The 72,089-nt window shown below is 44.4% G+C and overlaps 1 protein-coding gene across 1 annotated transcript; it reads left to right on the top strand.

Annotated features, from left to right (window-relative positions):
• Positions 1 to 34,028: 34,028 nt before the first annotated feature.
• Positions 34,029 to 64,710, top strand: ZBTB20 (zinc finger and BTB domain containing 20). The gene is made up of 3 exons (XM_075334895.1): positions 34,029 to 34,227; positions 44,482 to 46,080; positions 48,306 to 64,710. Exons 2-3 carry the CDS (start codon positions 44,502 to 44,504, stop codon positions 48,974 to 48,976), a joined length of 2,250 nt encoding a protein of 749 aa, XP_075191010.1. The 5' UTR covers positions 34,029 to 34,227; positions 44,482 to 44,501; the 3' UTR covers positions 48,977 to 64,710.
• The last annotated feature ends 7,379 nt before the right edge of the window (positions 64,711 to 72,089 follow it).

Raw genomic sequence — 72,089 nt, 5'->3', positions numbered from 1 at the left:
CGCAATTACCCACTTTGGCCCCTCCAGAGATAATAATACATTGGGATCACGTGATCTAATCTCTCTTTTTATACACCCTAAAATCTTGTTTGCTTTTGCAGCTGCTGCCTGACATTGAGGGCTGCTGCTCAGCTTACTGGTACCCAGAATCCCCCGATCTGTAATCCCAAGGTTACTTCCATTTAATGTATATGCAGATATAGGATTACTCCGTCCTTGGTGCATTACTCCACATTTATCAACATTAAATCTGACATCTTACCCAGATCGTTTTTTAATATTGTACTATGAAGGTCATTTTTTTTAATATCCTACATAGTTTGGTGTTTTGTAATATTGTACTATCAAGGTCATTTTTTTTTTAATATCCTACATAGTTTGGTGTCGTCAGCAAAGACGGACACTTTACTATCAATCCTGTCCACAAGGTCATTAATAAAGAGATTAAAAAGAATTGATCCCAGGACATATCCTTGCGGTCCCCACTGCTCCCAGTACAGATCCCTGTGGTCCCCACTGCTCCCAGTACAGATCCCTGCTGTCCCCACTGCTCCCAGTACAGATCCCTGCTGTCCCCACTGCTCCCAGTACAGATCCCTGCGATCCCCACTGCTCCCAGTACAGATCCCTGTGGTCCCCACTGCTCCTAGTACAGATCCCTGTGGTCCCCACTGCTCCTAGTACAGATCCCTGTGGTCCCCACTGCTCCCAGTACAGATCCCTGCGGTCCCCACTGCTCCCAGTACAGATCCCTGCGATCCCCACTGCTCCCAGTACAGATCCCTGTGGTCCCCACTGCTCCTAGTACAGATCCCTGTGGTCCCCACTGCTCCTAGTACAGATCCCTGTGGTCCCCACTGCTCCTAGTACAGATCCCTGTGGTCCCCACTGCTCCCAGTACAGATCCCTGCGGTCCCCACTGCTCCCAGTACAGATCCCTGCGATCCCCACTGCTCCCAGTACAGATCCCTGTGGTCCCCACTGCTCCTAGTACAGATCCCTGTGGTCCCCACTGCTCCTAGTACAGATCCCTGTGGTCCCCACTGCTCCTAGTACAGATCCTGTGGTCCCCACTGCTCCTAGTACAGATCCCTGTGGTCCCCACTGCCCCCAGCACAGATCCCTGCGGCCTCCACTGCTGACTATAGCCCAATTAGAGAACATACCATTTATGACTACTCTTTGCTACATATATTTTAGCCAATTCCTTACCCAGTTACAGTTTTCCCTGGTCGCGGCTTCTGGATCTTCAGTGTAAAGGGCCCGTTACACGTAACGATATATCTAACGATATGTCGTCGGGGTGACGTCGTTAGTGACGCACATCCGGCATAGTTTGACATATCGTAGCGTGTTACAGCTACGAGCGACTGTGATCGAGCAAAAATACTCACCTTATCGTTGCTCGTTGACACGTCGTTCATTTTCAAAATATTGATCAATTTCCTGGATGCAGGTTGTTCGTCGCTCCCGTGGCAGCACACATCACTCGGTGTGACACCCCGGGAAGGAGGAACACAGCTTACCTGCGTCCTGCCGGTAATGCGGAAGGAAGGAGGTGGGCGGGATGTTACGTCCCGCTCATCTCCGCCCCTCCGCTTCTATTGGCCGGCCGCTGTGTAACGTCGCTGTGACGCCTAACGTCCCTCCTCCTTCAGGAAGTGGATGTTCGTCGCCCACAGCGAGGTCATTCGAGAGGTAAGTACGTGTGACGGGGGTTATCGACTTTGTGCGACACGGGCAACAAATTGCCCGTGCCGCACATACGATCGCACGAGAAATCAACGCTTGTAACGCGGCCTTAAGACTGTTATGTGGTTCACTATCAAATGCCTTTACAATAAATCTAAACATCTGCATCACCAATATTCAGATTTGCACTTGCCTCCTCATAGAACCCAAATATGTTGGTTAGACACGGCTCATCTTTCATGAATCCATGCTGTCTGTCAATTATTATATTATTTTATGCAATATATTTCTACAGGTTGTCTCTTTTAATGCACTCACTCAAAAGCTTTGCATACTACTGATGTCAGGCTTACTGGACAGTAATTGCCTGGATCCACCCTCTTACTTTTCTTAAATATCGGTACCACATCAGCAATCCTCCAATCCTGAGGCACCAACTTTGTTACAAGAGAGTCTAAAAAGATGAGATAGAGCGGTCTGTCAATTACTGAGCTCAATTCCCTTAATATTTGTGGATGAATGCCATCTGGACCTGGGAATTTGTCAATGTTTAATTTACTCAGACGCAGGTGTACTAGTTCTGTTAAATTAGTTATATCAGGTGATAAACTTTGATTTATTTCTTGTTGAATGATCCCTGGAACAGTCAGTTCCTTAGTTAACACAGATGAAAAGTTCCTGTTTAATATCTCAGTCTTTTGTGTGTCCTCTATAATTACTTATTATCTTTTAAGTGGCCAATACAATCCTTTTTTTTCTATTTGGCATTGATGTATGAGGATTTATTTTAATGTCCTTGGTGATTTTTGTTTCAGTAGCTAATTTTGTAGCTTGATTTCTTTTTTACATTTTCTATTGAGATCTTCATACTCCTGAAATGCTATTTCTGTATTCTCAGCCTTCAAGATCTTGAACGGCCTTTTCTTTTGTTTTATTATATTCTGTACTGTCTTATTTATCCATAGTGGTTTCTTTTTATTCCTGGACATTTTATTACCAGAGGGTATACATTTTTTACAGGACTCTAGTAGTATATGCTTAAACTTGCCCCATTTATGTTCGGTATCCCCAGTTACCCAATCTGCACAATTAAGCTCTTCCCTTAATTTGTTGAAATCAGCTTTCCTAAAATTCCAAGTTTTAGCACTTCCCTTGTGATATGTTCTATTGAATATTACATTGAAACTTCCCATGTTATGGTCACTGTTGCCCAAGTGCTCCCAGACCTGTCAAGTGCTCCCAGACCTGTCAAGTGCTCCCAGACCTGTCAAGTGCTCCTGTAGATCTGAGATTGTATCTGAAATTGTATCCTGCAGATTATCTCCCCTCGTCGGTTCATCTACCACCTGAGAGAGGAAATTGTCTTGAATTGTAGATAAGAACTTACAGTTTTTAGCAAAACCAGAAGATTCTGAATGTCTTGATATTTGAAATTCCCCATAATAAGAACCCGATTATTATTAGCTGCCTTTTCCATTTGTTCCAGCATTTCTCCCTCTACCGGTGCAGCTGTTGGAGGCTTATAGCAAACTCCAATTAGCATTTTTTCATTATTCCCCTCCCCATGTACATTTACCCATATTGACTCTACATTGTACAGCGCCCCCCAATGTCATAATTGAGTACAGGTCTTAAGTTAGATTTGAAAAATATACACACCCCTCCACCTTTTTGTCTTTCCTGTCCTTTCTGAATGTAGTATAACCCTCTACATTTGTCACCCAGTCATGGCTCTCATCCAGCCAGGTTTCTGTAATGCCACCACTTAGTAATCCATGGCTGACATAAGAGGCTCCATTTCCTTCATTTTGTTTGCAAGACTTGCATGCATTTCCCTTCTTTCCATGTCCCAGCCCCGCCTAAACCTACCTTGACCACTACTTTCTCACTCTCTATGTCTACTCTATCCATTCCCTTTTTTTTTTTTGCTCCAGTACCCTCCCTCCCCCCAAATCCCAGGATAAAAGCTTCTCCATCCTTCTGACCATTTTCTCCCCAGCACAGCTGCACCCTCCCCATTGAGGTGCAGCCCGTCCCTACCGTAGAGCCTGTAGTGACGGAGAAGTTGGCGCAGTTCTCCATGAACCCGAACCCTTCCTTCCTGCACCAATTTCTAAGCCACGTATTTATCTCTCTAAGCTCCCGCTGTCTTTCTAGTGACGCTCGTGACACCGGCAGTATTTCTCCACCTTGGAGGTCCTGGACTTCAACTTCTCTCCTAGTTCCTTGTAATCATTTTTAAGGACCTTCCACCTCCCTCTAACTTTGTCATTAGTACCAGTGTGCACCAGGACCGCTGGGTTTTCCCCAGCCCCACCCAGCAATCTTTCTATCCGATCCGCAATATGCCGAACCCGAGCACCCGGCAGACAACACACTGTTCGGCATTCACGGTCTCGGCGACAGGTGACCCTGTCTGTCCACTTAATTATAGAGTCCCCTACCACCACCATCTGTCTGGCCTCTAATAATAGAGCCTGACCATCACCATTTGTTCGGCCTTTGCTGCTCTCCTATCTTCCTCCTTTCTGCAGCAGTCATTTTCCTGGTTGCTAGGAGCAACGTCCTGCTATAGTGATCATCAGCCTAGGCCTTACCACGGATCATCATGTACTGTTTGGTTACCATGGATAAATATGTACTTTTCTGCAGTTGCTATGGATAAGAATGTACTTCTGGTTGGTTACCATGAATAAATATGTACTATTTTGTGGTTGCTATGGATAAATACATTGTTCTCTGCTGTTGCTATGGATGGATATGTACTTTTTTGTGTTGGCTATTGATAAATTTGAAGGTTTCAGCTGTTGCTATATGGATAAATACATGCTTTTTTTTGCTGTTGGAATGCATTAATATGTTTTTCTGCAGTTGCTATGGATACATATGTACTTTTCTGCCATTGCTATGGATACATATGTACTTTTCTGCTATTTCTATGGATACATATGTACTTTTCTGCCATTTCTATGGCTACATATGTACTTTTCTGCTATTTCTATGGATACATATGTACTTTTCTGCCATTTCTATGGCTACATATGTACTTTTCTGCTATTTCTATGGATACATATGTACTTTTCTGCCATTTCTATGGCTACATATGTACTTTTCTGCTATTTCTATGGATACATATGTACTTTTCTGCCATTTCTATGGCTACATATGTACTTTTCTGCTATTTCTATGGATACATATGTACTTTTCTGCCATTTCTATGGATACATATGTACTTTTCTGCCATTTCTATGGATACATATGTACTTTTCTACGGTTGCTATGCATAAATATGTACATTTCTGCAGTTGCTATAGGAAATTATGTACGTCTGACTAGTTGCTATGGATAAATATGGATAACATGCATGGTTGCCATAGGTGATGATGTTTCTCTAGCGTTGCTATGGCTACAACACACGTGTCTGATCAGTAGCACCGGCCTTCTTGTGGCCTGCAGCCTGGTCTCCGGCGTGGACGACACGTGGACTGTGCACGTTGTTTCTTTCCCGGACGATCGCCTTCTGGAATTTTCCTTTATTTGTTGATTAAACAGTTTCTTCTTATAAAAGTGGAAAAAAAGAGTAAAAATATAAAGTAATGAAAACATTTCACGGTCAGAATGGCGTCCCTGCCCGGCGACCACGTCACATGGCTGCCGCCTCCGGAGCTGTGATTCTGCTTTATAACCTGCTCCCCTGACTGTGATAGCACTACAGGTCTCAGCATGCCCGAATGGGCCCTGGAGCCGCAGGTCCTCAGAGGCGGCACCAGCATGTGACAGCGACTGACAGCCGACAGGCAAATAGAGGAGCGCTGCGGCCTGATGTGACCCGACGGCTAGGTGGAGTAGTGCTGGACCCCTGCCCTGATGTGAGACGGCTGACAACAGAGAGCAGCAGCTCTTCATTGTAATGTCTCTGGTATTCTCTAGTCTTATTACGTAAAATTTAAAGGGATTTTCCACTTTTCTACTTTGGATTATCTGGGGGGGCGGGAGACTTTTATCATTGCCTTTACACCTTTTTTTCTTGTCTAGTTTTGTGTATTTTGCACCTTTTTTTTGCATCCATTTTATTATTTGTAGGTAAAAGAAAAAGGATGGAAAAAAGTTTGAGACGGATGAGTTTATACAGAGTTGTCATTAGTCATTATAAGTGTCTGTATGCGTGCGGTACGTAATAAACATGCATATATGTATAAGCGCCTGTATGTGTGTGGTACGTAATAAACACGCATACATGTATAAGCGCCTGTATGTGTGCGGTATGTAATAAACACGCATACATGTATAAGCGCCTGTATGTGTGCGGTACGTAATAAACACGCATACATGTATAAGCGCCTGTATGTGTGCGGTATGTAATAAACACGCATACATGTATAAGCGCCTGTATGTGTGCGGTACGTAATAAACATGCATATATGTATAAGCGCCTGTATGTGTGTGGTACGTAATAAACACGCATACATGTATAAGCGCCTGTATGTGTGTGGTACGTAATAAACACGCATACATGTATAAGCGCCTGTATGCGTGCGGTACGTAATAAACATGCATATATGTATAAGCGCCTGTATGTGTGCGGTACGTAATAAACATGCATACATGTATAAGCACCTGTATGTGTGCGGTACGTAATAAACACGCATACATGTATAAGCGCCTGTATGTGTGCGGTATGTAATAAACACGCATACATGTATAAGCGCCTGTATGTGTGCGGTATGTAATAAACATGCATACATGTATAAGCGCCTGTATGTGTGCGGTATGTAATAAACACGCATACATGTATAAGCGCCTGTATGTGTGCGGTATGTAATAAACACGCATACATGTATAAGCGCCTGTATGTGTGCGGTACGTAATAAACATGCATACATGTATAAGCGCCTGTATGTCTGCGGTACGTAATAAACACGCATACATGTATAAGCACCTGTATGTGTGCGGTATGTAATAAACACGCATACATGTATAAGCGCCTGTATGTGTGCGGTATGTAATAAACACGCATACATGTATAAGCGCCTGTATGTGTGCGGTACGTAATAAACACGCATACATGTATAAGCGCCTGTATGTGTGCGGTATGTAATAAACACGCATACATGTATAAGCGTCTGTATGTGTGCAGTACGTAATAAACACGCATACATGTATAAGCGCCTGTATGCGTGCGGTACGTAATAAACATGCATATATGTATAAGCGTCTGTATATGTGCGGTATGTAATAAACACGCATACATGTATAAGCGTCTGTATGTGTGCGGTACGTAATAAACATGCATATATGTATAAGCGCCTGTATGTGTGCGGTACGTAATAAACATGCATATATGTATAAGCGCCTGTATGTGTGCGGTATGTAATAAACATGCATACATGTATAAGCGCCTGTATGTGTGCGGTACGTAATAAACACGCATATATGTATAAGCGCCTGTATGCATGCGGTACGTAATAAACATGCATATATGTATAAGCGCCTGTATGTGTGCGGTATGTAATAAACATGCATACATGTATAAGCGCCTGTATGTGTGCGGTACGTAATTAACACGCATACATGTATAAGCGCCTGTATGTGTGCGGTATGTAATAAACACGCATACATGTATAAGCACCTGTATGTGTGCGGTACGTAATAAACACGCATACATGTATAAGCGCCTGTATGTGTGCGGTATGTAATAAACACGCATACATGTATAAGCGCCTGTATGTGTGCGGTACGTAACAAACATGCATACATGTATAAGCGCCTGTATGTGTGCGGTATGTAATAAACACGCATACATGTATAAGCGCCTGTATGTGTGCGGTACGTAATAAACACGCATACATGTATAAGCGCCTGTATGTGTGCGGTATGTAATAAACACGCATACATGTATAAGCGCCTGTATGTGTGCGGTATGTAATAAACACGCATACATGTATAAGCGCCTGTATGTGTGCGGTACGTAATAAACACGCATACATGTATAAGCGTCTGTATGTGTGCGGTACGTAATAAACACGCATACATGTATAAGCGCCTGTATGTGTGCGGTATGTAATAAACACGCATACATGTATAAGCGCCTGTATGTGTGCGGTACGTAATAAACACGCATACATGTATAAGCGTCTGTATGTGTGCGGTATGTAATAAACACGCATACATGTATAAGCGCCTGTATGTGTGCGGTATGTAATAAACATGCATACATGTATAAGCGCCTGTATGTGTGCGGTACGTAATAAACACACATACATGCATAAGCGCCTGTATGTGTGCGGTACGTAATAAACACGCATACATGTATAAGCGCCTGTAAGTGTGCGGTACGTAATAAACACGCATACATGTATAAGCGCCTGTATGTGTGCGGTACGTAATAAACACGCATACATGTATAAGCGCCTGTATGTGTGCGGTATGTAATAAACACGCATACATGTATAAGCGTCTGTATGTGTGCGGTATGTAATAAACATGCATACATGTATAAGCGCCTGTATGTGTGCGGTATGTAATAAACACGCATACATGTATAAGCGCCTGTATGTGTGCGGTACGTAATAAACACACATACATGTATAAGCGCCTGTATGTGTGCGGTACGTAATAAACACGCATACATGTATAAGCGCCTGTATGTGTGCGGTACGTAATAAACACGCATACATGTATAAGCGCCTGTATGTGTGCGGTACGTAATAAACACGCATACATGTATAAGCGCCTGTATGTGTGCGGTATGTAATAAACACGCATACATGTATAAGCGCCTGTATGTGTGCGGTATGTAATAAACATGCATACATGTATAAGCGCCTGTATGTGTGCGGTATGTAATAAACATGCATACATGTATAAGCGCCTGTTTGTGTGCGGTACGTAATAAACACGCATACATGTATAAGCGCCTGTATGTGTGCGGTATGTAATAAACACGCATACATGTATAAGCGCCTGTATGTGTGCGGTACGTAATAAACACGCATACATGTGTAAGCGTCTGTATGTGTGCGGTATGTAATAAACACGCATACATGTATAAGCGCCTGTATGTGTGCGGTATGTAATAAACATGCATACATGTATAAGCGCCTGTATGTGTGCGGTATGTAATAAACACGCATACATGTATAAGCGCCTGAATGTGTGCGGTATGTAATAAACACGCATACATGTATAAGCGCCTGTATGTCTGCAGTATGTAATAAACACGCATACATGTATAAGCGCCTGTATGTGTGCGGTACGTAATAAACACGCATACATGTATAAGCGCCTGTATGTGTGCGGTACGTAATAAACATGCATACATGTATAAGCGCCTGTATGTGTGCGGTACGTAATAAACACGCATACATGTATAAGCGCCTACAATTGTATGGACACGAGACTGAAAGTGTATGAATATGTGATGTATGAGCACAACTGTGCGTATAAAGACATAGAACACTGACACATATAGGTATGAATAACTATGTACCTATAGGTATAAAATAACGTATGAGCGCTTACATATGATCGTATATTGTACACATGGGCAAACATGAACATTTGAAAATATACAGAGCCTTGTGAAAGTATTCATCCCCTTGAATTTTTCTACCTTTTCCCACATTTCAGGCTTCAAACATAAAGATAAAATGTGAATGTTCTGGTGAAGAATCAACAACAAGTGACACAATTGTGAAGAGGAAGGAAATTTATTGCTTATTTTAAACCTTTTTTAAAAATTAATAACTGAAATTTGGGGCGTGCAATATTATTCATCCCCTGTAAGTGAATCCTTTGTAGCGCCCCCTTTTGCTGTGATTACAGCTGCAGTCTCTTGGGGTATGTGTCTATCGGTTTTGCACATGGAGAGGTGAAATTCTCGCCCATTCTTCCTTTGTAAACAGCTGGAGCTGAGTGAGGTTGGATGGAGGCGTTTGTGAGCAGCAGTTTTCAGCTCTTTCCACAGATTCTCGATTGGGTTCAGGTCTGGGCTGTGACTTGGCCATTCTAACACCTGGATACGGTTATTTGTGAACCATTCCATTGTAGATTTTGCTTTAGGTTTGGGATCATTATCTTGTTGGAAGACAAATCTCCGTCCCAGTCTCAGGTCTTTTGCAGACTCCAACAGGTTTTCTTCAAGAATGGTCCTGTATTTGAGCATGGTATTGCCCACTCAACCCAAGCATGGTAGTGCCCGCTCATCACTAGTTACAAGTACTGAGCACCTGAGCATGGTAGTGCTCATTCATCACTAGTTACCAGTACTGAACACCCGAGCATGGTAGTGCCCGCTCATCACTTGTTACCAGTACTGAACACCCGAGCATGGTAGTGCCCGCTCATCACTAGTTACGAGTACTGAGCACCTGAGCATGGTAGTGCCCGCTCATCACTAGTTACCAGTACTGAGCACCCGAGCATGGTAGTGCCCGCTCATCACTAGTTACGAGTACTGAGCACCCGAGCATGGTAGTGCCCGCTCATCACTAGTTACGAGTACTGAGCACCCGAGCATGGTAGTGCTCACTCATCACTAGTTACCAGTACTGAGCACCCGAGCATGGTAGTGCCCGCTCATCACTAGTTACCAGTACTGAGCACCTGAGCATGGTAGTGCCCGCTCATCACTAGTTACCAGTACTGAGCACCTGAGCATGGTAGTGCCCGCTCATCACTAGTTACGAGTACTGAGCACCCGAGCATGGTAGTGCCCGCTCATCACTAGTTACCAGTACTGAGCACCTGAGCATGGTAGTGCCCACTCATCACTAGTTACCAGTACTGAGCACCTGAGCATGGTAGTGCCCGCTCATCACTAGTTACGAGTACTGAGCACCCGAGCATGGTAGTGCCCGCTCATCACTAGTTACGAGTACTGAGCACCCGAGCATGGTAGTGCTCACTCATCACTAGTTACCAGTACTGAGCACCCGAGCATGGTAGTGCCCGCTCATCACTAGTTACGAGTACTGAGCACCCGAGCATGGTAGTGCCCGCTCATCACTAGTTACCAGTACTGAGCACCTGAGCATGGTAGTGCCCGCTCATCACTAGTTACCAGTACTGAGCACCCGAGCATGGTAGTGCCCGCTCATCACTAGTTACCAGTACTGAGCACCTGAGCATGGTAGTGCCCGCTCATCACTAGTTACCAGTACTGAGTACCTGAGCATGGTAGTGCCCGCTCATCACTAGTTACCAGTACTGAGCACCTGAGCATGGTAGTGCCCGCTCATCACTAGTTACCAGTACTGAGCACCCGAGCATGGTAGTGCCCGCTCATCACTAGTTACCAGTACTGAGCACCCGAGCATGGTAGTGCCCGCTCATCACTAGTTACCAGTACTGAGCACCCGAGCATGGTAGTGCCCGCTCATCACTAGTTACCAGTACTGAGCACCTGAGCATGGTAGTGCCCGCTCATCACTAGTTACCAGTACTGAGCACCTGAGCATGGTAGTGCCCGCTCATCACTAGTGTTGATATTTTAATGTCGATGATGGTATGGCCACACGGGGTATGATTGCGTATAAATGTATAAAAAAACCTATAAATAGATGAATAATAAAACATTCTTGTAGCATGCAATTTTCACTTGTTTTTCTCATCTGTGTTAGTTTATCGCTTTTATACAGCCCGAGGAGTCTGTAGGTTCTCCTTGTGTTTCCGCCCACACTTGAGAGACTGATATGGATCTTAGATTGTGAGCCCCGATGGGGACAGTGATGATCAGTGATGATAGCGCTATATAGATGAGTAAAATAATAATTACTGATCCCAGTATAGTGATTGCACCCGGGCACACACCCGACCCCCGGGAGACGGTCACATCCCGACAGCAGCGAATACGTTAATCCTGATGTGTCATTTTGTAAAATCCCTGAAAAATTTTCGCCAAAATGCTGTATTGATTTGCTTGGTGCTTGGTGCGGACAATGAGCGCCGCTCAGTAATGCAATATTAGGATGGGGGCCGCTCGCTCATTGCCGGCCCTAATCTGCCAGCAGCATTTGCCATTATGTGCAAGCATGTCGTAAATCTGCTCCTGCCCGGCCTTGATAACACAAAAAGACATCGTGCCACAAAATAGCTCCCGTGTCCTTCTGCGGTGACTCACTCCCCACTAATATTTACCCGTCATCCCCCATTGTGAAGCCCTAGATAATAAGATACTGGACCAAGATTGAATCGGCGGCCACCTGCAAGACGCCTTCTCCGGAAAAATGCAATAAATGGCGATTATCACTTCCGAACATGGTCACCACGTCTGTGGGATCCCACTGAGGAAAGTAGGAAGGCGGGATGTCTCCATCGTCAAATCGCTTGTGACTATTCCAGTTATGGAGGGTCATTGTGCTCATATGGGGGAGCGGAGACACTACTCCAAAATGATTTCTCTGACATTTCAGATACATCGGCCCTGGCCGCTCAATGCCAGGCGGCTGCCAACAAGCCCTGTTTATATGGTATTTACAAGGCTTTTTCCCAAATGAAGAGTCGTTTAGTGACTGCACTGCCCACATATGTCAAGATAGAAAATGCCCCTATAGGTCACTAATGTCCCTTACTCTCAAGCATCATAGTGTCCCGTGTTGTTTTATTCAACAAATAAACCCCTATTCTTCTACATTCAAAAATAACCCCCTTTCTTCATCATCTTACATCAAAACTATCCCCCCATTTATCAACACCAAAAGTAACATCCCCTGTCCTACACCAATAATGCCCCCTCTTTTGTGCCAAAAATGCACTAATTCTTCTATAGCAGAAATGCCCCCATTTGCCTACGCTAAAGTCTTCACCAAAATGTTCCCCACTTTCTACACCAAAATGTTCCCCATTCTGCTCGCTGAAAATGTCCCTCATTCTTCTGTACTAAAATTACCCCCATTCTTTCACACCAAAAATGGTCTCCAACTTTCTACACCAAAAATGCCCCCATTCGCCTACACCAAATTGTCCTGCATTGTTCTATACCAAAAAAATTCCCAATTTTTCTGCACCAAAATATCCTCCTACGCCTAAATTGCCTCTGTCCTACAACAAAAATGTCTCCCATTTTTCTTCACCAAAATGTCCTCTTGTATTCTACAAAAATAGTCTTTTCCTTTACAACAAAATATCTCCAGTTCTTCTACACCAAAACATTTTTCATTCTTCTACTCCAAAAAAAGCCCCCCATTCTTCTAAAAAAAAAGTCTCCTCTTCTTTTATACCCAAAATGTCCCCATTCTTCTATTTCAAAAATATCCCCATTTTCCAAGATTTCTTACACCCTCTCTTATGTTTTACAATAAATATCCTCATGACCTATCCATGCCCCCCAGGCTTTTTGATTTTGTCCTGTTGGCCTCATTCATGGCAGATCCCCTTTTTTCCCCATTCTGGACATGTAAGAACTATCTCCCAACTGTCATGCAGCCACTACTTACAGGGAGAATGGGCGGAAGAGTAGTCAGGAAAGCCGAGGTGTGTTTACAGGAGGACACGTACAGTATAAGCACAAGGAGTAAATGGAGATGTAGTCAGGTCAATATCTGAGGCTCAGAAATCCAGAAGAGCACATAATAAGTTCAGGGACAAAACAGAGAGGTGGTCAGGGAATGGTCCGAGGTCAAAAGAGCAGGAGGTCACGACAGGAACAGTTAGCAGGCAAGGAGGAGTCAAACAGCAGTCCGAGGTCAGAGCACAAAGATCAGAACACTATCAGAGACACAAGCCAACAGCACAACTGCAGAACCAGAGAATACAACTGGCGAGGTTCTGGGCGAGCATGCTCAGTAAAGAAGCCTGAGCAATTATCCAGGAGGTGGAACACCTGAGTAATCAGCACCAACATGGAATCCAGTGCTGTCAATCAAACTGACAGCTACGTGACTAAGAAAACCACAGCAGAGCATCTCTAAAGGCAAGATGCTCTACACAGAGGAATGATCGTAACACCAACTCTACAGAATTCATCTTGAACTCAAATGTGCCATCAGAGATCCTGGAGCAGCTGATCTTAGGCACTTCATACATTGGATTTTTTAGGCTATTCCTACCCGTGCTCCGTGTCTGCCTCCATTGCTCCGTGTCTGCCTCCGTTGCTCTCGGTCTGCCTCCGTTGCTCTCGGTCTGCCTCCGTTGCTCTCGGTCTGCCTCCATTGCTCCCTGTCTGCCTCCGTTGCTCCCTGTCTGCCTCCGTTGCTCCCTGTCTGCCTCCGTTGCTCCCTGTCTGCCTCCATTGCTCCCTGTCCGCCTCCATTGCTCCCGGTCTGCCTCTATTGCTCCCAGTCTGCCTCTTTTGCTCCCAGTCTGCCTCTATTGTTCCTGGTCTGCCTCCATTACTCCCGGTCTGCCTCCATGGCTCTTGGCCTGCCTCCATTGCTTCCGGCCTGCCTTCAATGCTCCCGGTCTGCCTCCATTGCTCCTGGTCTGCTTCCGTTGCTCCCGGTCTGCCTCCGTTGCTCCTAGTCTGCCTCCATTGCTCCCGGTCTGTCTCCTTTGCTCTCAGCCTGCCTCCATTGCTCCCAGTTTTCTTCCATTGCTCCCGGTCTGCCTCCATTGCTTCCCTTCTGCTTTCATTGCTCCCAGTCTGCCTCCTTTGCTCCCGGTCTGCCTCCGTTGCTCCCGGTCTGCCTCGATTGCTCCCGGTCTGCCTCCATTGCTCCTTGTCTGCCTCCATTGCTCCTTGTATGCCTCCATTGCTCCTTGTATGCCTCCATTGCTCCTTGTCTGCCTCAATTGTGCCTTACCTGCCTCCATTGCTCCCGTTCTGCCTCCATTGCTCTTGGTTTACCTCTGTTGCTCCCGGCCTGTCTCCATTCCTCCCGGCGTGCTTCCTTTGCTCCCGGCCTGCCTCCATTACTGCCGGTATGCCTCCATTACTGCTGGTCTGCCTCCATTACTGCCGGTATGCCTCCATTACTGCTGGTCTGCCTCCATTACTGCCGGTCTGCCTCCATTACTGCCGGTCTGCCTCCATTACTGCCGGTATGCCTCCATTGCTGCTGGTCTGCCTCCATTGCTCCTAGTTGCACACTGAGACTGGTTTTTGTTCTTTCTTGGTTTGAGTCAGTGGTGGAGGAAAAAAACAACTGTAAAATGACATTTTTTTCACAATTTCAGAAGAGCAGAGTGACCGGAAGCGTTGGATGTCTGTGAATGGCGCCTGATGACATCGGGTCACACAGCACGGCTCCGGCCGTCACAGAGCAGATCACGATTGTGGCAGCTGTGAACATCTTTACCTCTGCGAATGGTTAAAGTTGCATCTTTTTTTGCGCCAAACCCATTAATACGTCTGATCATAGTAAAAACAACAAACGGGAGGCTGATAAATACGGCGATCAAACAGCCTCTCCTCAATTACAAGCCTCTCAATTAGGTGTGCGCTGCAGAGAGCTGCAATATGCGGACCTTTTAATTGTACTGAAAGGTACAAGCTATCATCAAAAGCTCATATTAAAAGGAGGAATCATTAGAGCCGCTGTCTCTCTTACACACGACGAGAAGAAAACGGCGAGGCAGACTCGGTCTATAGCATCGATCGGCAACCAACAAAGGATTCATCTGCTGATGAGACACTAATCGATGGGAGCAGTCTGCGAGAATGCACGCCGAGATGTCAGCAGAGGAATCAATCGTGGAGCAGTCACTTGGGGGAAACATGGTCTGTCTGGACGGCCAAACCACTCAAAGGTCAACGACTGAGAACGGGCTCCGTGCCGACCCGGCGTGCCCGGCCGCAGCCTTCATAGAGCAACATTGTGGCCTCGTCTGTTGTGAACACACAAAGTCCCACAAACCTCGGTCTTATAGGATTCCTCGTATCTGGACGCAGGAAAGCCAATATTCAGGATTTGATAGAGGACATGACGGCTTCTGATGTGTCCTCCCAAAAATAACAGAAACATAAAATCCGGGGACTTCCGAAAACCTTAATTTGCAAAGTAGAGAATGAAGATACGAGGTCACCCATCGATTATTCCACTTCTTGACGCCTGAGTTCCCAATTAGAAAAATTTAGAGACCCTATAAAGTGCACATCTACCCACAAAAAAGTCCCACTGCCTCTCCAACATTAAGGCCCCGTGCCCACGATCGGGAATAGCTGAGTTTTGGACACAGCCTGCTTTCCCTGCTTCCGAAACGTTGCGTTGTGCAGTACATTCACGGTGGATGGATTTACACAAGTCTCCTGTCAACTACGCTTCTTGTTTCCGCGTCATCAATCCCCAGCAATCTATAAGATGTTCTGGATGTTCAGCCCCATCCTGAAAACTGTTGTCCATGCTGCTTTTTGTCTTTTCGGAAAGGGCAGAAAATGGCAACTGGTAAATCCAGCGTCAGATCCTAAATACTTCCCACCGCCACCTCTAGTCTCTCACACTGCTCTGGGGGGATTTTGGTCCACTCTTCTTCCAGTCTCTTCCACAGGACATCACTAGTCCCTCACACTGCTCTGGGGGGATTTTGGTCCACTCTTCTTCCAGCCTCTTCCACAGGACATCACTGGTCTCTCACACTGCTCTGGGGGGATTTTGGTCCACTCTTCTTCCAGTCTCTTCCACAGGACATCACTAGTCTCTCACACTGCTCTGGGGGGATTTTGGTCCACTCTTCTGCCAGTCTCTCCACAGGACATCACTAGTCTCTCACACTGCTCTGGGGGGATTTTGGCCCACTCTTCTTCCAGTCTCTTCCACAGGACATCACTAGTCTCTCACACTGCTCTGGGGGGATTTTGGTCCACTCTTCTGCCAGTCTCTCCACAGGACATCACTAGTCTCTCACACTGCTCTGGGGGGATTTTGGCCCACTCTTTTTCCAGTCTCTTCCACAGGACATCACTAGTCTCTCACACTGCTCTGGGGGGATTTTGGCACACTCTTTTTCCAGTCTCTTCCACAGGACATCACTAGTCTCTCACACTGCTCTGGGGAGATTTTGGCCCACTCTTCTTCCAGTCTCTTCCACAGGACATCACTAGTCTCTCACACTGCTCTGGGGGGATTTTAGCCCACTCTTCTTCCAGTCTCATCCACAGGACATCACTAGTCTCTCACACTGCTCTGGGGAGATTTTGGTCCACTCTTCTTCCAGTCTCTTCCACAGGACATCACTAGTCTCTCACACTGCTCTGGGGGGATTTTGGCCCACTCTTCTTCCAGTCTCATCCACAGGACATCACTAGTCTCTCACACTGCTCTGGGGGGATTTTGGCCCACTCTTCTTCCAGTCTCTTCCACAGGACATCACTAGTCCCTCACACTGCTCTGGGGAGATTTTGGCCCACTCTTCTTCCAGTCTCATCCACAGGACATCACTAGTCTCTCACACTGCTCTGGGGGGATTTTGGCCCACTCTTCTTCCAGTCTCATCCACAGGACATCACTAGTCTCTCACACTGCTCTGGGGAGATTTTGGCCCACTCTTCTTCCAGTCTCATCCACAGGACATCACTAGCCTCTCACACTGCTCTGGGGGGATTTTGGCCCACTCTTCTTCCAGTCTCATCCACAGGACATCACTAGTCTCTCACACTGCTCTGGGGAGATTTTGGCCCACTCTTCTTCCAGTCTCATCCACAGGACATCACTAGTCTCTCACACTGCTCTGGGGGGATTTTGGCCCACTCTTCTTCCAGTCTCTTCCACAGGACAGCACTAGTCTCTCACACTGCTCTGGGGGGATTTTGGCCCACTCTTCTTCCAGTCTCATCCACAGGACATCACTAGTCTCTCACACTGATCTGGGGGGATTTTGGTCCACTCTTCTTCCAGTCTCTTCCACAGGACAGCACTAGTCTCTCACACTGCTCTGGGGGGATTTTGGCCCACTCTTCTTCCAGTCTCATCCACAGGACATCACTAGTCTCTCACACTGATCTGGGGGGATTTTGGTCCACTCTTCTTCCAGTCTCTTCCACAGGACATCACTAGCCTCTCTCTCTGCTCTGGGGGGATTTTGGTACACTCTTCTTCCAGTCTCTTCCACAGGACATCACTAGTCTCTCACACTGCTCTGGGGGGATTTTGGTCCACTCTTCTTCCAGTCTCTTCCACAGGACATCACTAGTCTCTCACACTGCTCTGGGGAGATTTTGGCCCACTCTTCTTCCAGTCTCATCCACAGGACATCACTAGTCTCTCACACTGCTCTGGGGGGATTTTGGCCCACTCTTTTTCCAGTCTCTTCCACAGGACATCACTAGTCTCTCACACTGCTCTGAGGGGATTTTGGCCCACTCTTCTTCCAGTCTCATCCACAGGACATCACTAGTCTCTCACACTGCTCTGGGGGGATTTTGGCCCACTCTTCTTCCAGTCTCATCCACAGGACATCACTAGTCTCTCACAATGCTCTGGGGGGATTTTGGCCCACTCTTCTTCCAGTCTCTTCCACAGGACATCACTAGTCTCTCGCAGTGCTCTGGGGGGATTTTGGCCCACTCTTCTTCCAGTCTCTTCCACAGGACATCACTAGTCTCTCACACTGCTCTGGGAGGATTTTGAGCCACTCTTCTTCCAGTCTCATCCACAGGACATCACTAGTCTCTCACACTGCTCTGGGGGGATTTTGGCCCACTCTTCTTCCAGTCTCTTCCACAGTTTTTTGACTGTTGGGGATTTCTGCGCCATAACTTTGTCACCAAGGATTTTCCAGAGGTTTTCTATTGGGTTTAAATCAGGACCCTGGGCTGTGGCCATTTTGAGCTGCTTTCCCCATTTTTCTGTGTGACAAAACGCTGGCTGATTGAGTGATGAACACCAGTAAGGAACCACGTGTTGTGGAGAAGGTTCTGATCCACACTTGTATCACTCTGCCATGTAGCTGTATGAGAGGTCCAACTCCTGCTGAAGAAAACATTCCCCAAACCATGACACTTCCTCCACCGCCTTTCACTGACTTTTTAACACACTTTGGGTTCAGTCTTTCCCCAGTTTGTCGATGAACATAATGTTTCCCATGAGACCCAAATAAATTAAACTTGCTTTCATCACTAAACTGACCTGTGGACACTTCTCCTCTGTCCACACAACATGCTCCTCACCAAAGGTGAGTCTAGCCTTGTGATTCTGCTAATGAGAGGTTTAATCACTGCAGAGTGGACTCTCAGTCCAAATGCTCTTAAACGTTGTGACACTGTATGACGAGACAGATGCTTATCCTGTTCAGTGCTGAATTGTCGAGCAATTCCAGCTGCAGTGTGGAAACAATTACCCATGGAGATTCTCCACCTTATCCTGTCCTCTCTTGCATTTGTCTTTTGAGGGTGACCAGCCTTCTTGGGGGACCAGAAAGAAATTGTGATGTTGTAAAGATGCAATATTCTCAAAATCACAGACTTGGAATGACCGTTTTTAGTCACCCCTTTGACCTTCATCTGGCAACCTGCTGCCGGAGGGTTTCAGTTACTTTGGAATGGCAAAGTCAGTGGAAGTTCGGCTGCCAGTTACATAGGGTTTGCCAGATAATTAATCAAATTTACGCCAGGTGCAGATTGTCACCAATAACTTGAAGGGATCTGACAGTGTTCTCTAATTTTGATCTATGTTCTTTATCATTTATCTCATTTACATTTTTATTATGTGCTTTACATTAAATTCAGTTTATGAAATAAGATAAAATCCTGCGAGTTTCCTCATGTTAGGATCTAATCACATAGGACGGTGCAATGACCGCAACATTTAAGAAATTGTGTGTTGTTCTCTAATTTTGATCTTCAATGTATGTTCTGCAGATCGTCTGATCTTGTGTCCGTCATCCATTGTTGGAAATGCAAAATTATATATAGAAAAATGGGTCTATGAAGTGAAGCCACGGGGATCCGAGACGTCTCCAGGGTCAACATTTGCTTCTTGCTAAAGTTTCCTATTTAAAATCCCCACATTTTTGCCAGTATTTCTTATTCTTGTTTTCTGGATCCGGGTTTGGTGATTATGCCGCTCTCACAATCTCGTCCAGAGGCCTTGGGTTCAGTGGTTCAGATCTAATGGCGTCGGGGTATTTCCGCTGCGATGATCTAAGCTCGTCTCACAAATCAAAGTGTCTGCGGTGTCCTGATATCCAGTCCCCGCCGTCGCTGCGCCGCGCACCTTCCATGTCATCAGTTGCCTTATTTCATTTTTAGATCTTTTTTTTTTTTTATTCCGGGTCCAAGATGATTTTTTTTTTTGTTTTTGTAATTTTTTTCCTTTTTTTTTTTTTGGTTGCTTACTTCTTCAGGTGGAAAATGTTCTTGTCCCCAGATGGCAGAGAACAGACAATTACGAGTTGTGTTTTCCAGATGCGTCGAGGTTTTAGCCCACTCCTTACATCAGGCTTTAAGAAGACGTCTTAGAAGCCGAGAAGAAAAAAAAAATAAAAGACAATTGCTTCCTCCTCAAATTAATATTTCCACTGAAATTTTCCAAACATAAAACAGCCGAGATCCTGGTGCGAAGAAGACATGAAATTTAGTATTAAATCTGGTCATGCTTTAGGACTGACCATGAGCGCTGCACCTGCGGCATCAACGTATCCAGAGTAAAAAAAAACATGTCCTCCGAAAATTAAAAAAATGTGGAAAAAATTGAAGACAGTTCTGGTATTTACTTATCCTAAGCCCCGAATTTCGAATCTTCTTCACCAGCAGAATAGTGACTGTAGCTCTGGAGTATAATGCAGGAGGTAACTCAGGATCAGTAATGTATGTACACAGTGACTGCACCAGCAGAATAGTGAGTGCAGCTCTGGAGGATAATACAGGAGGTAACTCAGGATCAGTAATATATGTACACAGTGCCTGCACCAGCAGAATAGTGAGTGCAGCTCTGGAGTATAGTACAGGATTTAACTCCGGATCAGTAATGTAATGTATGTACACAGTGACTACACCAGCAGAATAGTGAGTGCAGCTCTGGAGTATAATACAGGATGAGTAATGTAATGTATGTACACAGTGACTACACCAGCAGAATAGTGAGTGCAGCTCTGGAGTATAGTACAGGATTTAACTCAGGATCAGTAATGTATGTACACAGTGACTGCACCAGCAGAATAGTGAGTGCAGCTCTAGAGTATAATACAGGAGGTAACTCAGGATCAGTAATGTATGTGCACAGTGACTGCACCAGCAGAATAGTGAGTGCAGCTCTGGATTATAACACAGGAGGTAACTCAGGATCAGTAATGTATGTGCACAGTGACTGCACCAGCAGAATAGTGAGTGCAGCTCTGGATTATAACACAGGAGGTAACTCAGGATCAGTAATGTAATGTATGTACACAGTGACTGCACCAGCAGAATAGTGAGTGCAGCTCTGAAGGTACAGGAGGTAACTCAGGATCAGTAATGTATGTACACAGTGACTGCACCAGCAGACTAGTGAGTGCAGCTCTGGAGTATAACACAGGGTTTACACCAGTTCAGTATAAGGACAGGTATGTAGGTTTATACGGCACAGTGATTTGCTCTCACCATTTTCGGCTATTTAGGTCAGACATTATCCTTTGTATATTTTGTACATGGTATAATGTTATTTGGGGGATGTAGTGTTGTATATGAGCCGTGTCCGGATCCAGCGCCGCCTCTTCTGCGCCTCCTGCACTTGGCTCCCGCTTTACTTTGTCTGTTCCTTCGTCCTCCATCAGCAGAACCCGTCCTCTCCGTCCTTAATCAGGGCTTGTGCCGCGTCTCATCATTGTCTCATGTTCTAGAACATCTAAATAAGTCATTTGTTCCGAACAAACAAGCCGCGCTCCGAGGAATTGGGGACAGTTGGTGCTCACATCTAATTACAGCCAATTATCTCCATACAGATCTGCGCTACGTATCGCTCGGGTCGCAGTCGTTTGCCGGAGCTGCACCCGCCGTCAGGTCACCGAGCACAGATACCACTTCACTCCTTCTGAAAATTTGGCACATGTCTCATACGCCAACAGGATTGATGGTTGCTACAGATACCTTCGGCCAGTACGGCTCTGAAGCCGAGCATGTGTGCCGAAATACTCCGCATTAAATGCCGCCAAATGCCTCCAAGACGGAGGCTGAAGTGTGTCCTTATGGCCTCTCCTTGGCCGAAATGCGCCGGCATAAAGTATTTTGAGGGCCACAACAAAAAAGCCTAAATTTCAGGGTGCATCTTTGTTTTTTGTTTTTTTGCACTTTAGATAGACTGGGCGGCCATGGCGGTACTATATAGAGTGGCACATTTTTTGAAGCCTTGGTGGTACAAAATAGGACGGCACATTTTCTGAAGCCATGGCAGTACTATATCGGGTGGCACATTTTCTGAAGCCATGGCAGTACTATATCGGGTGGCACATTTTCTGAAGCCATGGCAGTACTATATCGGGTGGCACATTTTCTGAAGCCATGGCAGTACTATATCGGGTGGCACATTTTCTGAAGCCACGATGGTACTATATAGGGTGTTAAATTTTCTGAAGCCACGATGGTACTATATATGGTGGTAAATTTTCTGAAGCCACGATGGTACTATATAGGGTGGTAAATTTTCTGAAGCCATGGCGGTACTATATAGGGCGGCACATTTTCTGAAGTCATGGTGGTACTATATCGGGTGGCACATATTTTGAAGCCGCGATGGTACTATGTAGGGTGGCACATTTTCTGAATCCATGGCGGTATTATATAGGGCGGCACATTTTATGAAGCCATGGTGGTACAATATATTGTGGCATATTTTCTGAAGCCATATCGGTACTCTATAGGACGGCATATTTTCTGAAGCCATATCGGTACTCTATAGGACGGCACATTTTCTGAAGCCATGACGGTACTATACAGGGCAGAACATTTTCTGAAGTTATGACGGTACTCTATAGGACGGCACATTTTCTGAAGCCATGACGGTACTATACAAGGCACAACATTTTCTGAAGCCATGACGGTATTCTTATAGGCTAGCAAATTTTCTGAAGTCATGGTGGTACAATATATTGTGGCATATTTTCTGATGCTGTGGTGGTACTATATAGGTCGGCACATTTTTTGAAGCCATGGCGGTACAGTATCAGCATCCACTGACTATGCCGTCCCATACGGAGGCTTTATAGCCATTTGCCATGACTCTACGCGCCCGTCCACCGGTGAGCTCCATGTGACGTCACTGGCGTTGTCTACACCGGTCTGGGGCAGAGACAGGTTCTCCACCTGAATATGGCTTCCTATTATCCGAGTCCGGCCTCATGTCAGACAATCGCAGCTCTGTTTGTGAACAGAGACGTGATTCATGGTCCTCGTAGTGGCTGTGAGCACCTCCGAACGAGACAGAAACCAAACTCAGACAAAGAGCAGGGAAATCAATGCTGTCTGAGCAGCCGTCCCCTGATACTGACTGGCTTCTGCCTGCTCGCCGCTCCTGAGATCCACAATCTCCTCCCCGCCTCGCAGCACTCCGCTGCCATTGATATCACGGCCATTATTTGCTAATGAAGACATAGAAAGGGTTTGTCCAGAATGAAAAACATATATCTTAAAGAAGCAGCGCCACACTCGTCCTCAGGCCGTGTCTGGTATTGCTGTTCAGGTGCATTGAGGTCAAGCTGCACCGCCACACCACATCCTATATACAGGGGTGGCGAGGCGTCAGGGAAGAAAAGCAGCCATGTAACCCTGGGCAACATTTGCCTCAGATGTGTTACGCGAGTGAGTACTGCCCAGGGACCAGGCTTACCCTGGAGGAGCATGACTAGGTGTCACCACAACCTCTGATGGTGAGGATAGACTGGGCTGCCGGTAGACACCAGGTGCCACTCCAGGGCAGTCCCCGGTACTGCAACAGATGACCCCAAGAGTCAGGGACGTAGGTACGGAGGGCAGGAAGGACAGACCAGGGAGTGGAGGCTGACTGATGGAGTTCGTTCAGGAGACAGGGTGGACAGGCAGGTACAGGAGGCAGGATGGGTTCAGGTACAGAGACAGAAGGGACGGGCTGGCACAGCAGACAGACAGGACGGGCTGGCACAGCAGACAGACAGGACGGACTCAAGAACTGGAGACAGGCAGGACGGGTTCAAGATGTGAAGACAGGCAGGACAGGTACAGGAACTGGAGATAGGCAGGATGGGTACATGGACAGGCAGGACAGGTTCAGGATGTGAAGACAGGTAGGACGAGTGCAGGAACTGCAGACAGGCCGGAGAATTACAGGGACAGACAGGATGGGTTCAGGACCTGGAGACAGGCAAGACGGGTTCAGGAACTGGAGACAGGCAGGATGGGTACAGGAACTGGAGACAGGCAGGACGAGTGCAGGAACTGGAGACAGGCAGGACGGGTACAGGAACTGGAGACAGGCAGGACGGGTACAGGAACTGGAGACAGCCATGACGGGTACAGGAACTGGAGACAGGCAGGACGGGTACAGGAACTGGAGACAGCCATGACGGGTACAGGAACTGGAGACAGGCAGGACGGGTACAGGAACTGGAGACAGCCATGACGGGTACAGGAACTGGAGACAGGCAGGACGGGTACAGGAACTGGAGACAGGCAGGACGGGTTCAGAAACTGGAGACAGGCAGGACGGGTTCAGAAACTGGAGACAGGCAGGATGGGTACAGGAACTGGAGACAGGCAGGACGAGTGCAGGAACTGGAGACAGGCAGGACGAGTGCAGGAACTGGAGACAGGCAGGACGAGTGCAGGAACTGGAGACAGGCAGGACGAGTGCAGGAACTGGAGACAGGCAGGACGAGTGCAGGAACTGGAGACAGGCAGGACGGGTACAGGAACTGGAGACAGGCAGGACGGGTACAGGAACTGGAGACAGACAGGACGAGTGCAGGAACTGGAGACAGGCAGGACGGGTACAGGAACTGGAGACAGGCAGGACGGGTATAGGAAGTGGAGACAGGCAGGACGGGTACAGGAACTGGAGACAGGCAGGACTGGTATAGGAACTGGAGACAGGCAGGACTGGTATAGGAACTGGAGACAGGCAGGACGGGTACAGGAACTGGAGACAGGCAGGACGGGTACAGGAACTAGAGACAGGCAGGCGGGTACAGGAACTGGAGACAGGCAGGACGGGTACAGGAACTGGAGACAGGCAGGACGGGTATAGGAAGTGGAGACAGGCAGGACGGGTACAGGAACTGGAGACAGGCAGGACTGGTATAGGAAGTGGAGACAGGCAGGACGGGTTCAGAAACTGGAGACAGGCAGGACGGGTTCAGAAACTGGAGACAGGCAGGACGGGTACAGGAACTGGAGACAGGCAGGACGGGTATAGGAAGTGGAGACAGGCAGGACGGGTACAGGAACTGGAGACAGGCAGGACGGGTACAGGAACTGGAGACAGGCAGGACGGGTACAGGAACTGGAGACAGGCAGGACGGGTATAGGAAGTGGAGACAGGCAGGACGGGTACAGGAACTGGAGACAGGCAGGACTGGTATAGGAAGTGGAGACAGGCAGGACGGGTACAGGAACTGGAGACAGGCAGGACGGGTACAGGAACTGGAGACAGGCAGGCGGGTACAGGAACTGGAGACAGGCAGGACGGGTACAGGAACTGGAGACAGGCAGGACGGGTACAGGAACTGGAGACAGGCAGGACGGGTATAGGAAGTGGAGACAGGCAGGACGGGTACAGGAACTGGAGACAGGCAGGACTGGTATAGGAAGTGGAGACAGGCAGGACGGGTACAGGAACTGGAGACAGGCAGGACGGGTTCAGAAACTGGAGACAGGCAGGCGGGTACAGGAACTGGAGACAGGCAGGACGGGTACAGGAACTGGAGACAGGCAGGACGGGTACAGGAACTGGAGACAGGCAGGACGGGTATAGGAAGTGGAGACAGGCAGGACGGGTACAGGAACTGGAGACAGGCAGGACTGGTATAGGAAGTGGAGACAGGCAGGACGGGTACAGGAACTGGAGACAGGCAGGACGGGTACAGGAACTGGAGACAGGCAGGACGGGTTCAGAAACTGGAGACAGGCAGGACGGGCACAGGAACTGGAGACAGGCAGGACGGGTATAGGAAGTGGAGACAGGCAGGACGGGTACAGGAACTGGAGACAGGCAGGACTGGTATAGGAAGTGGAGACAGGCAGGACGGGTACAGGAACTGGAGACAGGCAGGACGGGTACAGGAACTAGAGACAGGCAGGACGGGTTCAGAAACTGGAGACAGGCAGGATGGGCACAGGAACTGGAGACAGGCAGGACTTGTATAGGAAGTGGAGACAGGCAGGACGGGTACAGGAACTGGAGACAGGCAGGACGGGTACAGGAACTGGAGACAGGCAGGACGGGTACAGGAACTGGAGACAGGCAGGACGGGTTCAGAAACTGGAGACAGGCAGGCGGGTACAGGAACTGGAGACAGGCAGGACGGGTATAGGAAGTGGAGACAGGCAGGACGGGTATAGGAACTGGAGACAGGCAGGACGGGTACAGGAACTGGAGACAGGCAGGACGGGTTCAGGTACAGAGACAGGCAGGACGGGTACAGGAACTGGAGACAGGCAGGACGGGTACAGGAACTGGAGACAGGCAGGACGGGTACAGGAACTGGAGACAGGCAGGACTGGTATAGGAAGTGGAGACAGGCAGGACGGGTACAGGAACTGGAGACAGGCAGGACGGGTTCAGGTACAGAGACAGGCAGGACGGGTACAGGAACTGGAGACAGGCAGGACGGGTACAGGAACTGGAGACAGGCAGGACTGGTATAGGAAGTGGAGACAGGCAGGACGGGTACAGGAACTGGAGACAGCCATGACGGGTACAGGAACTGGAGACAGGCAGGACGGGTACAGGAACTGGAGACAGGCAGGACGGGTACAGGAACTGGAAACTTACATCCTTTCTATATTCTGCCTGGCTTGACTACGGTTTATGTGTTGATATTGATGTAGATTCTTATTTGGGTTCCTACAAAGTTTTCTATGAAAACGCTGCCCCTGACAGGAGACATAAGGCGGCCATATTGTCAGCAAAGTGTCGCAGGAGTGCAGCCTCCGGCTTTGGGAATGTAAATGCAATCTCTAATGCAAACTCATAATGAACCATTTTCACTTGTTAGATTTCTTTTTATATATATTTTATATACTCTACAGGCTATCCGATATCTGACGTGTGGTTTGGTTTTTGTGACCGGCTTTTCTGCCATCCCGCCTCACCGTGATGTCTTTTTTTGTCTCTCCAGCCTCCATGCTGCCTATCTCCCTTCCATTCCCAAATGATTATCTGCACTAATACAGAGACGTGGAGTGAGCTACCCGAGGAGTGACACGGTTCTCTTCCTACTGTAAGTCTTAATGCCATGTCTGGCCCTATATACCCTCCACCATGACCCCATATCAATTTATTTCCTATTATAGGTTTACAATTAATGTACTGGGGAAAGGGAGTAGGGGGGTAAAGTCAAAATATCAGGAAAAATATCTGGAGGAAGCCATCACAAAAAAAAATATATAAGTATGTGGTCAGGTTCAAATAAAAAAACACAACAATACTGTTAACTGATCCAATTAACTAATAAATATAACCTTAAGCAGCTCAGTAATAAATGGCAAGGTCTTGATCTTATCTTAGTCCTGCTTTCTCCCGGGTATTCTAGTTTTTTTCTATTTCTAAATCGGCCATACGGTTCTAGAGATATGCTCCTTTCTATTAATGCAGCCTTTCCTCAGGGGCGTGTCTTTAGGCTCCTCTGCATAATTAGTCTGTAAGCCACGCCCCCACAAGTCTAATAGAAAGGCCCATTACTCCGGAACCGTACGTCAGATTGAAAAATAACAAAAACCGAAATACTCAGGGGAGCAGCGGGAATAAAATAAGAATAAAAACTGTCTTTTTTTTAATCCAGTGAAAAGTGGTCTTTAAAAGGGGTTGAAATTGAATGTATGGTTGCTGGGGGTATCACGACTGCTACTCCCACTAAGCCCATGAATGGTGGTCCCAAAGTGAAGGTATCAGCGCGCTGCTGTATCCGCTAGACCCTACCTTCTGCAACCGCTGTCTGAACAGGGGTTTCCTCATCTTGGCTGTGAAAGGATCAAATGGGAATAACCATTTAATGACATAAAACTGGAAAGGGATTGTAAAATGACCCTCTGGATTTCTTGGACATCTGACATATTATAAAAGCATCGCCCCTCATTATGAGTGAATAGGTAAATGTTCAGTCACATACCGGAGCACTGAGAATTACTACAAAGATAGTATATTATAGCTAAAGACAAAATGCACCGGCACCCCCCACCCCGTCCTAAGAACCTGTGAGGTCCTTGAGAAATGAGGACAGTCTCCGCTGCAGAGCGTCGTCTCCATAAACATCACTGACATCACCGAACAATCAGCAACGTATGGGCTAATTAGATTTTTATTTTAGGACACTTATCTCCGCTCAGAACTAGATCTAAATGAGTTCGGAGTTTTCCTGCGTTTTGTCTTTGCCCTCGTTACATTACACCGCGCCACAATCCCTGTGTTTTATAGGAAAGAGGGTCTATAACTACTATAATACTGCCCCTATGTACAAGAATATAACTACTATAATACTGCCCCTATGTACAAGAATATAACTACTATAATACTGCTCCTATGTACAAGAATATAGCTACTATAATACTGCCCCCTATGTACAAGAATATAACTACTATAATACTGCCCTCTATGTACAAGAATATAACTACTATAATACTGCCCCATGTACAATAATATAGCTACTATAATACTGCCCCCTATGTACAAGAATATAACTACTATAATACTGCCCTCTATGTACAAGAATATAACTACTATAATACTGCCCCATGTACAATAATATAGCTACTATAATACTGCCCCCTATGTACAAGAATATAACTACTATAATACTGCCCTCTATGTACAAGAATATAACTACTATAATACTGCCCCATGTACAATAATATAGCTACTATAATACTGCCCCCTATGTACAAGAATATAACTACTATAATACTGCCCTCTATGTACAAGAATATAACTACTATAATACTGCCCTCTATGTACAAGAATATAACTACTATAATACTGCTCCTATGTACAAGAATATAGCTACTATAATACTGCCCCCTATGTACAAGAATATAACTACTATAATACTGCCCTCTATGTACAAGAATATAACTACTATAATACTGCCCCATGTACAATAATATAGCTACTATAATACTGCCCCCTATGTACAAGAATATAACTACTATAATACTGCCCTCTATGTACAAGAATATAACTACTATAATACTGCCCCATGTACAATAATATAGCTACTATAATACTGCCCCCTATGTACAAGAATATAACTACTATAATACTGCCCTCTATGTACAAGAATATAACTACTATAATACTGCCCCATGTACAAGAATATAACTATTATAATACTGCCCCCTATGTACAAGAATATAACTACTATAATACTGCCCCCTATATACAAGAATATAACTACTATAATACTGCTCCTATGTACAAGAATATAACTACTATAATACTGCCCCTATGTACAAGAATATAACTACTATAATACTGCCCCATGTACAATAATATAGCTACTATAATACTGCCCCCTATGTACAAGAATATAACTACTATAATACTGCCCTCTATGTACAAGAATATAACTACTATAATACTGCCCCTATGTACAAGAATATAACTACTATAATACTGCCCCATGTACAATAATATAGCTACTATAATACTGCCCCCTATGTACAAGAATATAACTACTATAATACTGCCCTCTATGTACAAGAATATAACTACTATAATACTGCCCCATGTACAAGAATATAACTACTATAATACTGCCCCCTATGTACAAGAATATAACTACTATAATACTACTCCTATGTACAAGAATATAATTACTATAATACTGCCCCCTATGTACAAGAATATAACTACTATAATACTGCCCCCTATGTATAAGAATATAACTACAATAATACTGCCCTTATGTACAAGAATATATCTACTATAATACTGTCCCTATGTACAAGAATATAACTACTATAATACTACTCCTATGTACAAGAATATAATTACTATAATACTGCTCCTATGTACAAGAATATAACTACTATAATACTGCCCCCTATGTACAAGAATATAACTACTATAATACTGCCCTTATGTACAAGAATATAACTACTATAATACTGCCCCTATGTACAAGAATATAACTACTATAATACTGCCCCTATGAACAAGAATATACCTACTATAATACTGCCCCTATGTACAAGAATATAACTACTATAATACTACCCCCTATATACAAGAATATAACTACTATAATACTGCTCCTATGCACAAGAATATAACTACTATAATACTGCCCCATGTACAATAATATAACTACTATAATACTGCCCCCTATGTATAAGAATATAACTACAATAATACTGCCCTTATGTACAAGAATATATCTACTATAATACTGCCCCTATGAACAAGAATATAACTACTATAATACTGCCCCCTATGTACAAGAATATAACTACTATAATACTGCCCTTATGTACAAGAATATAACTACTATAATACTGCCCCTATGTACAAGAATATAACTACTATAATACTGCCCCTATGAACAAGAATATACCTACTATAATACTGCCCCTATGTACAAGAATATAACTACTATAATACTACCCCCTATATACAAGAATATAACTACTATAATACTGCTCCTATGCACAAGAATATAACTACTATAATACTGCCCCATGTACAATAATATAACTACTATAATACTGCCCCCTATATACAAGAATATAACTACTATGTACAGGAATATAACTACTATAATACTGCCCCTATGTACAAGAATATAACTATTATAACACTGCCCTCTATATACAAGAATATAACTACTATAATACTGCCCTCTATGTACAAGAATATAACTACTATAATACTGCCCCTATGTACAGGAATATAACTACTATAATACTGCTCCCTATGTACAAGAATATAACTACTATAATACTGCCCCTATGTACAGGAATATAACTACTATAATACTGCCCTTATGTACAGGAATATAACTACTATAATACTGCCCCTATGTACAAGAATATAACTACTATGTACAGGAATATAACTACTATAATACTGCCCCCTATATACAAGAATATAACTACTATAATACTGCCCTCTATGTACAAGAATATAACTACTATAATACTGCCCCTATGTACAGGAATATAACTACTATAATACTGCTCCCTATGTACAAGAATATAACTACAATAATACTGCCCCTATGTACAAGAATATAACTACTATAATACTGCCCCTATGTACAGGAATATAACTACTATAATACTGCCCTTATGTACAGGAATATAACTACTATAATACTGCCCCTATGTACAAGAATATAACTACTATAATACTGCCCCCTATGTACAAGAATATAACTACTATAATACTGCCCCTATGTACAAGAATATAACTACTATAATACTGCTCCCTATGTACAAGAATATAACTACTATAATACTGCCCCCTATGTACAAGAATATAACTACTATAATACTGCTCCCTATGTACAAGAATATAACTACTATAATACTGCCCCTATGTACAAGAATATAACTACTATAATACTGCCCCTATGTACAAGAATATAACTACTATAATACTGCTCCCTATGTACAAGAATATAACTACTATAATACTGCCCCCTATGTACAAGAATATAACTACTATAATACTGCTCCCTATGTACAAGAATATAACTACTATAATACTGCCCCTATGTACAAGAATATAACTACTATAATACTGCCCCTATGTACAAGAATATAACTACTATAATACTGCTCCCTATGTACAAGAATATAACTACTATAATACTGCCCCTATGTACAAGAATATAACTGCTATAATACTGCCCCTATGTATAAGAATATAACTGCTATAATACTGCCCCTATGTATAAGAATATAACTGCTATAATACTGCCCTATGTACAGAAGGACCATATTCTGGTATTTGGTAAGTCAGTGCTGTGCAGAATTGTCCATTCTCCTATATTGAGACCCTACAAGTCTTCCTGGGGGAGCCGCCTCCATTGCTCGGGGGGTTTCGGGGCTTCCACCTCCTGTGAATCTATAGAGGACAATGTTCTGAGCCGTATTAAGGAAATGAATTCTTTTTCCCCGGAAAGGTCAGTGGAGATTGTCGGCTCCTCGGCGTGCGCAGGGACTGATCAGCTGTGCAGTCTCATTGATTGAGGGAGATTGAAAGCGCGCGGCTGCCAAGAGCCGCATCCTCCAGGAGAGTGGTCTGCAGAAAGGCCGCGCTGCCCCTCTGGGACTTGTTGTCCGTCCCATGGTGGAGATTTATAGCCGGACTCATCTGCTGCCGTCTCACTTTACATACATACAGATGAGGTCGCTGTAATCGGATTTCTCGTGTCACACACATGATGGGAGTCCTCGCACACCGACTCCATTTTCAAGGTCTTTCTTGAAAAATAAGGCTCAAAACTGATCACTTAGCGCGGTACGGCTCCTTCTCCAGGCTTAATCCAAAAACCCATATTAAAGGGATTTATTTCAATATCCTACGGACAGTAAGCCGTATTCATCATCATTAAGACATAATCTAAGGGCTCGGCGCACATTTCCAGCCTGATTCTTTGCCTTTTTTCGGTTTTGGGGGGACAGTTTTCTAAGAAACACCCCGAGACCAAAACGAGTGGCAAATTAAAAGCACCTAGTAATAACCGTTATATAGGATGGCGGGGAAAAAATGGGCTCCAAAAGTAATATTTACTGACTATTAAATAGCATTTTGGCACTATATGGCAGTATTACATGGAAAAAATGGGCTCCAAAAAGCAATAATAGCTGACTATTGAATAGCATTTGGGCACTATATGGCAGTATTACATGGACAAATGGGCTCCAAAAGTTAACTGACTATTGAATAGCATTTGGGCACTATATGGCGGCATTACATGGAAATAATGGGCTCCAAAAAGTAATATGAACTATTGAATAGCATTTGGGCACTATATGGCGGTATTACATGGAAAAAATGGGCTCCAAAAGTAATATTAACTGACTATTTGAATAGCATTTGTGCACTATATGGCAGTATTACATGGAAAAAATGGGCTCCAAAAGTATTATTAAGTGATTATTGAATAGCATTTAGGCACTATATGGCGATATTACATTAAAAAAAGAGTCTCTAAAAGTTAACTGACTGTTGAATAGAATTTGGGCACTATATGGCGATATTACATGGAAAAAATGGGCTCCAAAAGTTAACTGACTATTGAATAGCATGTGGGCACTATATGGCGGTATTATAAGGAAAAAATGGGCTCAAAAAGTAATATTAATGGAGTATTGAATAGCATTTGGTCACTATATGGCGGTATTATATGGAAAAAATGGGCTCCAAAAGTAACATTAACTGACTATTGAATAGGATTTGGGCACTATATGGCGGTATTACATGGAAAAAATGGGCTCCAAAAAGTAATATTAACTGACTATTGAATAGCATTTGGACACTATATGTCGGTATTACATGAACTAAAATTCTGGTAGGAGGGCTAGGTTGCTTAAAGCTAATTGCTCCATTTTCTTGGGATAGGTTTTCCTTCTGTCTGCTGAATTTTCTTCCTTCTTTTGTATTTTTTTGTCTTTGCAAATAAAGGATGGGATTCCAACAAAAAAGAAAACTTTTTTCCACCTGAAATTTGGTAAAAGACCCTTTATAATAAGATGTAGATATATGGAAGTTAGTGCAGCCAGAAAAGCAAAGAAAGAAGCTGCAGCTGCATCCCCCTCCTCTCCCCTCTCTTTATGTTCTGGGGACAGTTTGCAGTTTGGGTAATTGGCTTCCTATGAAATGTTCTTTAGCCTGAAGGATTTAATCGGACTGTGGTGTGGAATACGCCGGTGCCGTCCATATACCGCACGGAAACCATCGCACGGGAAGATATCCTATAATTACCTATACATCTCGCGGCTCTCCCCGTGAGCAGACTGCACCGCTCCTGTCTCATGTCAATTAGCTAATTAACGGCATTGTGTGTCACTCTTCCACCCCGCCGACGAATAATTGCACACCTTATCATAAGACTAATTATTAGAACAATGGGCAGCGCTTTTTATAGTGCGATCCCGGGCCGGCGGAGACGCAGCGTCAGGGGTTTCGGGGTGTAAGATTCAGCCGGGGGGAGACCTTTGTCCACTCCCGGTGCACAATAGATAATTCTCCGTCTAATGGCAGAAGAAGCCGAGGTTATCTGTAACATATTCTAAAAATTCCTTTTCCCAAACATCCAGTCCGTTCCCCTCAAAGGGTCCTTTGTCTCTTCACAGGAAGAAACGCAGGACAGCTGAAAACCAGAAGGCGTCTGTGGAGAATGAGATTACTCAGCCGAGGGAAGGCAGCGCCAAGCCGGGCCAGCCCTGCCAGAACTTTGTAGCTGTTCTGTTGCGGTGCCCAGCCATATCCACTCAACACATACAGACATCAAGCTACCAATCAGCACGTGTGCACACACAAACAGAGTCGTCTGATTGTGAGTACCTACAGCGCGCCGCGGCAGCCGGCCAACACCCCGTATATAGGGAGCCATCGCCTGGTGTCCTCGCCGGCTCATTCCAGGCAATGGAGCGTGCCAACAGCCATATACAGCCCATGGCCGAGGTTGGCACGAGCCACTTCTCAGCCGAGCCCCTAATTAACCCAATGAGAGTGTATATTTCATTACATGTTTCATCCCCACCGGATGTGTGGGTGCAGATATGGGTGCGGTACACAGTACTGATCCTTTGGGTATCTTCATATAATCAAGTCCATAACAGTCATTGGTGGCCACCACCACTCTATAAACGTCTCAAAGATTGCGCCAATTTGTAGGGAAAGATTCTGTCCAGATGGTGGTTCAAGAAAATACGGAGGCAATCCAACATGGCCGCCATTAGAGAAGTACACAAATGGGCCATTAGGAAGTCTAGGATAACGGGGGGGCAGCGCACTAGTATCTGCTCCCACCCATGAGTCACCACAATGGTTTAGGTTGGCACGAGTCACTTCTCAGCCAAGCCCCTAATTAACCCAAGGAGAGTGTATATGTTATTACATGTTTCATCCCCACCGGATGTCTGGGTGCAGATATGGGTGCGGTACACAGTACTGATCCTTTGGGTATCTTCATATAATCATGTCCATAACAGTCATCGGTGGCCACCACCACTCTATAAATGTCACAAAGATTGCGCCAATTTGTAGGGAAAGATTCTGTCCAGATGGTGGTTCAAGAAAATACAAAGGCAATCCAACATGGCCGCCATTAGAGAAGTACACAAATGGGCCATTAGGAAGTCTAGGAAAATGGGGGTCTTGTATCTGCTCCCACCCAGATTTCTCTGAAATGCATGAAGCTTAAGGAACAACTTGATGGAAATAGACTTAAAGGAGTCTTATTTTTTGATGATTTCTTTGCCTATTTGGAAATAAGGCTTTAAAAGGGGCACCTAGTGTCAAGGTAACTATATTTGTGAATTATTTCCACATATAATGACCCGGAATAACGGGATTTATACTGAGGGACCTCGTTCACCTGAGTCTTTTTAAGCTGATCTTCCCATTTATTGACCTCTAACTAGATGATCACCTTCATCCTCGCTGGCAGGTATCCATTGCCAACTTATTAGTAATGTCCAGCCTCATCTTCTTGGTTGGATTCAACCTCAAGGTGGACGTCCATCCTTGGGTCCAGGAAAGGAAGAAGAAGCCAAATCTCCTTGATCATAACTGATGTCAAGTGTAGATCTCAAATTAGAAGTCTGGAGGCTCATCCGTAAGACTGGGGGATAATAGTGGACAGTCAATTGTCAAGTCCCATCTTTTACTACCAGCCTCAAGAAGGGAATCCATCATCACTCTGATTACTTCTGGCCGAAGACATTCTTGCGTTGCATCTCCAGCCTCACCCTCACTGCTGGCATCCATGTGTTGGTTTTCTATTCTCACCCTCACTGCTGGCATCCATGTGTTGGTTTTCTCTTCTCACACTCACTGCTGGCATCCATGTGTTGGTTTTCTCTTCTCACACTCACTGCTGGCATCCATGTGTTGGTTTTCTATTCTCACCCTCACTGCTGGCATCCATTTTCCTCTTCATGTTAGTTTTGTATCCTCATCTTTGTGGCTGGCATTCATTCTCATCCTAATGTTAGTTTCCCACCTCTCCCCCATGACTGAAATCATCCTCATATTGGTTTTCTATCCTCATCTTCGTGGCTAGCATCCATTGTCATCTTCATGTTGGTTTTCTATCCTTATATTCACGGCTGGCATCCATTGTCATTGTCATCTTGGTTTTCCCAACTCATCCTCACAGCTGGCATCCATTGTCATCCTCATGATGTTTTTTTTTCTCAGCTCCATGGCTGGCAGCCATTGTCATCCTCATATGTCTTTCCCTCCTCATCCTCATGGCTGGCATCCATTGTCATCCTCATATGTCTTTCCCTCCTCATCCTCATGGCTGGCATCCATTGTCATCCTCATATGTGTTTCCCTTCTCATCCTCATGGCTAGCATCCATTGTCATCCTCATGTTAGTTTTCTACCCTCAACCTCACAGCTGGCATCCATTGTTATGCTTATGGTGGTTTTCTAACCTCAGCCTCATGGCTGGCATCCATTGTCATCCTCATCTTGGTTTCCCTTCTCACCCACATCTGGCATTCATTGGCATCCCCCCATGTTGTTTTTGTATCCTCATCTTCATGGCTGGAATCCATCAACATCCTCATATTAGTTTTCTATCCTCACCCTCATGGCTGTCATTCATTATTATCTTCATGTTGGTTTCCCTCTTCACCCTCATTCCTGTCATTCATTATCATCTTTGGGTTGGTTTCTCTCCTCGCCCTCACGGCTGGCATCCATTGTTCTACTGTTCTCCTCATGTTGGTTTCTCTCCTCATTCTCAAGGCTGGCATCCATTATCATCCTTTGGTTGGTTTCCCTCTTCACCTTCATGGCTGGCATCCATTGTCATCTTCATTTTGGTTTCTCTCCTCACCCTCATGGGTCTATCCTCATCCTAATGGCTGTCATTCATTGTCATCTTTGGGTTGGTTTCTCTCCTCACCCTCATGGCTGACATTCATTGTTCTCCTCATGTTGGTTTCTCTCCTCACCCTCGTGGCTGTCATCCATTGTCATCCTTTGGTTGGTTTCCCTCTTCACCCTCATGGCTGGCATCCATTATCATTTCATGTTGGTTTCTCTCCTCACCCTCATGGCTGACATTCATTGTTCTCCTGTTCTCCTCATGTTGGTTTCTCTCCTCACCCTCATGGCTGGCATCCATTATTGTCATCCTTTGGTTGGTTTCCCTCTTCACCCTCATTGCTGGCATCCATTATTGTCATCCTTTGGTTGGTTTCCCTCTTCACCCTCATGGCTGGCATCCATTATCATTTCATGTTGGTTTCTCTCCTCACCCTCATGGCTGACATTCATTGTTCTCCTGTTCTCCTCATGTTGGTTTCTCTCCTCACCCTCATGGCTGGCATCCATTATTGTCATCCTTTGGTTGGTTTCCCTCTTCACCCTCATGGCTGGCATCCATTATTGTCATACTTTGGTTGGTTTCTCTCCTCACCCTCATGGCTGGCATCCATTATTGTCATCCTTTGGTTGGTTTCCCTCTTCACCCTCATGGCTGGCATCCATTATTGTCATACTTTGGTTGGTTTCTCTCCTCACCCTCATGGCTGGCATCCATTATTGTCATCCTTTGGTTGGTTTCCCTCTTCACCCTCATGGCTGGCATCCATTATTGTCATACTTTGGTTGGTTTCTCTCCTCACCCTCATGGCTGGCATTCATTATTGTCATCCTTTGGTTGGTTTCCCTCTTCACCCTCATGGCTGGCATCCATTATCATTTCATGTTGGTTTCTCTCCTCACCCTCACATCTGACATTCATTGTTCTCCTGTTCTCCTCATGTTTGTTTTCTATCCTCACCCTCATGGCTGGCATCCATTATTGTCATCCTTTGGTTGGTTTCCCTCTTCACCCTCATGGCTGTCATCCATTGTCATCCTTTGGTTGGTTTCCCTCTTCACCCTCATGGCTGGCATCCATTATCATTTCATGTTGGTTTCTCTCCTCACCCTCACAGCTGACATTCATTGTTCTCCTGTTCTCCTCATGTTTGTTTTCTATCCTCACCCTCATGGCTGGCTTCCATTGTCATCTTCATGTTGGTTTTCTATCTTCACCTCATGGTTCTATCCTCACCTTATCTATATATATAATTGCCTTATTCTGTCTGTCTGTCTGTCATGCTCCAAAATTGTGTCACCGTGACATGTCCTTACGGTGACACAAAGCTGATTGGCCGCTGGGCTCGCCATGGCCCCGCCCCCCCCCACGGATTGGCCTCTCGCCCCGGCTCTCTGTAGGCCCCGCCCCCCTCACGCAATGCACGCTCGCTCTGGCCCAACTGACACGGAGCCCCGATTCCCAGGTGAGTACACACACACATCAGATCACACTCACTCTCACACTCACTCTCACACACACCTCACACATCACAACATGCTGGGATATCGCTTGCTTCTACACCGGCTCCGTCAGGATCCCAGCAGCGCCAGACATAACCTTGCGATGCTGGGATCTTCACGGAGGCCGTGAAAGCTGGTAACCATTATACACATCGGGTAACTAAGGTCCCTTAGTTACCCGATGTGTATCATAGTTACCAGTGTACACCGGCTCCCACTCACTCTCACACACACCTCACACACACATCACATCGCATCCACACATCAAGGTCCTGCAGCGGCGGAAAATACAGACACATAACAGCACACACATAACAGCACACACATAACAGCACACACACATACACACACAAATCAGATCACACTCACTCACACACACACATCACATCGCATCCACATACTCACAACATCCTGGGATATCGCTTGCTTCTCGGCCTCGATACTGTGCTGTTGTGATCTTCCAGGACCTGCCGGGGAATCACATGGCCAGAAGCATGTGATATCCCCGGATGTTGTGAGTATAAGCGCGTATGTGCGATATCGTCAGTGTCTGTGTGTGTGAGTGGATGCGATCGGGTGTGTGTGAGTGGATGCGATCGGGTGTGTGTGAGTGGATGCGATCGGGTCTGTGTGAGTGGATGCGATCGGGTGTGTGTGAGTGGATGCGATCGGGTGTGTGTGAGTGGATGCGATCGGGTGTGTGTGAGTGGATGCGATCGGGTGTGTGTGAGTGGATGCGATCGGGTGTGTGAGTGTCGGCAGAGGAGCACGGCGTGCTGGAGGAGGCTGGGAGCAGAGAGGCTGATCATGGGGAAGGCTGGGAGGAGAGAGGCTGATGCTGAGGGAGGCTGGGAGGGGGAGGCTGGGACGAGGGAGGCTGATGCTGGTGGAGGCTGATGCTTGGGGAGGCTGATGCTGGGGGAGGCTGGAAGGAGAGAGGCTAATGCTGGTGGAGGCTGATGCTTGGGGAGGCTGATGCTGGGGGAGACTGGGAGGGGAAGGCTGATGCTGAGGGAGGCTGGGAGGAATGAGGCTGGGAGGAGAGAGGCTGATCCTGGGGAAGGCTGGGAACGGGAGGCTGATGCTGAGGGAGGCTGGAAGGAGAGAGGCTGATGCTGGGGGAGGCTGGAAGGAGAGAGGCTGATGCTGGTGGAGGCTGATGCTTGGGGAGGCTGATGCTGGGGGAGACTGGGAGCGGAAGGCTGATGCTGAGGGAGGCTGGGAGAGGGAGGCTGGGAGGAAGGAGGCTGGGAGGAGAGAGGCTGATCCTGGGGAAGGCTGGGAAGGGGAGGCTGATGCTGGGGGAGGCTGGAAGGAGAGAGGCTGGAAGGAGAGAGGCTGATGCTGGTGGAGGCTGATGCATGGGGAGGCTGATGCTGGGGGAGACTGGGAGCAGAAGGCTGATGCTGAGGGAGGCTGGGAGGAAGGAGGCTGGGAGGAAGGAGGCTGGGAGGAGAGAGGCTGATCCTGGGGAAGGCTGGGAAGGGGAGGCTGATGCTGAGGGAAGCTGGAAGGAGAGAGGCTGATGCTGGGGGAGGCTGGAAGGAGAGAGGCTGAGGCTGGGAGGAGAGAGGCTGATGCTGGGGAAGGCTGATGCTGAGGGAGGCTGGGAGGGGAAAGCTGATGCTGGGGAAGGCTGGGAGGACGGAGGCTGGGAGGAGAGAGGCTGATCCTGGGGAAGGCTGGGAGAGGGAGGCTGATGCTGGAGGAGGCTGGAAGGAGAGAGGCTGATGCTGGCGGAGGCTGATGCTGGGGAGGCTGGGAGAGGGAGGCTGATGCTGAGGGAGGCTGGGAGGAGGGAGGCTGGGAGAGGTAGGCTGAGAGAAGAGAGGCTGATGCACACACACACACACACACACACACACACACACACACGCACGCGCACTGCATAACACACCACACACACACACACACACACTGGGAACCACAAACAACTGCCCTACACAGACACCCACACACACAGACAACGCTGCACACACACAACACCCAACACACAAACACCGCGGAACACACAAATATACGCACATACCGCACAACACACACATTGCACAAAACATACCTCCCCCCAAAACACACCACACACACACAAACCGCGCAACACACACACAACGCTACAGACACACAGCGCTCCACAAACAACACAACACACGCAACACACATACAACACCGCTCTCACCCCCCGCCACACCCACACAACACCCAGAACATGTACAGCCCCTACACAAACACTTGGTAACTACAGACAACAACATCTCTCTCTCTCTCTATATATATATATAACAAAAATCATACATGAACTACACAATACGTAAATTCTAGAATACCCGATGCGTAGAATCGGGCCACCTTCTAGTGGTAAATAAAAGCTTACTATCTTTAGTGATGTTTGGCCTCTATGTATAGGGTAGACGGTGGTACAAGCAATGTACCAGATGATGAGACCTGTAGCAGAGCATACAGCATGTCGCCATACTACTAAATATCGGGGGATGCAGAGGCAGGACATTAGTGGCAAGGCGTATGTGCACTCCATTGGTGGCTTCTTAGAGAGGTCAGTGCCAGGTAGGTGCCCACCATCCTCACCGGATGAGCTGGACCCTCTGGCTCGTTGATGGCCTCCTCGTGAGCGGAGGCTGGAGCTCTCGGCAGACTTCGCACACCTCCTCTGGTGTAGAATGACTGCTAATGTGGTGATAATTTAATGCATCATAATTATGCAGATGAGGATGAGTGTGCCGCGAATTTAGCATATTTATTAATTGAACCTTTTTTTAAAACGAGGAACATTGCTCCAGATCTATTCACGTTAATGTGTTTAGGAAGTTATTTGTGTCTTTTTCCATTCACTCCAGGTTATGCATCTCCTGAAACGCAAACATTCTCCAGCAAAAATTTCCAAAACTACTCTTCTGCCCCCTAGTGGAAAACTGTAAAAATACATTACTAGTGTAATTTTTCATGTAGTTACATAGGTTCAAAAAGCCCTACAGATATATAATTATATACAGGAGATGTCCAGGTTATACCGGCTGTACATATATAATTATATACAGGAGATGCCCAGGATATACCGGCTGTACATATATAATTATATACAGGAGATACCCAGGTTATACCGGCTGTACATATATAATTATATACAGGAGATGCCCAGGTTCTACCGGCTGTACATATATAATTATATACATTAGATACCCAGGTTATACCAGCTGTACATATATAATTATATACAGGAGATGCCCAGGTTATACCATCTGTACATATATAATTATATACAGGAGATACCCAGGTTATACCGGCTGTACATATATAATTATATACAGGAGATGCCCAGGTTATACCGGCTGTACATATATAATTATATACAGGAGATACCCAGGTTATACCGGCTGTACATATATAATTATATACAGGAGATGCCCAGGTTATACCGGCTGTACATATATAATTATATACATTAGATGCCCAGGTTATACCAGCTGTACATATATAATTATATACAGGAGATGCCCGGGTTATACCGGCTGTACATATATAATTATATACAGGAGATGCCCAGGTTATACCGGCTGTACATATATAATTATATACATTAGATGCCCAGGTTATACCAGCTGTACATATATAATTATATACAGGAGATGCCCAGGTTATACCGGCTGTACATATATAATTATATACAGGAGATGCCCAGGTTATACCAGCTGTACATGTATAATTATATCCAGGAGATACCCAGGTTATACCAGCTGTACATATATAATTATAAGCAGGAGATGCCCAGGTTATACCAGCTGTATATATATATAATTATATACAGGAGATACCCAGGTTATTCCAGCTGTACATATATAATTATATACAGGAGATGCCCAGGTTATACCAGCTGTACATATATAATTATATACAGGAGATGTCCAGGTTATACCGGCTGTACATATATAATTATATACAGGAGATGCCCAGGTTATACCGGCTGTACATATATAATTATATACATTAGATGCCCAGGTTATACCAGCTGTACATATATAATTATATACAGGAGATGCCCAGGTTATACCAGCTGTACATATATAATTATATACAGGAGATACCCAGGTTATACCGGCTGTACATATATAATTATATACATTAGATGCCCAGGTTATACCAGCTGTACATATATAATTATATACAGGAGATGCCCAGGTTATACCAGCTGTACATATATAATTATATACAGGAGATGCCCAGGTTATACCGGCTGTACATATATAATTATATACAGGAGATGCCCAGGTTATACCAGCTGTACATATATAATTATATACATTAGATGCCCAGGTTATACCAGCTGTACATATATAATTATATACAGGAGATGCCCAGGTTATACCAGCTGTACATAATTATATACAGGAGATGTCCAGGTTATACCGGCTGTACATATATAATTATATACAGGAGATGCCCAGGTTATACCGGCTGTACATATATAATTATATACAGGAGATGCCCGGGTTATACCAGCTGTACATATATAATTATATACAGGAGATGCCCAGGTTATACCCGCTGTACATATATAATTATATACAGGAGATGCCCAGGTTATACCAGCTGTACATATATAATTATATACATTAGATGCCCAGGTTATATCAGCTGTACATATATAATTATATACAGGAGATGTCCAGGTTATACCGGCTGTACATATATAATTATATACAGGAGATGCCCAGGTTATACCGGCTGTACATATATAATTATATACATTAGATGCCCAGGTTATACCAGCTGTACATATATAATTATATACAGGAGATGCCCAGGTTATACCAGCTGTACATATATAATTATATACAGGAGATACCCAGGTTATACCGGCTGTACATATATAATTATATACATTAGATGCCCAGGTTATACCGGCTGTACATATATAATTATATACAGGAGATGCCCAGGTTATACCGGCTGTACATATATAATTATATACATTAGATGCCCAGGTTATACCAGCTGTACATATATAATTATATACAGGAGATGCCCAGGTTATACCAGCTGTACATATATAATTATATACAGGAGATACCCAGGTTATACCGGCTGTACATATATAATTATATACATTAGATGCCCAGGTTATACCAGCTGTACATATATAATTATATACAGGAGATGCCCAGGTTATACCAGCTGTACATATATAATTATATACAGGAGATACCCAGGTTATACCGGCTGTACATATATAATTATATACATTAGATGCCCAGGTTATACCGGCTGTACATATATAATTATATACAGGAGATGCCCAGGTTATACCGGCTGTACATATATAATTATATACATTAGATACCCAGGTTATACCAGCTGTACATATATAATTATATACAGGAGATGTCCAGGTTATACCGGCTGTACATATATAATTATATACAGGAGATGCCCAGGTTATACCGGCTGTACATATATAATTATATACATTAGATGCCCAGGTTATACCAGCTGTACATATATAATTATATACAGGAGATGCCCAGGTTATACCAGCTGTACATATATAATTATATACAGGAGATACCCAGGTTATACCGGCTGTACATATATAATTATATACATTAGATGCCCAGGTTATACCAGCTGTACATATATAATTATATACAGGAGATGCCCAGGTTATACCGGCTGTACATATATAATTATATACAGGAGATGCCCAGGTTATACCAGCTGTACATATATAATTATATACATTAGATGCCCAGGTTATACCAGCTGTACATATATAATTATATACAGGAGATGCCCAGGTTATACCAGCTGTACATAATTATATACAGGAGATGTCCAGGTTATACCGGCTGTACATATATAATTATATACAGGAGATGCCCAGGTTATACCGGCTGTACATATATAATTATATACAGGAGATGCCCGGGTTATACCAGCTGTACATATATAATTATATACAGGAGATGCCCAGGTTATACCAGCTGTACATATATAATTATATACAGGAGATGTCTAGGTTATACCGGCTGTACATATATAATTATATACAGTAGATGCCTAGGTTATACCGGCTGCACATATATAATTATATACAGGAGATGCCCAGGTTATACCGGCTGTACATATATAATTATATACATTAGATGCCCAGGTTATACCGGCTGTGATTGCAGAGGTGGTATCACTAATGTCCATAGTCACTGATTTTTGCTTCTTCTTGCTTTGCTCGCAGGTGACATCAGTTGCAAGGGGATGACCGAGCGCATTCATAGTATCAACCTTCACAACTTCAGCAATTCCGTGCTCGAGACGCTCAACGAGCAGCGCAACCGTGGCCACTTTTGTGACGTGACGGTGCGAATCCACGGAAGCATGCTGCGGGCCCACCGCTGCGTGCTGGCCGCTGGCAGCCCATTCTTCCAGGACAAACTGCTGCTTGGCTACAGTGACATCGAAATCCCCTCCGTGGTATCGGTCCATGCAGTTCAGAAGCTCATTGACTTCATGTACAGCGGGGTCCTGCGAGTCTCCCAGTCTGAGGCTCTTCAGATCCTGACAGCCGCAAGCATCCTACAGATAAAAACAGTCATTGACGAATGCACGAGAATTGTCTCACAAAATGTAGGCGGGGTATTCCCGCTAATACAGGACTCTGGCCAAGAGACACCCAGGGGTACTCCGGAATCGGGAACCTCGGGGCAGAGCAGCGACACAGAATCTGGCTTCTTGCGGAGCCACCGTCAGCACAGTGTAGACAGGATCTACTCTACATCATTATACACATGTTCCATGCATAATGGCAGTGGGGAACGTTCCTTCTACAGCGGAGCTGTGGTGAGCCACCACGAGACGGCCTTAGGGCTCCCCAGACAACATCACATGGAGGAGCCCAGCTGGATCACACGCATACATCAGCGTTCTCAGCGGATGGAAAGGTTTCTAACCACCACTCCAGAAACCACCCACTGCCGCAAGCAGCCACGTCCTGTACGTATTCAGACAATGATGGGAAATATCCACATAAAACAGGAGGTGGAGGATGACTATGACTACTATGGACAGCAGGGGTCACAGGCCCTGGAACGAAATGAGTCAGAAGAGTGCGCCGAAGACACCGATCAAGCCGAAGGCACCGAAAGTGAACCCAAAGGAGAAAGTTTTGACTCTGGAGTAAGTTCATCGATCGGCACAGAGCCAGACTCCGTGGAGCAACAGTTTATGCCTAGTCTCGTAAGAGACGGGCAACAAGATCCTTCCCAAGCAGAGTCCAATAACTTGTCCACCGAATGCGTAGACAACCAGAACCAACAGCACTTAGAAACCAGCTCTTCCTCACCCGAGAGGAGCAATAATGTTGACATGGACAGCACAGTGCTCAGTGTTAGCAATAGCACCAAAAAGGGGGTCTTACAGACTTCTGTCTCCCAGTCGATTGCCCAAGCTATGCCAACCACTCAACTCTACTTACGACAGACAGAAACAGTCACCAGCAATCTGAGAATGCCACTAACATTGACCAGTAATACCCAGGCCATTGGAATGGCTGGCAATACCTATCTTCCGACCCTCTTCACTACACAGGCAGCTGGGACCGGTCCAAAGCCTTTCCTCTTCAGTCTGCCCCAACCTATGGCTGCTCAGCAAACTCAATTTGTGACGGTTCCCCAAGCTGGATTGTCTCCATTTTCTTCCCAAATCCAAAATCAACAATCCCAAAGTGGACAGAGCACAGGCAACAACCAGGGAGAGAAGAAGCCTTATGAGTGCACCCTCTGCAACAAAACCTTCACCGCCAAGCAGAATTACGTGAAGCACATGTTTGTACATACAGGTAGGTGGACAGAGCTGCATCAATTATTTTTTTTATCACAATTAGTAATTATCTCGGCTGTGTCATCACTGTTGTCCAAACTATCCACCCTTACTCAGCAAGCCATATTACCCTGCCACAGCAAGTCCCACTCACTTCCACTGACACCGAAACAACCTCTGCCTCTGCTTCTACAAGTCCCAATCCTCTGTACCTTATAGCACCACAAAGCTCGTTCCTTGAACCCCTTCTCTCCCAGTCTACAAGTCTTTATTACGCTTTCTTTATTTAAACCAAGTTGCCTTGTGATGATGAAGAGCTCTGCCTCTTTGTAGACTGGTGACATTGAGCCCTCAATATGCCAATAAGACCCACAGAAGCCCAACATTCTCCAACTGGCAACCTTAAACTCAAAATTCCCAACCCAAACTAAAAAGTTCCAGAACACACTAAATGGGTGACATCAACCGCTAAAGACTTTATTAACACACCAAAATCATATTCACAAAGCCCAACATTCACCGACTGGTGACCCTCAACTTGATAAGTCCCACCACTTATGTTTAGATACTTTTTCATACCAACAAATGCTTTCTTTTCAAGGTTTTATTCTTGAACCAAAGTCAACCCAATAAAAGTCCATCCGAGCATTACCCACCAATTTGTCAGTGAAGTCCTCTCTGTTGCCCTTCACTGTTCCAAGAAATCTCAACCATCCAAACGTTATCATGAAAACATAGCCAACTCCATGATGATGAAGAGCTCTGCCTCTTCGTAGAATGGTAACATTGAGCCCTCAGTATGCCAATACGACCAACAAAAGCCCAGCATTCTCCAACTGGCAACCTTAAACTCAAAATTCCCAACCCACCCTAAAAAGTACCAGACCAGACTGAATAGGTGACCTCAACCTCTTAAGACTTTATTAACGCACTAAAATCACATTCACAAAGCCGAATATTCACTGACTGGTGACCCTCAACTTTCGCCATTCCAATATCCACCTTGATAAGTCCCACCGCTCTTGTTCAGATACTTTTTCGTACCAACAAACCCTTTCCCTTCACCGTTTTATTTATGAACCAAAATCAACCCAATAAAGCCCATCTGAGCATTAACCATCAAATCGTCAGTGAAGTCCTCTCTGCTGCCCCTCACTGTTCCAAGAAATCTCAACCATCCAAATGTTATCATGAAAACATGGCCAACTCCATAATGATGAAGAGCTCTGCCTCTTTGTAGACCGGTGACATTGAGCCCTCTATATGCCAATAAGACTCACAGAAGCCCAATATTCTCCAACTGGCAACCTTAAACTCAAAACTCCCAACCCAATCTAAAAAGGGCCAGACTACACTGAGTAGATGACATCAACCTCTCTAGACTTTATTAACACACCAAAATCATATTCACAAAGCCCAACATTCACCGACTGGTGACTCTCAACTTTCGCCATTCCAATATCCACCTTGATAAGTCCCACCACTCTTGTTCAGATACTTATTCGTACCAACAAACCCTTTCCCTTCAAGGTTTTATTTATGAACAAAAGTCAACCCAATAAAGCCCCTGTGAGCATCAACCACCAATTCGTCAGTGAAGTCCTCTCTGCTGCCGCTCACTGTGCCATGAAATCTCAACCATCCAAAGGTTATCATGAAAACATGGCCAACTCCACTCAGTCACATTCGATCAGATCAGTTAGTTCTGGGCTTAATGGCCTTCATCCTCATTGCATGTGAGGCTCACTCACCAGAAAAGGTCCAACCCTGGACCCACCATGGCCCTCGTTCCCACCCATTTTTCCAGCCCATCAGTTTGAAACATATTGAGTTGCAAAGTCTCTTGTCAGTTAGTCCTGAAGAAGTGCAGTGACCACTTTTCAGCTGTGAAACCAGGACGTTCTGACCATCTAGTAAATCCCAATTCGACCATAAATGTCTAATTAAACAGGAAGTCCCAATGTCATTAACAATGTGATGTTGTTGTTGAGGTCTTTCTTTTTGCACAATATAATGGTATTCTGCTTTCGGAAGTCACCCACCTCGCAGCAGCATTCCTGACATGTCCCCCGTGTGCCGTTACTAAGGCGTGGTATCTGACCAGAATGTTAAATATTTCAACATCTGCGCTCACGTCATACACAGTCATCTGGTTGTGAGATATTTCATTGACCCCGTGTTTACTTTGTTTTTGTTTGTTTTTTTTTGTTTTTTCCCCCCACTTTTATGGACAACCTGCAACAGGAGAGAAGCCGCACCAGTGCAGCATCTGCTGGAGATCGTTCTCGTTGAAGGATTACCTAATCAAACACATGGTGACGCACACAGGCGTGAGGGCGTACCAGTGCAGCATCTGCAACAAGCGCTTCACCCAAAAGAGCTCCCTCAATGTCCACATGCGCCTGCACCGCGGAGAGAAATCTTACGAGTGCTACATCTGCAAAAAGAAGTTTTCTCACAAGACGCTGCTGGAGAGGCACGTGGCCCTTCACAGCGCCACCAATGGCACTGCCAGCATCCCATTACCCGTTCCACCTCCAAACTCAGCTCCGGGATCAGTTCAAGCTCCTGCCACCACCCCAGGACAAGGATTGCCTCCAGCTCCCAGCATGCCTCCAGTTCCGGTCTTGCCTCCTACTCCGGTCTTGGCATCTGCTCCAGTTTTGGCTCCAACTCCAGCCTTAGTTCCAGCTCCAATTTTGGTCTCTGCCTTAGCACCGGCACCAACACTGGCTGCACCCCCTACCGCTGCTCCACCGGTTAGTCCAGTTCTGGTCCCTCGTCCTGGGCCCCCCAGCAGCGCCGGCACGGTATGCTCAGAGGGCACAACGTACGTTTGCTCAGTGTGTCCAACCAAGTTTGACCAAATCGAGCAATTTAATGACCACATGAGAATGCACGTCTCCGACGGATAAAGACCATCCATTCTTACGAACAAACAAAAAAAAACAAAACAAAAGCTATGGCACTAGAATTTAAGAGTTTTTCTTTTTATTTTTAGGGGTTTTTTTCGACATTTTGTACTACATGAAGAACTTTATTGCCTGCTGGTACATTACATTTCCGGAGAGTGGGTGAATATATATATCTATATATATCAAGATATATAACCTGCATATATATTTTATCCAGTCTCCCTCAGATGGTGGCCTTAAGGCCTGGTAGATTTACCTGAATTCTACTGGTTGGAATTCTAACTACTGGCCTCTAAATACAACCCTTCTTTAAAAAAAAAAACTAAAGAAAAAAAGAGTAAAAAAAAAAAACAAAAAAAAAGACAGGTGAAAAAAAACTAAAAATTCATGAAAAATACAAAACCCTTTTTCCACTTGTGTAGAGCACTAAAAAAAATAATATAACAAAATATTCTGAAAGGCCTACTGTCTCCTAATATGCCGCCTACATTTTTTTTTGTTTTTTTTCCATGGCTTTTTACTTTCTGATGGACATTTTTCTGCATTTAACCGCTCAGACTTCACCGTATCTGATGGATAAAAACTACGCACTTATTTTACTATTATCTTTTTACCCCGTTGCGGCATTAAATGTCTTTTTTTCTATTTTGTGAGAGGAACAGGCAGTTTAAAGAGGCTGGTAAAGAGAGGAGCAGAATTAGAGTCGCCTGCCGGGGAGTTACCGGCTGGTTCATCCTGCCACCTGGTTCTGCCTAAAATCCCCCAAACCCCCCCCTCTCATCACCTTTTTACCCGTCCATGTATTTCATCTGCAGCTGAAGAAAGTAAGAACTGAGAGAGCGACATAAAACACACAAAGGCAAAATATGTGGGTGTGCTAAATTTGTTTTTGTAATTTTTTTTTTTTAAATTTCGAGCAAAAAAAAGAATCTGGAAAAACAGAAGCAACTTGTATACAAAATCCTGATGCAGTAGAGGACAGAGGCACAAAGTGTCCGCAGATCCGATGTCACAGACTTACATCCGAGGTGGAGAAACCTCAAAAATCTGTTTTCGGTACCTTCCGGCACAGATCGGAGGTGAAGTCCGGCGCCATTAATGGTGTATTGTGTTCTATGCACGATGGAGGAAAGAGTTCTGTGTCGCAGGTGGGAGCGTAAAGTCCATCAGTCCCTGTGTTCTGATTTGTGATGTTCCTGAAGGCAGACTGTTCCTCTTGGGCCTCGCGTAGATTATAGCCTTGCAATTTTTGTCTACCCTCTTTCCGAGCACTTATCTTTTTTGGGGGGGGGGGTCAGATCTTTTTTTGGACCTTCCCAATTTAGCTTTATAGTAATTTCTAATTGCGCAGGTGAAAAGGAACAGTCTGCTTTTTTTGTTTTGGATGGTTGCAACAAAAATTGTACGCAATGGAAGTGCCCCATTCTAAAAAATTGTGGGATGATTCTGTTATGGGATTTGCCAAATCCATCCCGAGCGGTCTCTAGTGTCACCGCGGTAAAGGAGCCAATCCCCAAGGAGAGGTTAGAAACACATACCAGAAGCTGGTACCCCGGGTTTTTATTTTGACAAATTGCAAATTAGAATTTGCAAAAAGGAATCTTCAAATCAATAATTTTTATTTTTTATGTTTTACCCCACCAGACGTATTGCCAAATATTAACCTCAGATGACCGATAATGCCAAAATGTAAGGTTTTCATTTTTTCTATTACTTGGGAAAGCTCCAAAGTAATGCCCTACATGAGATATCTCGTCACCTCCGGAATTAACGGCACAATTTGCGCATTTGCAACCAAAACTGCTTTGCAAATTCTTATGTCATTTTTGGGTTATTTTATTTTTTTATTTTATTTTTTTATTTCCGCCAAAAACGATCTCCGATAATTTACTTTTTCTGAATTTCCAATTTTACAATCTTATTGCGTGTGTTGGAATTATTTTTTTTTTAATTTAAAAAATTCTTAAATTTGAAACATTTACATTTTGTATTAAATTTACAAACTTACGAGGATTTTCTTGTGATTGGTATATTTTGTTTTCGTGCTTGAAAAGAACTTTGTTTTTCTCTTTAATCCTGGTGACCATAGAATTAAACTGTTCTCCGTGGATTTGGCAAATTCTTCCATTGTATTTTTCCGTAGCTCAAGTCTTGCTCATTTCGTTGTTGTCTGTAAAGCAAACGGTGCCGGGAGAATGACGAACCTCCGTCAAGTGACACGTGATATTTTTTTCGCTTTGTTTTTGTTTTTTGGGGTTTTTTTGTGTAAATTTTAGGAATAAGGTGTTTAGTGCAAGGAACAAAGCGGGGCGTCCACTGAACGTGCGGGGGTGCGATTTGGCCTGGTGTCCGGGGAGGGGGCAGATCAGTGTCGTCTCGTGTCTCTCCTGCTTGGAAGACAACAAAAGTGATTGCGGATGGGACATGACTTCTATCTGACTCCGTTCTGTTCTTATTTTCCGTAGCGTCTTTTTGCTTGGAGGAGTTTTGATTCCTTATCTCCACGTGATTTGTGGTGGAACAATGCAATGAATGAGCGGCTTCTCCAGAGGGTCAGTGACATCTGCACCGCTCGCCCTGATCTGCGCAGCTCACTCAGATCTCTGCTGCTTGCCCTGATCTCTGCCGCTTGCCCTGATCTCTGCCGCTCGCCCTGATCTCTGCCGCTCGCCCTGATCTCTGCCGCTCGCCCTGATCTCTGCCGCTCGCCCTGATCTCTGCCGCTCGCCCTGATCTCTGCCGCTCGCCCTGATCTCTGCTGCTCCCCCTGATGTGCGCTGCTCCCCCTGATCTGTGATGCTTGTCCTGATCTCTGCCGCTCGCCCTGATCTCTGCCGCTCGCCCTGATCTCTGCCGCTCGCACTGATCTCTGCCGCTCGCCCTGATCTCTGCCGCTCGCCCTGATATGCGCCGCTCGCCCTGATGTGCGCTGCTCGCCCTGACCTGTGATGCTTGTCCTGATCTCTGCCGCGCGCCCTGATCTCTGCCGCTCGCCCTGATGTGTGCTGCTCGCCCTGATCTGTGATGCTTGTCCTGAGCTGTGCCACTCACCCTGAGCTGTGCCGCTCGCCCTGAGCTGTACCGCTCACCCTGAGCTGTGCCGCTCGCCCTAAGATGTGCCACTTTCCCTGATCCGTGCTGATCCGTACCGCTCACCCTGATCCGTGCCGCTTGCTTTGATCCACGCTGCTTGCCCTAAATCGCGCCGCTCGCCCTGATCTGCGCCGCTCGCCCTGATCTGCGCCACTCGCCCTGATCTCACATGCACCTTCTTACCTTACAACGATTCCTGTCCATTGGGGCAAGTGAATGCGGGAGAGGAAAGTGTTCTCTAATATCAAGGCTTGCAGGTCTGCCCTCCCACACAAGAAAGACAAAATATCCACACACAGGGGCCGGGTGATCCAGTCTGACATGTTATATCCGCAGGAGCAGGACGCGCCACATTCATTCAGTAGTAATCGCCTCTTGACTCTACTGAATCTCCATTACTGGATCTCACCTCTTGTACTTTACAACAATTATGATGTATTTTCTGTCTCACGCACAGATGCTCTCCGCCACTAGGCTTCCCCCACTCTTTAAAAAGTTGGTGGGACTGGTGCAAGATATGTGTATTGGCCCCTAAGAGTCATGAATCTTTTACAATATACTGAGGTTAAAAATATGGACAATCATCTTAAAATACTGACCTATTATCTCAGAGCACTGACTTTTTATCTCAGGGCACTGACCTATTGTCTCAGAGCATGGACCTATTATCTCAGAGCACTGACCTATTGTTTCAGAGCATGGACCTATTATCTCAGAGCATTAAGCTATTGTCTCAGAGCATGAACCTATTGTCTCAGAGCACTGACCTATTGTCTCAGAGCATGGACCTATTATGTCAGAGCACTGACCTATTATCTCAGAGCATTGAGCTATTGTCTCAGAGCATGGACCTATTGTCTCAGAACACTGACCTATTGTCTCAGAGCATGGACCTATTATCTCAAAGTGCTGACCTATTATCTCAGAGCCTTGACCTATTATCTCATAGCGCTGATCTATTATCTCAGAACACTAGCCTACTATCTCTGAGCACTGATCTATTATTTCAGAGCACTGACTTATTATCTCAGATCACTGACCTAATATCTCAGATCACTGACCTAATATCTCAGATCACTGACCTAATATCTCAGAGCACTGACCTATTATCACAGAATACTGACCTATCATCTCTGAGCACTGACCTATTATCTCAGAGCACTGATCTATTAACTCAGAGCACTGATCTATTAACTCAGAGCACTGATCTATTATCTCAGAGCACTGATTTATTATCTGAGTACTGACCTATAATCTCAGATTACAGACATACTATCTCAAAATGCTCATTTGTTATTTCAGAGCATTGGGTTATTATCTAAAAGCTCTATATTTCAGAGCATTAGCATCTCATAGAGCTGATTTATTATCTCTGAGCATATTATTTGAGAGTTCACACTAATATACTATTTTCGAGCTCTGACCAATGATCTGATGGCTCTGACTTAGTTCAGCGCTCTGAGTTATTATCTCAAGCCAAAGGCTTATTTTATTGGAGCTCTGTTGTCTAGAGGAGTATTCCTGATTCTTAGCTCTGGTTGATCTCATGGCTCTGATTTATAATCTCACACTGGCCGTTATCTGACTTATCATGTCACAGCTCTGATTTACTATCTCAGATCATTGACTGGGATGAATCCTATTTTTTTTCCCCAATGGCCGCAGGTTTCTTCCCACGCACGTGTATAAATGATGTGTCCAGTAAATCCACCACCTTCATGTAGAGGCGGCAGATACTCTCTGTGGCTGAATAGACCCCTCACCCATTGCTGCTCACCTCCCAACAACTCATGGCCGCTGCATCCTCATGAATATTGATCAGTGTGGCCGCCCAGAGATTAGGACGCTGCAGTTTCCCAGATTTAGGCCAATAATATGCACAGTGTCTGATACTCAGATTTGTTAAACCTGACTCTTCCCGCAGATTAAGGAAGCACAATCAATCGCATTCTCATTTTCGACCACTAGATGTCACTAGCTTCTGGAGCCCTTCCCCCGCGGAGACAATGAAAACATTCCAAAGGTCCAAAAGTGACTGATTCTGATCCAAGACGTCCTGGAAAAGATCCTGCTGCGGTCTCCACGGCGGAGGCTCCACCAGCTTATGATTTCACTATAAATTCAATATTTATTATGCTTGATTATATAGCACCCACATACTCCGGAGCGGTGCACTGAGGTCGATTCTGGGCGGTTTTCAATCTAAGTAGATTTAAAATTAAATACTAAATAATAGGTTCAATACTAACTTCATTACTTCAAAAAGCTAGCTCTACTTTCCTGTTCCAAAGCTCCAAGTCCTCTGCTTTCTGGCTGTCTGCATCCACCACTAGAGGGAGCCCAGGAGCATCCCACATACTGTGCACAGCTCGGGAGCTCCCCCTGGTGGTGGCTGAAGGCAGGCACTACTTCATCATGTAAATCTGTCTATGGAAGAGAATTTAGACCTTTGTATTATAAAATCCGCGCTCTGCCCCCTATAAAGATAAAATGTAAAATAATAAGAATGTGTTTAAATGTTAAGATTCACTTTAAGAGTAAATGAAATCGTTATTTACAATCAGTTTTTGCTATCTTGGCATAGACTTTCCTGGAGACTTAGCGATAGGCCGGGGCAGAACTACAGCAGGCGCAGGGGTTGCAATTGCACCCGAGCCCTGGAGCCTAGGGAGCCTCAAACGCCTCTTTGGCCCATATAAAAAGACCAATTCAATCATTGGAGGCCCCATTGGAGCTTTTTCATTGGGGCCCATGAGGTTCAAGTTAGACCACTGGCAGTTAGGGGCCATATACAAGGTGCTGAGGGTGTACATGCTTGATGCTGGCCAAAGGGGGGCTCCTCTGTGCCACAATGCAAGTCAGTCGGACTTTAAGGGGGTCCTGCAAGATCTGGAGCAGATTGCACTGTCGGTGTACCCAAATGTTCTGGTTTTATGATGGAAGTCATCACAATATTCATGAGGATGCAGCCCTGACCTCACAGAGGTGTGAGGGTCTCCAAGAGAGGCGTCCGACCCCAATTAACAGATCATTGATGGCTTTGCTGTGTTCAGAGGGCAGACCTGCAATCTAGCCTGCCCTATACTATGCTGACTATGCTAAGCACACACTGTCTGTAGACCATTCTGGAGTATACGGCAAGCGTGCAGCGGCACTAGAGCGCACCCTGTGCAAATACGTAGCGCCACATGAAGTGACTGACACTAGCGATGCCCGGAGCTGTCGCCCATACACTGGCTGCACCCCACAGGCATCGATATGTATATAGGAGTGCGAGTCTTCCACCGAGGAGAACCTATACACAGACGTTAATCTCTGTATTGTGACACCTTCGTTCTAGAATGGATGATTTCATTGTATGAGGAGTGGGGGAGTCGTCGTCTGAACACTATGCTGTACTATCCTCCCACGCAGATGTCATCTCTCCGTAGAGTTCTTGTCTGGTTGTTCATCCCTATGGTGATAGAGCAATACCTGCCATAGATTCCCTCCTCTGCAGTGCCTCCTTAAAGGGAACCTGTGCTCAGGTTCTGCAGGATGCAATGGCTTTGCTAAATGGCACCTTTAAGTGCCCATCTGGGGGCTGGAAAAAAGTAAGCACCACCCCAGGACTCCATAGATGCGGGAAAGTGGGTCACGTTACCCCTCTATTGAATGGCTGAGTTGTGAGACCTATTCCGCCTCCTGGTTGACTTTCGGAGGTTGTTTGTGGGCACTTTGTAGCCACTTCTAGGGCTTATGAAAGGAGCCCAAAATTTAAAGGGCCTGTCCCCGTGACGGGTTCCTCAAAGAAACAATTTGCACTAACTTCAAAGTACATCTGATATACGACTTGTGGTTACCCCATCTGCACAGAGGACGTCATATTCCGAGCTCGTCTCCTGTGGTCAATGCATTTCCTAAAAGTATCTCCAATGTGGAACCTAGTGAAGATGTCACCCACCCAATGCTATACTAGTAACCTATTCCTTGTAGCAATAGCATAGAAGCGACACTGCCTGCCGAAAACCAATCGCTTCCTGTCTCCGTGACCCTGCATGCACCTATCGGCGAACAACATGTCCAATCCTAGCGATCGCTGTCTTCTGGTTAACCGGTCGTACCGTGCGGGGAAACATTCTCTGGACGTTGGGGTCTTCACGTGTTCTTTCTTGTTTTGTTACGTTTTCAGCCAATCTTCTTCTTCCGTCAGGACTCTCTGGTTTGTGAGTTTGCTCGTTGTTGTTTTGCGTTGATTATATTATTGCACTAAGTTTGACTGCACTGCACTGCACTACTGACAAGTCATTGCACAGGCCGAGAGGTAGCGAGCAGAAAGAAGGCGATCGTTCTGATGCGATGGTTAAAAGAACTCTTAAAAATAGCTTCAAAAGCTGAATTGGGTTGAGCCCACTTTAAAGTAAAAACTGATCTTCCTAGATGTAACCGTAACTTTTTGCCTTCCCTGTTCTAATATTCACACTCTCAGTGTAGGTGAATGGGAACCGCTCTTCGGCACCGAAAGCGGAAAGGTCGGAGAAAAACCTCCAGTCTGGCCACGGGCGTTAGAGGAAAGACTACTGAAATGTAAATCTTTCATCCATTTGGTCAACGGATCGGTACCCAGCCAACCAAGAAACTAAACATTGATCAAGGACTGGAAACGTCCTTTACAGTTGTCCACCTTTCATGGTGGCCAACCCCGATGTACTTGGTTGTGTCTCGGTCGATCCTCCTCTAATATTCATGGCCAACTTTAGGCTCAGATGTGTTCGATGAAGGGTCAAGATGTTTGACGTCCTAAACCTAAACTAAACATGCTTTACCAACAATACCACACTAAACCGTTAAGATGCCAACTAACTCTTAAGATGTTGTGTTTTTTTTTACTATACAAACGTTGCATTCGTGCTTCCTGAAATAAGACGTGAAGGTGGTCCTCACCGTGATGACTGAGACAGTGGTGGGGTCATGGGGGAGATTAAGAAATAAAATATCTGTGATCCAGTATTAAGGCTTCTTGGAGGATTTCTCCCTCTTGATTGCTGTGCACTGTGGACCTCACAGACATGTTACAATGTATTACAGAATGGTGGTCGCTTTGTCTGATCTGGGACCCGTTCTACTCCACAAGTTAAGGAAACTGTTAGCTTCTAATATTAGAGACCACCATCGAATCCATGAGATCTCCTAAAGTTCTCTCTAGTGTCTTCTGGAAACCGAGACGCTTCTAATATTAGAGACCACCACCGACTCCATAAGATCTCCTAGAGTTCTCTTCCAGTGTCTTCTGGAAACTGAGACACTTCTAATGTTAGAGGCCACCACCGAATCCATGAGATCTCCTAGAGTTCTCCTCCAGTGTCTTCTGGAAACCGAGACACTTCTAATGTTAGAGGCCACCACCGAATCCATGAGATCTCCAGTGTCCTCTGGAGACTGAGATGCTTCTAATGTTAGAGGCCACCATAGAATCCATGAGATCTCCTAGAGTTCTCCAGTGTCTTCTGGAGACCGAGACGCTGGATTATTTTGTTAGTCGAAACAACAGCCATAATCACACATGTTTGAAGTAGCAGATCAGACCCAAAGCGAGAGAAAACTGAGGCTCGAACTGCAAGTATTAAGAAGTCCATGTTCAGTAGAGGTCTCAGCCTTATGCTTTCCTTGAGACGTTAAGCTCGTATACTACAATGGCTGCTTGCTGCAATATCCTACTGAAATCAGGCGGAAAGTCGCTCGCCTGGAGCGGTGGGATCCCACGCCCGCAATGCTGTGATTAGATTTGCACTAGACTCAAGTACTTTTTCACCTGGAGCTACAGAACGATGCACCCACACTCACGACGTGGCCGGTGCGGCTTAAAAACAGACTGATGTCCTATCCTTGGGTTGTTCTCTGTGCATCAATAACCTTGGATTCTCCACGCACCCACTATTCATGCATCATTATTGCACCCAGCGTCGTGTTCAGTTTTTTTTTCCATTACTTACGACAGGGCCAGTATCTGGATAGAACTTTGGATTCTCACAATATACCTATATATATATCACACACCCATTAGGCTCCAGTCCACTGCTTGCTGTCGTTTACACTCTCTTCGTCTTGACCGAGGAGAGCGGGGAGAGAGGTCTTCTCTTGATGTGAGTTATTATTCGGCTTGTTGACGTCTGCTTTTTTTTTTTCCAAAAAGTTTTTCTTTTTTTTTTTTATTGTGTGCTAATAATGAAGCATTGCACTTTTTCCCCTTGTAAAAAAAATTAAAATAAAAAAAATTCAAGGGGAATAATCTATGGTTGTTTGTTTCTTGCAATGAGTTGTAAAAACTAAAAAAAAAAAAACAAAAACATGAAATTTCAAGTAAAAAAAAAAATAAAAAATAGTGGAGTTTTTGGAAGTTGACCAAATCGTGACTCGAAATATTTTGGCAACTAAAAGGTCTGGTGCTGGTGTTGAGGGGGGAAGTGTTACTCGCTCGTCGTATGTTTACCCCAGGCAGTGTCTAGATAGCAGATGTATTTATTTGATGTTTTTCGGGAAGGGGGGATTTCGCTCACATCATGAACTTAGTAGATGTTTACCAAGAAGGAAACCACCTTACTGCCTTGTTGTATCAGTCACAACACATTGTAAATCCATGGGCTGGGCCGTGCCGCAGCGGCTGAGCCAAAGAAAAAACAAAAAACAAGACCAAAATCCTTCCTGGTCGCAGTTCTTGTCTTTAGTCCTTTATATTGTACCTTTTTTTATTTTCAATAATATGTTTTGATTAGATCTAAAGCAACGTGAGCTAAGACACCCCTCCCCTCCCCCCTCCTGTCAATCACTGTCCGTACCACAGCACTAATGTCACTAAAGCGCTAGTTATTGATAAAAAAAAGATTTTATTTTAGTTTTTATAATTAACATTTTTTTTTTTTTACTAACACCGTTCCTCGTATTTAATCTTTACAAGCAGTATCAACCGTTCATGTGAAAAGCGATGAGTTATAAAAAAAAACGAAAAGGCGCTAATTTTTTTTGTATATTTTTAGATATTCTTTTTGTCTTAGTTTTTGCTTTGTTTTTCCTTTTATTGATATGTAATTCTACTGTAGACCAAATATTAGCGTGGAGGCTGAATTTCAGGCAAGAGGCAGGTAACATGTTAAGACGCCAACATGCAAACATGCTACGAGCATCCTTACAAAGCCTTATCCATTTTATTTATTTTATTGATTTTTTTGCCGTGGGCTGTCGGCTGGACTCTCGTCTGCGGGGCGGCCAGGTGACTCTTCCCAGTCCTAGGGGGATTTTTCAATACAACACTAGTTTAATATTGTAATCGTTGATACAATCATTGTATTATGTCATGGTTATTTACTTCAGTAACGCAACAGAAGTGCATTACAAGTTTTGCCTAAAATCGGGGTGGGGATCGGGTGAACGATGCGGTAAGGCATTTGTGATTAGACAATGCTTTCAGTTTGTTCATTTTATTGTACATATACAGCACATATCTTTTGCTTTTTATATCATTTCAATAGGAAGACGTTATTTTTTTTGGTGTATTTGGTACCGTGCAGCGATTTTGTCTTGAGGCTTCATTTGGTGTGATGAGGGGTTGTGCAGGACCCCATCGCGGTCCTTTCCCATTATTGTTTTATAACCATTTTCTACAATAAATAACCACTTTTTGGATTAGAAAAAACACAAGGCAGGCAGAATTCACCAATCAAAATGTTGGGTCACACTATTTTTTAATTCAACTATAACAACCACCATCTAAACATTTTAAAAAAATAGTTAAAAAATATACCTAGTCCCCCAAATCTTGTAATTATTAATCTTTTGGTGCTGAGTTATTAAATCCAAAATTCACATTTCAGCTTTTTAAATTTTTAGCACTTCAGTATTAATGATTCTCAAACCATGGTGCTAAATCTTTCTCATCATTTACAAGATTATTGGGGGAATCATTTTGGAATTTTTTCCAATCTTTGGAATTACAACAAAAGTATCTGAAATGGTCACTGAAATGTGCTCAATCCAAAATGTGACCCAAAGTTTAATAATTACAAAAAAAGGTGGATTGCAAAAATCAAACACCCCCTCCAAATCCCTCCAATTTTTTTTTCTTAATGTAACCAAAAAATATAAAAACATAACAGATATTTTTGATTGCCTGTAATGTTATGATTTTGAGTGGTTTGTTTGACATTGCAAATCTTAAACCCCGGTCCTTGAACAGGAAGCCTGCAATGCAAAAATCGGGTCACCGAACCACACACATCAAAAATCTATGTATATTCATACAGCGCGCCCTCGACTGAAATGTTCTTAAAATGAGAACTGACGGATTTATAATTTTTTTTTTTTTTTTTAAAGGAAGGAATTTTTAGTTTTATTGTGTAATATTTTCTATTTTGAATGCATTTTATTGGTATAAGACTGTTTTGTTTTGTTTGTTATAATTCTCTTTGGTGAAGGCATTAATAAAAAAAAAATGTAAAGAAAAATGAAATAAAAAATGAAAGGAGAGAGACAATTTGAAACAATCTATGTTTGCCCTTATGGATATGCTGCATATCTGAGATATTAAAGCTGATTTGTCAATGAGTGTTAACAATGGGATAAGAATTTTTTTGTACGCGTTAAGATAATATTGTTATCCACTGCTGTTAATTTTGTGTTGAAAAGGAACGTAGAAAAGGGATTGTTGTGTTTTCGAGTTTAATTTTTTTTTATTAAGAATATTATTTATGAGATGTCAAACACTGGACTTTGAGTTTAAGCATTAAGACAAAAACATGTTTCCATTTCTATATTGAGAGTCGATGTCCCTCTCAAATCTCCTTTATCTTCCGAAATCATCAAATGTAAAACTTTTCACCATTCTTGTTACAAATCAGAGAACTTTTTGAATTTCCGGAAGCTCAAAAAGGAGAAGAGAGAGGGGACATCATGACATTCAAATACAAAAATTTCCATATAATAGAGGGGTTGAGTAGCGGAGACCCAAAAACCATCGAGCCTTCTCCATCTCGACATATCAACGCAACCAAATTCAGAGTCATTTGGATATAAAACCATAAGTTTCACCCTCCATTAACATATCACAGAGCACAAAAACAGCACATGATGTGCATATTGGACATGATGTTTACTTCCTTCTTTACATAGAAAGTCTCCCACCATAGATACAGTTTCTAGTATATGTGCCTTTGTTTCTTCTTTTATAAAGTAACCCAACCGGGGCTCCATCGCCCCCTCTCTCTGTTATAGCTACCGTCTGTTTTCTCCAAGGAGTTAGCACAACACTACTAAATTCATGCCTCCGAATGACGTTTCAATTGTAAGAATGAGGCCTGAATGTCCCTTCAGCCCTTGCCTAGAAGACAAGGAACCTTCTCACTACCTTGAAAGTCCATAAGTTCCCATTATAATATATTTATTTTTGTATTCTAGACATAGAGTGTGGCCTTAAACTCATTCCCTCACCTCGATAACTCATCCCTAAATATTGTTCCATTCACCTTACTTTTCATGCATTAATATCGGACCCAGGGTGTAAATGGTTTTAACTGACAAGATAGTTTTTTGTTCCGTATAGTTAAGTGCTTCCTACTACAGGTGTGGGCCCCAAATAGCCCCCAAAATAATAGCCCAGTTATTAAGAATAACCAGACTTCATCACTGCCAGATTGATGTTTTATCTTTCATCACTGTGAATACTGCCTCCTTCAAGACTTGAATATATTCTCTCCATTCACTTGCATTTTTCTTGTCCATTAATTATACTTATGGTTTCCTACCAAATGAATTTGTGATCTTTACAAAACCAAATTTGTGATGGAAAAGCTTTCGCAGTGACACATAATAGCCTCTGATCTGTGATCTTTTTCTAAAGAATTGTCCTTACCTGGATCTTCTTAAAATTAATTAACACAAAATTATCAAAAAAAAAAAAGTATACATACAATCTTTTATTATTTATCAATATTTATGTTAGAGCAAATTTAGCAAGAATCAAATCCAGTTTAGATCTTGGCAACAGGCACCGCCATGGGTACTTTACATACCCCACAATAAGTCTTTTTGGCATGGGGACCCAAACTTTGAGATTTTGGTTGTTACAACAATATAAACCCTTGAAGAAGGGAGTTGTCAATGAGAAAATTGCCAGGTGAGGACTGATAACCAGCCAGAAATGGACTCCGCTCACTCAACTCCTCTCCAAAGCTATTTATATGAATCCAAACATTACAGATTCCCTCACAAATAGTCCAGAATGAGGTAACAACCTCCAATACCGGATCACACACTCAGAAAAAAAAGCATTTGTACCATAACTGAATAACAAGCAGCACTATCTACTCACTAGTCATCCACTTGCAGCCAGAGAACGATGTTAAGAAGAAAATAAGGCACTGTGTGTTTTTAAAGAAAAAAATATATATAAAAAATAGATAAAATGGTCGGAGCATTACAAGACAGCCGCATCTATTCACTAATTTTTTATTTTTTTTTGGTACTGTTCAATTCACTTTCTTTTTACAAGTGGTGTTTAGGCAGCATATATGTATATGTACCTGTGTATACATATATACTGTGTGTATGTCTTTCTATATACATTTCTGTATTCTGTGTGAGTTGACATGTATATATTTGTATTTAAAAGGAAAAAAAAACTATCGGTTAAAAATAAGCAGAAAATCTGAAGGTAATTTATCCATTGGTAAGAGCGCGTTATCCATAGTGTCAGTGATTGAATTAAGGATTACCAGGAACTCTTGGCCTGCCTTCGGAAAAAAAAAAATTGTTGTTTTTCGGTATGATAATCAGCATGTGGTGGGTGTTGTGTGAAAATGGTCATGAAAAAAAATAAGAAAACCTTCTTGAAGCACCTTATTATGGCACAGATTGTGTCATCTCTTATGTTACGCGCCTTATACACGTGAGAGTGACGGCGCAACGCATTCATGTAACGTACACTTTCTGTCTGGTTTCCAAAAATCTAAATCATTCCAGATTTCTAACTATTTTTTAATATTGTGATTTTATAGTTCAAACCAAAGTTCTTTTTAGCCTCATGAGTGACCCTGTAAGGGGCAAAGGATCCTTCATTATTGGGCAGATGGGATCCCTAAAAAATGCTCAATTCCTTTAATGGTCCTAAATTGATTTATAAAGTAATTACGATCTGAATATAAAAGCTATAAAAAATGCAAATATATATTATATATATATTATCGATTCGAAAGCTCTGGGTCAAAATAATGGGATTTAAGATGATGGGTTAAAGACGCAACGTCAACACTCTTGAGATTATTTCCAAGTTATGGAATTTGTAATTTGGGGTTCTACAGAATAATAAGTCAGAGCTTTGACCCAAAAAGCATGGCCCTTATTTATAAAAGACGATGATATAAAAGTAAAAAGTAATCTCCGAGATATTATATCAAAGATGCGAAACGTGGAGCTTTTAAATTTGGAGGTCTTTGATTCGAAGGCCAAGTCTCGGAAGATCAGTATCCTTGTATAGTAAGTTATGAGATGATATCTCAGACTTTTTTTTGTATTAGTCACGTTAAGTTGACTCCAAAGTTCGTGCTGAGTTTTTTTTTACAAATGACAAAGATATAAAAAGTCATCTCCGAGATATTATCTCAAAGTTGCGAAACGTGGAGCTTCTAAATTTGGAGGTCTCTAATTCGAAAGCCAAGTCTCTGAAAATCAATATCCTTGTATAATAAGTAATGAGATGATTAATAGTCACGTTAAGATGACTCCAAAGTTCGGCCTCCGTTTTTTTACGTTGCGTAAAGGAGATTTTCCTTCATTTTATAAGCACTTAATACTCATCTATCATAACAACACCATCCATCAACGTGTCGTGACGGAGTGACCCTCCTATTGTTTGCTTGTCTGTAAGGCCTGGTACCCCGCAACCCTTCCCCCAAATACCCTCCGGACAGAAGGCAGGCCAAGAGTCCTTAGTTGAGAAAGAAACTTTTTTAATTTTATTTTTTATTTCTCTTGTAATTGTTTTTGATATTTTTATTTTCAGTAATAGTAGTTTGTCAATGGTAGAGAGAGGAAAAAAAATAAGTGAACAGAAAAAAAAATATAGACTTTTAAGATAAAAAAATAAAAAATAAAAAAAAAAATAAGAAATGCATACGCCTTTTTATCAAGTGCTTTAAACTATAGAATTACTACACACATCCTGACAGCTTTTTATTTCCACAGTGGCAGAACCCTTAAGGCCATCTACTATTAGCCTCTTATCTTTCTCACCTATATTTACCTGTGATTTGTATTTGTTATTTAAACAGGACAAAAAAGAAAAACACAATAAAAAAAAGAACATAATTGTAGCGCTTCAATATTCTATTATATTACTATTGTGACATTTTTTGAATACTGTGAAAGTTTATCTCTTGCATATACTTTATACAGAAGTATTACGCCTTAAATACGAAAAAAAAAAACTTTTACAAGTTTTCTGTTCTGTGTGGAAGAAGTTATCGATGTTGCTAAAGAATGATGTTTTTTTTGTTTATTTTTTTTTTTTAAATGTTACCAGCACTTTTTGTAAGTTTCACTTTCTGAGGTATTGTAAATTCACACTGTTTGTGAAGTTTGAATATGAAGGAAGAATAAAACAAAAATGAAAACAATTTTCCTTGTCGTTGTCTCTTTAATTGGAAAAATACCTTCTATAAGAAAAATTGTATCTGGTTCTCTGACGGCCCCATTAAATCCCAAGATTGACAGAGGTTTGGGGACACATCTGGTTTACATTCTTGGGTACTTGCATCCAATTTATGTTTTTTAAAATATATACATCAGATTTTGTGGTTAAATCCAGCAGAGATGGAGACACACACAGTGTGACAAATCAATATGTTATTGTAGTGCCTTTAAAAAGTATTCACATCCTCTTTTTTTATGTCACACACACAGACTTTAATGTATTTTATGTGACACCAGCACTAAGTACAAAAAAGCAAAACATAAGTCTTGTGTGCAGTTTGCATAAAGCCATGTAGAGGACATGTAGAAGCAGAGGTTCTGGTCAAATGAAACCAAAGTCAAACTTTTGGGTTAGATGTGAAATGCTAACACAGCACATCCCCTGATATCACCCTGAAAACTAACCCTGCACATCACTCTGGAAACACCCTCCCCACCATCACACATGGTGGAGGCCACATCCTGCTGTGGGGAGGCTTTTCTTCAGCAGGGGCAGGGGCTGGTCAGAGGTGATGGGAAGATGGATGGAACTTTATACAGGAGAATCCTGGAAGAAAACCTGTTAGAGGCTGCAGAAGACGTGAGACCGGGGCGTAGCTTCACCTTCCAGCAGGACAATGACCCTAAACATCCTGCAGATCTACAATGGAGGGTTCAGATCAGAGCATATTCCTGTGTGTGAGCGGCCGAGTCACAGTCCAGACCCAAATCCACCGAGAATCTGAGACAAGACGGGAAAATCACCGATCACAGACGTCTCCATCCAACCTCACCGAGCGAGAGAAGAGGGAAATGTCACCTCTAGATGAGCAAAGCTGGAGAGAACCCAAAAGACAGAGAAAGGGGGTGCTACAAAGTACTGACTCCAGAGGGGGTGAATACTAATGCAAGACAGAGAAAGGTGGTCCTACAGAGTACTGACTCCAGAGGGGGTGAATACTAATGCAAGACAGAGAAAGGTGGTCCTACAAAGTGCTGACTCCAGGTGCTGAATACTAATGCAAGACAGACAAAGGCGGTCCTACAAAGTACTGACCCCGGGGGCTGAATACAAATGCATGTCACAATTTTCAGTTTTATATTTTTAAAATATTTTGAAAACCAGGAATCATTTCCTTTAGACTTCACAAATACTTGCACTTAGTGTTGGTATCACATAAAATCCCAATAAAGTCCATGTAAGTTTGTGGGCATAACGTGAAAAAATGTGGAAAAATTTGGGGGTATGAATACTTTTTCAAGGCACTATAGAAAAATATATAGCTTTACATTTTACCTAGAACTAAAACCCCCCCAAAAAGTCCAATGAGCAATGGCATTGTGTGATCAGGTTCAGGAGGGAGGCATCGGCTCGTCCTCTGAACCCTCTAGTTGGGGTAACAGGTTGTGATTGGTAAAATGGATGATAACATGAAGAAAAGTTCCTGTCCTCAACTCTTGGAGTTCCTGTGACCGTGCAGGGCAGATATGACAGAAACATTGACTGGTAAGAGGGGTGATAACGCAAAAAGTGATTCTGTATCCACCCGGGGGTCTATGGAGGCCGTACAGAGGGAAAATAACATGCTATGACTGATAAGAGGGGGGTGACCTGAAGAAAAGTCTCTGTGTCCACCTCCTGGGGTCACTGGAGTCTGTATAATGGGAGCTGACATTAGATTGTGATTGATAAGATGGGTGATAACATGAAGAAAGATCCTTGTAACCGCCTCATCCACACACACCCTTCCCATGGATTCCGGGGTCTATCAGTTGTGATGGGTAAGAATGGTGACAACACAAGTTATAATATCTGCACTGGGATCTCTGGAGGCTGAAGAAGGGAGAGATGGCAACAACAGGCTGGGGTAAGAGGGGCGATAACATAAGGAAAAGTTCATATGAAGGTGGTGCAGGGGTAACATGCTGCTACTGGTAAGGAAGGGGGGGATAAAATATAATGTCAGGATCCCCCTGGGATCACTGGAGTCTGTGTAACGGGGATATGAAATTAGCAAGCTGTGACTGATCACATTAATGGACGCTCCTGCCCCCTAGTGTCCTTGATGAGATCACAATAAAAAATTAGGACTGGCAAAAATGGAGTTATAAAGTGGACAAAAGCCTCCAAAAATGAGGCAGATAAAAATTGTTGTCCCCCTCAGCTTAATATTTGGTTGCGCCCTTTACCCTGTGGAATAAATCCCTTCCATCAGTCGCCTCCTCTCCCCGTCCACAGCTTCTTCCTCCTCTCACCTGGAATCTCGGACTCATCTTTATAAACGTCTCCAGGTCTCTCATATCTAAAGGCGTCTTCTCTTCTCCTCTTCTCTTCCTCTTCTCTTCCTCTTCTCTTCTCTGCCTCTTCTCTTCCTCTTCTCTTCCTCTTCTCTTCCTCTTCTCCTCTCCTCTTCCTCTTCTCTTCCTCTTCTCTTCCTCTTCTCTTCCTCTTCTCTTCTCTTCCTCTTCTCTTCCTCTTCTCTTCCTCTTCTCTTCTCTTCCTCTTCTCTTCCTCTTCTCTGCCTCTTCTCTTCCTCTTCTCTTCCTCTTCTCTTCCTCTTCTCTTCCTCTTCTCCTCTCCTCTTCTCTTCCTCTTCTCTTCCCTGCCTCTTCTCTTCCTCTTCTCTTCCTCTTCTCTTCCTCTTCTCTTCCTCTTCTCCTCTCCTCTTCCTCTTCTCTTCCTCTTCTCTGCCTCTTCTCTTCCTCTTCCTCTTCCCTTCCTCTTCTCTTCTCTGCCTCTTCCTCTTCTCTTCTCTTCCTCTTCTCTTGATCTTCTCTTTCGCTTCCTCTTCTCTTTCTCTTCTCTTCCTCTTCTCTTCTCCCAATTTTCAGATTTCTCCACAGGTTTCAATTGGGTTTATATCCGGACTCATTGCTGCCACCTCATAACTCCCCAGCGCTTTGTTTCCATCCGTTTCTGGGGCTTCTTGAAGTTTTTGGGGTCATTGTCCTGCTGGAAGACCCCTGACCTAGTACGCACCCCCAGATTTCTGACACTGGGCTCTATATTGCCAGCCAGAATCCTTTGCTAATCTTCATATTTCATGATGTCTTGTATACAGTCACTGCCCCCAGTGCTAGAGGCAGCAAAACAACCCCAAAACATTTCTTCCTCCATCATGTGTGACTGTAGGTGCTGTGTTCTTTACTTTGTAGGCTTCATTCTGTTTTCAGTAAACAGTCGCATGATGTGATTTACAAAAATCTGTTATCTTGGTCTCATCTGTCCACAAGACGCTTTCCCAGAATGATTTTGGTTACTCACATATATTTTGACCTCCATAGCACTTCATTTCATTCAGATGTGAACAGATAGTTTGCGCTGACACTAATGCTCCCTGAGCTGCAGTACGGCTGGAATTTCTCTGGACCTTGATTGGGGCTTATCCACCATCCGGGCTATCCTGCGCTACAACCTTTCATCAATTTTTCTCTGCCATCCAGGGAGATTAGCTACAGTACCATGGGTTGTAAATTTCTTGATTATGTTGCATACATATATTTAAATAACAATTTCAAAATTATTTCAACCCTCGAGAATGTAAAGACCAGGTCCCAAAGTGAGAAAATCTGAGCCATCTAAAAAAGAAAAAAAAAGGTTATGGATCAGTACGACTGCTCTTCCTTCATTTTCTTTCCTAGTCTTTTCAGGACAAAGGAACATCAAGATCCCTGGAGTTGGATTTGTAACCTTGAGATTCTTGATAATTTTCAACAATTAATTCTCAGTCCTTAGACAGGTCTCTTCTCTTTCTGTTCTCCATGCTTAGTGCGGCACACACAGACACACAATGCAAAAAGTGAGTCAACTTCTCTCCTTTTTATCTGGTATCAGGTGTGATTTTCATATTGCCCACACCTGTTACTTGCCATAGGTGAATTTGAACGGCATCACATGCTTGAAAAAAGTTGCTTACCCACAATTTTGGAAAGGTGGCAACAATTTTGTCATGTCCATTCTTGGAGTTTTGTGTGATATTATGTTCAGTTTGCCATTTTCTCTATTTTTTTTGTGTGTTTTACTAATAGACACAAAGGAAATAAACATGTGAATAACAAAACGTGTAATTGCAATAATTTTCTGGGAGGAATACTTCATTTTCTGGAACAATTTCAAGGGTGCCAACACTTACGGCTGTAACTGTATAACATTAGAAGGTATTGATAACATGGAGAAGCGTCTCTGTATCTGTCCATTGTCTCTGGGGGCAGAATAAGAAAAGAGAGGACACTATAATGTTGTGACTTGTTAGGTTATGTTCTCACATGGTGTTTTTGCATAAGTTTTTTTCTCCAGCAAAACCAGAATGTTGCCAATCAAAAGCTTTGTGTAAAATGTGTTTTATGCGCATTTTTGATGCATTTTTACTTGCATTTTTCTTATTAATTAGAATGGGTGTAAAAATACGGCAAAAAATGGTGAAAGAAGTGACATCCTGCAGGTTCAAAAAACACAATAATAATAATAATAATAATAATAATAATAATAATAATAATATAACCAGCAGCTCCAAAAACAAACAAAAAAAAACAAGTGTGCATGAGTTTTATGAAACCTCCTTCACAATGGAAAAATGCAAGGTGTGAACACTCCCTAAGACATAAAGAACCCATTATGTATCTTCCGCCTGGAGTCACTGGACCCAGTACAAGAAAGAGACGACATTAATAGGCTGTGATCAATTAATAAAAGTTCCTGTAACCCCCTCAAGTGTCACTGGAAAGACAACAGTAAGGAGGTTATACCATGAAGAAAAGTTTCTCTACACCCCCGGATGTCTTTGGAGACCATACATGGGGAGAAGTGACACTAACAGGCTGCGATTGGTAAAGGGGTGGTGACAACATGAAAATTCCGAGTAGGGAGGGAAGGGGGCACTAATACTACTAGTGGGGAGGTAAGGGGGCACTAAATGCTATTAGTGGGGAGGTAAGGGGGCACTAATGCTATTAGTGGGGAGGGAAGAGGGCACTAATGCTACTAGTGGGGAGGTAAGGGGGCACTAATGCTATTAGTGGGGAGGTAAGGGGGCACTAAATGCTATTAGTGGGGAGGTAAGGGGGCACTAATGCTACTAGTGGGAGGGAAGAGGGCACTAATGCTACTAGTGGGGAGGTAAGGGGGCACTAATACTACTAGTGGGGAGGGAAGGGGGCACTAATGCTACTAGTGGGACGGAAGAGGGCACTAATGCTACTAGCGGGGAGAGAAGGGGGCACTAATACTACTAGCGGGAGGGAAGAGGGCACTAATGCTACTAGTGGGAGGTAAGAGGGCACTAATGCTACTAGTGGGAGGGAAGAGGGCACTAATGCTACTAGTGGGAGGGAAGGGGGCACTAATGCTACTAGTGGGAGGGAAGAGGGCACTAATGCTACTAGTGGGAGGGAAGAGGGCACTAATGCTACTAGTGGGGAGAGAAGGGGGCACTAATGCTACTAGTGGGGAGGGAAGGGGGCACTAATGCTACTAGTGGAAGGGAAGGGGGCACTAATGCTACTAGTGGGGAGTGAAGGGGGCACTAATGCTACTAGCAGGAGGGAAGAGGGCACTAATGCTACTAGTGGGAGGGAAGGGGGCATTAATGCTACTAGTGGGAGGGAAGAGGGCACTAATGCTACTAGCGGGGAGAGAAGAGGGCACTAATGCTACTAGTGGGAGGGAAGAGGGCACTAATGCTACTAGCGGGGAGAGAAGGGGGCACTAATACTACTAGTGGGGAGGGAAGGGGGCACTAATGCTACTAGTGGGAGGGAAGGGGGCACTAATGCTACTAGTGGGGAGTGAAGGGGGCACTAATGCTACTAGCGGGGAGAGAAGGGGGCACTAATACTACTAGTGGGGAGGGAAGGGGGCACTAATGCTACTAGTGGGAGGGAAGGGAGCACTAATGCTACTAGTGGGGAGGGAAGGGGGCACTAATGCTACTAGTGGGAGGGAAGGGAGCACTAACGCTACTAGTGGGGAGGGAAGAGGGCACTAATGCTACTAGTGGGGAGGGAAGGGGGCACTAATGCTACTAGTGGGGAGGGAAGAGGGCACTAATGCTACTAGTGGGGAGGGAAGGGGGCACTAATGCTACTAGTGGAGAGGGAAGAGGGCACTAATGCTACTAGTGGGGAGGTAAGAGGGCACTAATGCTATTAGTGGGGAGGTAAGGGGGCACTAATGCTATTAGTGGGGAGGGAAGAGGGCACTAATGCTACTAGCGGGGAGAGAAGGGGGCACTAATACTACTAGTGGGGAGGGAAGGGGGCACTAATGCTACTAGTGGGGAGAGAAGGGGGCACTAATACTACTAGTGGAGAGGGAAGAGGGCACTAATGCTACTAGTGGGGAGGGAAGGGGGCACTAATGCTACTAGTGGGGAGGGAAGGGGGCACTAATGCTACTAGTGGGGAGGGAAGAGGGTACTAATGCTATTAGTGGGGAGGGAAGGGGGCACTAATGCTACTAGCGGGGAGAGAAGGGGGCACTAATACTACTAGTGGGGAGGGAAGGGGGCACTAATGCTACTAGTGGGAGGGAAGGGAGCACTAATGCTACTAGTGGGGAGGGAAGAGGGCACTAATGCTACTAGTGGGGAGGGAAGAGGGCACTAATGCTACTAGTGGGGAGGGAAGGGGGCACTAATGCTACTAGTGGAGAGGGAAGAGGGCACTAATGCTACTAGTGGGGAGGTAAGAGGGCACTAATGCTATTAGTGGGGAGGTAAGGGGGCACTAATGCTATTAGTGGGGAGGTAAGGGGGCACTAATGCTACTAGCGGGGAGAGAAGGGGGCACTAATACTACTAGTGGGGAGGGAAGGGGGCACTAATGCTACTAGTGGGGAGAGAAGGGGGCACTAATACTACTAGTGGAGAGGGAAGAGGGCACTAATGCTACTAGTGGGGAGGGAAGGGGGCACTAATGCTACTAGTGGGGAGGGAAGGGGGCACTAATGCTACTAGTGGGGAGGGAAGAGGGTACTAATGCTATTAGTGGGGAGGGAAGGGGACACTAATGCTACTAGTGGGGAGAGAAGGGGGCACTAATACTACTAGTGGAGAGGGAAGAGGGCACTAATGCTACTAGTGGGAGGGAAGAGGGCACTAATGCTACTAGTGGGGAGGGAAGGGGACACTAATGCTACTAGTGGGGAGGGAAGGGGACACTAATGCTACTAGTGGGGAGGGAAGGGGACACTAATACTACTAGTGGGGAGGGAAGGGGGCACTAACGCTACTAGTGGGGAGAGAAGGGGGCACTAACGCTACTAGTGGGGAGGGAATTAGGCAATAACACTACTAGTGGGGAGGGAAGGGGGCACTAATGCTACTAG

This window comes from Anomaloglossus baeobatrachus, chromosome 2 (genome assembly GCF_048569485.1).
Source record: "Anomaloglossus baeobatrachus isolate aAnoBae1 chromosome 2, aAnoBae1.hap1, whole genome shotgun sequence".
NCBI classification, from domain to species: Eukaryota; Metazoa; Chordata; class Amphibia; order Anura; family Aromobatidae; genus Anomaloglossus; species Anomaloglossus baeobatrachus.
This window is presented reverse-complemented; position numbering and strand designations above follow the sequence as displayed.

Bases quoted from the DNA above. Each gene is read 5' to 3' on its own strand.
- ZBTB20 (XM_075334895.1), top strand. From the start codon at position 44,502: ATGACCGAGCGCATTCATAGTATCAACCTTCACAACTTCAGCAATTCC. The intron at 46,081-48,305 runs GTAGGTGGACAG...AACCTGCAACAG, and splicing joins GCACATGTTTGTACATACAG to GAGAGAAGCCGCACCAGTGC.